The sequence below is a fragment of the Phyllobates terribilis genome, unplaced genomic scaffold (assembly GCF_046119375.1).
Source record: "Phyllobates terribilis strain yellow unplaced genomic scaffold, ASM4611937v1 Scaffold_140__1_contigs__length_4765195, whole genome shotgun sequence".
NCBI lineage: Eukaryota > Metazoa > Chordata > Amphibia > Anura > Dendrobatidae > Phyllobates > Phyllobates terribilis.
Window position 1 is genome coordinate 3,837,274 of NW_027362900.1, and position 72,089 is coordinate 3,909,362.

At 45.2% G+C, this 72,089-nt stretch overlaps 1 protein-coding gene across 1 annotated transcript; it reads right to left on the reverse strand.

Moving 5' to 3' along the window:
* Positions 1-39,543: 39,543 nt before the first annotated feature.
* LOC141205555 (uncharacterized) lies at positions 39,544-58,093 on the reverse strand. The gene is made up of 7 exons (XM_073664123.1): positions 58,033-58,093; positions 46,224-46,373; positions 45,915-46,094; positions 45,709-45,832; positions 45,528-45,625; positions 45,240-45,330; positions 39,544-42,397 (listed from the first exon to the last, which is right to left on the reverse strand). The coding sequence occupies exons 2-7, from the start codon at positions 46,293-46,295 to the stop codon at positions 41,373-41,375; spliced, it is 1,590 nt and encodes a 529-aa protein (XP_073520224.1). The 5' UTR covers positions 46,296-46,373; positions 58,033-58,093; the 3' UTR covers positions 39,544-41,372.
* Positions 58,094-72,089: the final 13,996 nt, after the last annotated feature.

The window sequence follows — 72,089 nt, forward strand, 5'->3', positions numbered from 1 at the left end:
GGGCCGACGTTGCTCTTATTTTGCCTACCCCGCCGGCAGCGCGGTTTCTCAACATGGCAAGGGCCCTCAGGCATGCTCAGTGTCAGTAAACGGGGCACGAGTCTCTGGACTATTGGACTCAGGAAGTTTGGAGACACTGATAAGGGCCACACTCCCTCATGGACTGATTCCTGGGAAGGTGGTGCGTGTCCGGTGTATCCATGGGGACGCTAAGAACTATCCAGTGGCCCCGGTGGATGTAAACACGGACTGTGGCACCACATCTCATGAAGTGGCGGTCGTTAAGGACCTATTGCATCCCATAATAGTTGAACGTGACTTTGCATTATTCTGGGAAATGTGGGGGAAAGCGGGGACACACGTGGCTCCGCTCCGTACACCTCATACACACACGGCTCCGCTCCGCACGCCTCGTACACACGCAGTTTCGCTCCGTACACCTCGTACACACACGGCTCTGCTCCGTACACCTCGTACACGCGCGGCTCCGCTCCGTACACCTCGTACACACACGGCTCTGCTCCGTACACCTCGTACACGCGCGGCTCCGCTCCGTACACCTCGTACACACACGGCTCTGCTACATCCACACTGTAAACCCCTCCTGACCCCACACATAAACTTCAGCTCATCCAGCACCATGACAACCAGCACAGCAGAGTCCTGCATCCACTGAGGCCCCTGATCATGTGACCCCTGACTCCTCCCCTCCTGTGACCTCATCACAGCTCCTGTGCGCACAGAGCAGCCATATATGTGGTGGCGGCTCTGCAGGTGGAGGTATGTGGAGACCCCCATTACTGGGCGCAGGGGGCATTAACCCCTTCAGCACGGAGACTCTTTTGGGGTCTTGTGTTGCCCCTTTATAAGAATCATAAGGTTTTTGTTCTGTTTCCTGTAATACATACATACGACCCAACTATGGAGACAGGAAGGGAGGAAATGTATTGTTCTCATAGTACAGGACCCCTTTACTGCCCCCACAGTGTAATGCCCCCATTATGCCCCTTATGCAGGATGTATGATGCCCCCACACAGTGTAATGCCCCTTATGCAGGATGTATGATGCCCCCACACAGTGTAATGCCCCCATTATGCTCCTTATGCAGGATGTATGATCCCCCCACAGTGTAATGCCCCCATTATGTCCCTTATGCAGGATATATGATACCCCCACACAGTGTAATGCCCCCATTATGCCCCTTATGCAGTATGTATGATGCCCCCACACAGTGTAATACCCCCATTATGCCCCTTATACAGGATGTATGATGCCCCCACACAGTGTAATGCCCCCATTATGCCCCTTATACAGGATGTATGATGCCCCCACACAATGTAATGCTCCCATTATGCCCCTTATGCAGGATGTATGATGCCCCCACACAGTGTAATGCCCCCATTATGCCCCTTATGCAGTATGTATGATGCCCCCACACAGTGTAATACCCCTATTATGCCCCTTATGTAGGATGTATGATGCCCCCACACAGTGTAATGCCCCTATTATGCCCCTTATGCAGGATGTATGATGCCCCCACACAGTGTAATGCCCCCATTATGCCCCTTATGCAGTATGTATGATGCCCCCACACAGTGTAATACCCCTATTATGCTCCTTATGCAGGATGTATGATGCCCCACACAGTGTAATGCCCCTTATGCAGGATGTATGATCCCCCACAGTGTAATGCCCCCATTATGCCCCTTATGCAGGATGTATGATACCCCCAGACAATGTAATGCCCCCATTATGCTCTTATGTAGGATGTATGATGCCCCCACACAGTGTAATGCCCCCATTATGCCCCTTATGCAGGATGTATGATGCCCCCACACAGTGTAATGCTCCCATTATGCCCCTTATGCAGGATGTTTGATGCCCCCACACAGTGTAATGCCCCTTATGCAGGATGTATGATGACCCCACACAGTGTAATGCCCCCATTATGCCCCTTATGCAGCATGTATGATGCCCCCACACAGTGTAATGTTCCCCCAGTACCGCCTGAGGTCTTGCAGTTGGAATAATCCCTCTGTAAAATGGTTTTGCCTTTGCCTGCTCCCCTACATGTATACCCTCGAGCATGTATACATGCATGTAGGGGAGCAGTCCTTACAAGATATCGAGGCTTTGTACAGTAATATTCCGCATGAGGATGGTATCAGAGGAGTAAGACATTTCTTGAAACTGAGGTCAATAGAGTGTAGCAGACATAATGACTTCATGGAGGATCTTCTAAAATTCACTCTTGTCTTACTCATAACTTCTTTCTTTTTGATAGGAAGTATGCTAACCTATTCCTGGGCTGGTGGGAGGAAACCACAATATTCAGGGATGATCATAAGTGGTGGCATCCATTTATTGGGGTATGGTATAGATATATTGACTACATTTTAATCATCTGGTCAGGGACCAGTGAACCATCTTTTGAATGTGTCAGGGAACTCAACTTCAACAGAGTCTGAGATTTACATCTGAGTTTAATGATTACCAGTTGCCTTTCCTGGATGTACTAATCAACAAAGAAAGGGATGGGACCCTAGGGACATTCATCTACCATAAACCTTCAAGCACTAATAAACTATTGAAGTGGGATAGCCACCACCCCATCCCCATAAAAAGAGGAATACCCAAGGGCTAATTTTTATGGTTGAAAAGGTACAGCCATAATGTCACAGATTTTAATATACAGGCAATAGACCTGAACACCAGATTCAGGGAAAAAGGGTACTCCTGGTACATTTTGGATTCCGCATCATTGTTTGCAGAAAAATGGGAGAGACAGACACTCCTCCATACCTAACCAAGAGACCAAGAAAAAGATGAGATAACACAAGTAAGAAAAACTTACGACAGTCAGAGTGACCATATCTTTAATATCCTCAGAAAACACTGGGATATACTTGTGGCTGACCCGGACCTGAGTGTGCTGTGGGATCTACTCCCACAATAACTTTCAGAAAGGATCAGTCAATTAGAGACCATTTAGTGCATAGTTTCTACAAAAAACCTGCACCCAAGGGGACTTGGCTAGATAGAAGAATCTCTGCGGTTTATTTAGATCTGGAGAATGTTGTACATGTAATTGGATGAGACCATGTAAATCTTTCTCGAGTTCCTCCACGAGTAAAAAAATTTTTCAGAGAGATTATTCCAACTGTAAAACCTCAGTACTTGTGTATATGGCCACATGCACCTGCCCCCTAGATTATGTAGGCAAGACCAAAACAGAGTCTAGGAGGAGGGTGGGGGGCAATTGGGTGATATATGCCATGGTCAGTACACCCCATTAGCGAGGCACATTAGCAGTGCACATTGAAGTGAAACCGGAGACATCTCCTTTTGTATCATTGAGGTGGTTAAACCCAATGTAAGAGGAGGTGATCACAATAGATGTATCCTCAAAAAAGAAAGTAAGTGGATTTCCAGACTGGATTCACGAGCCCCTAAGGGACTGAATGAGCAAATTTCCTATGCCTGTTTTGTATGAATACAGACCCATTCCGGATTACATTTTTGGATTTTATACTCTACCCATAGCTACTCAGTTCCCTGTGAATGGGGGATCACATATTGTTGTACTTCATCGAGATATCTGAGCTTCTATATCAGAATTATTTCTTATCCGTTATATCCCATATATACTATTTAGTAACTAACAAGTGTGGTGATCCTTGTGTATCTCTAATTATGCAATAGGGGTCAAATATGACCATTTAGGAATTTACTGTGGGCCAACATCCCATATTTTATGTAGTGATAAAGTAGATCTACATGCCTATTGCATTATGGGATGATGTGCAATACTTGTTTTTAGTCTCCCATGACGCTGATCTCAGAGATAGGATTTTTCTATATTGGTGGGATGCAATCCAATATCATATGTGTGGAACGCATGCTTCCGGACATGCGCATTCGCAGATAGGAGACCGTGATGCACTCCGGCATGGAACGCACATGTCCAGGCACGTTTTTGCTTTCTGCCCCCCCGTTGTTTTGTGCTGAATTGTGGGGAATACTTGAGAATTTATTTTTGTTCTGTCTTTAGTTGATCCCACTGATGCATCAGATAAGTCCTCAGAGAATTATAATTAGAGGAACCCATGGACACATTAGGATTTGTGAAGCTGACCTCCGCTCTCCTCTATTTCCTTTGAATTTATTGTGTGACCTGTATTTCAAAACAGTAGCTCTTGGTTTGTTCCATTTCCATGTGTAAATTGAATTTGACTCGTAGTCTTTGATATCGCTTTCAAACTTAGTTTTTTTGATGTCTGAGATCCATCCTCCAGACTTTGTAAAGTCTTTTGCATATTTTGTTTGAGTTTTGTATCCAAAAAGGCTTCTAGACTAGGCGGAAAACTTTCACCTAGTTTTTTTTCAAGAAACAAATATCAAACGCAATGTGACTTGATTATCCTTTATAAATTTATCTTTATTAAGTTTTGAAAAGGAAATACAAATACAAACACCGGGTACTAGTTGTGCAACAAGTAGTAGGTCAAACATGACCCCATAACCATAACAATAACCAGTATTTCCAAAACATTTGAAAACAAAATGAAATAATTAAACACAATACAAAGTAGAGTCGCTGGTAGAACATTGGTTCAATGTGTTTTAGGATATACCAGCATGGTGACTCAGACTTAAACATTAAGTCATTACATATTCATGTGGATTAACAAATAAGGGCTATAAAAGAAAAAAATGAGTAGTTAAAACCAAAAACACAAGTACATACAAAGACAAAGGGAAGTGGGGGAAGGAATGTATGGGTAAGAGGGTTAGGGTAACCTCAGAGAGGCTCCTGAAGTATAGACTTAGCTTTCCCCTATGAGGTCAAGGTAATCAGCGGAAGATTTAAACTCCAGTAGAGCCAGGTTTTATAAAATTTATCATGGCAGTTATTGATCGTTATTGAGCTCCTCCTTTAACACAATCTCATTTGTTTTGGAGAACCATAGTGAGATTGTCGGGATATTGTTACTTTTCCATAGCAAGGGAATACATGCTCTAGCAGACGTGATCAAGAGTCTCAGTATCGAGTTTTTATGTTTTTAAAGGGATGTTGCTGTGATGGAGAAAGACGAAAGCTGGGTCAAGGTCTGAAATAAGATCACTGAATTTTCTAATCACTAGTAGAACTTTTCCCCAGAAAGGAGAAAGGAGTTTACAGGCCCAGAAAATATGTAGTAGGTCACCCTCCTCCTCCCCACATGTCCAACACATGGGACTAGCATCTGGGAATATAGAGTGTAGGCGAGCTAGGACCGTATACCACCGAGAAAGCAGTTTATAGCTGGCCTCCTGAAATCGCGAGCTGATGATTTGTGTGTCAAGGTGAAGTTTCGCTTCCACTGATCCCTCGTTAAGGTGCAACTCAGATCTCTCTCCCATTGAGATTGGAAGCGTGTTTTAGACTGGTCCAGGGATTCAATCAGTAGGGAATACAAGAGTGACAAAGTGTGTCTTAATGGGCCGGTATTTGGTGACTTGGTTATCCTATAAGGGTTTTTTTTTACATGTGGAAATACACCCTGTAAAGCATGCAACTATGTTAATAAAACCGACACATTTGAAGAAAACCTAACGGGACAGCAATTTGCAATACACAATTTCATCAGTTGTAACACTATAGGGGTCATCTATTTAATAGAGTGTATAGAGAGTTAACTGCAATATGTGGGATGGACGTCAGATCCGCTATAAACATGTATTAGAAGACATTTAGCTGACACAATCAATCCCACAACATTAAACCTGTCTGTGATTTCAAGACGCTTTTCACAAAAACATACAGGGTATATCAGATCCTTCAGATATTAGGAATAGAAAAGTCTTATAAACCATTAAGAGGTGGAGATGTGAAAAGAAAAATCTTAAATAGAAAGTCATATTGGATATTTAAATTACACACTAGAGCCCCACAGGGAATGAACATCAGACAGGATTAATATTACAGTACAATTAATTGTATTTGTCTTTGACTTCCAGTGATTTTATTGAATGTCTCATGCATGAGTTGTATTTGTGTATTATCTTTTTCTATCATACAATACAGGGTTAAATTGTCTGAGAAGAGCTCAGTAATCAATGGACACCCAGGAAAGGGAAGGATATAAAAGTATCACAGAGACTCACATGTTGTAAATCAGGAATAAGCATTGGTTTGGTCGGCACTTGGTGGTATGCCATCACAACAGTTTTTCTGAATCCACAATAAATGTGAGGTTTTAACAATATAGACAATGCTGGAGAATCCATCTCTCCTCCTTTCTCTACTTGAACCTTGTAATGTCCCTGACCAGGGCGGCTCCATGCGGTGATCCTCAGACAAAGTGCATTGAATAAACAGTGAGCTGACCTCCCTCTCCATTTTCCCATTATATGATGTTTTCCCTATAGTGACGAATATTTATTTTTGCTAAAACTGTGATATTTTCACTTTAAAACTTTTTTAAACCTTTTTTATAAACTTTTTTAAACAACTCTTATTAGTGCGATCATACAACACAGAAGCCTCTGATTTCTCAGGTGATGCACTGTACTACTGTAGTGCCGTGTATTATCACTGCCTGTGCAATAGTAACGGCCCCATACACATGAGATAAGTGTTGACTGATCGGTCATTTGGCAGACGGCTATCTCTCCAGACTCCTCCATACACACAAATATTCCAGCTTTCCTGTGGTTTGTATGACTGACTGGTACTGTCAGGAGGCCCCCAAATACATTATATAGTCAACCAAAACCCCCAAAATCAGTGCTTCCATGCAACTTTAGTCTAATGTTTATGGGGCGTTAAAAGGTAACTTATGGAACGCTGCCTCTGGCCCGGCCTAATAGACTTTCATACATTGCAGGCCCAGACACCATTATTAGGCATTTCAGTATTGTAGGAACTAGTCAGCCCCATACTATTGAGTACTTGGGGAGGAAGGGCATTCAGCCGAACTCTGTCACACCTTCTTAGATGCCATGTTTGCTTTTTGCAGGACAACGCTCACAGCACCAGGAACTAGCGGTGGACACCGTGTTCCTCTAAGCCACTACGTGCAGCACCACTTTATAACCAGGAACTCTGGGTCACAGGTATGCTACGTCCAGCTCTATTCTGTCTATCTCTGCCTCCACAGTCCCTCTCAGCTGATAACTCTGAGTCTGCCACTCTCTGCTCTTTTCTGCAGACCCAAGCAGCCAGTGTCACCATATCTCCACACTTTTGAATTCCTACCTTTGAATATCATCCAGCAGTCTAGTAGGTGTCACCTCTCTTCAATTTGTATATATACTTGCTCTATACTATGATGTTGTATCTGCATTAATGGGGTTTGACGAAATATTATGCACTATTTGACAGCATGTTTATTGTTCAGGTTAAACAAGAGATATTATCATGTTATTGCGCAATGATCCATTTGTATATGCTTTTTTATTTTAATATTTATTATTATTCTTTTATTTATTGTTTTGTTCTTTGTGCAATTTCCGATAGTTCTTGATTAAGGTCAGATCGACCGAAACGTTTACTTTTGTTTTTGGACTGCATTAAAAAAAAAAAATTTCTTTAATAACCATTGAGTGCCGAGGTTATTCTCAATGTCAATTCCAGTGTCAGAAAATTAGGTGAGAATTAGCGTTATGGAAGATGAGTCTATGAGAAACGTATTCAGCTGCAGACTCCGAGGAAGAAACTGCTTGTTGTCTGTGGCTTAAAATATATAGGTTTTATTACTAGATGTAAATAAAAAACTAAATACTGTAAAATAATAAATCTCCTCATATGTTTCCCCTTATTATCTCCAGTAATTGTATTATTACACAGGATCTTTATGATGTTACATCGGCTCACCTTCTTCTCATTCAGGTCCCTACAATATCAGATCCTCTCAGTGAAGATCTTCTATATAAGAGAACTTTCCTGATTTATCCATCAAAGATGGATATGGATTGAGACAAGATGGCGGAGAGGATATTACACCTCACCCTAGAGATCCTCTTCCGGCTTACTGGAGAGGTGAGAGATTCTGATAATGTCACATTACATCATTCTTATCTATGGGAATAACAGATGGACAGAACTGGAGAGGTGAGGACTCTGGAAATGTCTGGAGGGAGACTTATTAATGTGTCTCTCCATAACCAGAATTACACAGTAGTGAAGAAGACCTCTAGTGAGCACTGTCAGGACCCTGTGTCTGAGGGATGGGGAAGACCCCTGAGCCCAATCACAGGGCCTCCACCTCACCCCCTGATACATGAGGACATCAATGACCAGATCCTAGAACTCACCTACAAGATGATTGAGCTGCTGACTGGAGACGTGACACTGCTGGGAATGCTGGGACATTATACAGTAATGCTATGAAGTGATTGGGGAGATGACCTTATCATTGTATATGTCAGGTTCCTATAAGGTGTCAGGATGTCACTGTCTATTTCTCCATGGCGGATTGGGAGTATTTAGAAGAACACAAAGATCTGTACAAGGACGTCATGATGGACGTCACCAGGTAATAGACAGGACTAAATACACACGGCCTATAATTATCTGTATGTAAAGAATGAATTCAGTCCCTGTATGTGTTTCCTCCAGATCTATCCAGTAATAGGACAACACCAGAGAGATGTCCCCGTCCTCTTCTTCCACAGGACTGTAAACAAGAAGATCCCAATGTTCCTCAGGATCATCAGGTAGATGGAGAGAAGGTGTCATGAGATCTCCCCTATGATGTGTAGACAGCTGTAAAGATTTTGTATTCAGTCTTGTTTTATCCACCATTATTATGTTTTATATTTGTGTAATGAGAACGGTGGAGATGGCAGGATTAGAGCTGACCATAGATGTGACTTCTCCATCTGCCTGTGACTTTTACAATATTTGTTTCAGGGTGAAGATCTGACCCATATTAATACTACAGAGACATATGTGAGGGGTGATGAGCGGTGTAAAGAGGAGATTCCTACATATGACTACCCAGGTGAGTAGTAACCACTAAATACAGAGAAGTCACAGATTCTTCTCAGTCACCGGCTGTGGCTGCTTTATCGGTTGTGTAGTCCGGCCGTATCACAATCGTGTGATCACCATTTTGCCGCTAGACCACAACATTCTCCTCCGTCCGAAAATGTTCAAATTACTTTGGGAAATTATGAAAGCCCTTTTCTATAGAACTTACAACCTGGAGGATCCACCTACCCCCTGGGATTAGGAGACGCTGACCGTTACCTGCCCAGATATGTAAACTACAAAGCCAAATGACAGCGTACGTAGAATGTGCTGACAAGTGAGAAAATCACTTGAAGAAAAATACTATGATGGGACTGTAAGAGAAAGCGGAGGGTAATGATGCTGTTGGCTTCCTAGAACCCTGATATCTTATTGGATGAATCTACCTTCTCTCCCTTCTGTGCTGCTGAATGTGCTCATATGGTCCCTACAAGACCAGGTCCAGTCTTTCTGGCCAAACTTCACTTTTATGATCAACAGCATTAAATGTGCAGTGAGGCCAAGTGTGAATTTCTGTACAATAACAGCAGAGTTTCCCTTTATCCTGACTTTTCAATTTCTTTTAAAACCAACTAACTTCAAACAGGATTGCAATAAACTATACATAAAAACATTACACCTGTGCCATGATATATCTCTAAGCTGTGCGTGGTTGATGGCTGTAATATACATTTATTCACGCCTGCAGGAGATGTGGTGGCATGGCTCGAGCCCTGGTTTCATGGATTCACTCCACGTCATAAATTCCATTATGTTTTCAATCCTAAGGAATTCAGATTACTGCACAATCTCTCCTGAAATGGGGGCGCTAATACTTTCTCTACTCTTCTGGTCAGGACTCATAGTATCTCCAATGGTCCACCATAAATGAGTGTGACTCCGGTTTAGTGTTGGATTTCTCCCCTCATGCATACGTTGTTGTTGGGGATGTTACATGTTTATATATTCTTTCTTTTTTTTACAAATTCCCTCTCTATGATAGTTTCATTGTGGTGGGATCGGCCTTCCTCACTTATGTGAGTCTGCAACTCCCTGGTAGTCTTTCAAAAAGATCTCCATTATCTCTTCCAAATGCCCGAAATCTAAATTTAAGACATCTCAGCTCTGCAGTATTGTAAAAAGGTTCACTTTAAATGTCTAATATTTCTTCTTGACACTCATCTGATAGAAAATATTGGTTCTTATCATAGTTTAGATTCCCAAGAGCCCCCGAGCCCCATACTCCAATTACCCCAGAGAGGTTTCACCACTAGTTACTCACTACTTACTGATGGAGACTGTTGAGTTTGATCATTTCAGTAGATGTTATTGTCTATACTCACAGTTTTGACTACAGTAGTTAGTGCCCAAAATACTCTGATTTAACCCCTTCCTGCTGCCAGTTTTCTGTTCCTAATCAGGGCCCATTTTTCTAATCTGACGTGTGTCACTTTATGTGGTGATAACTTTGGAATTCTTCACAAAGGATAATAGGAAACAAATGGACCTTACAAATTATTTTCCAACTTCTCTTGAATCTGACAATCCCCTGTATACGGTTGTACACTGCTGTCTGGGCCCATGGCAGGTTAAGAAGGATGGAGCGCCATTTAGCTATTAGGAATGCAGATTTTTCTGGAATAGTTCGCAGACACAATGTGTTGGGGGAGCTGGTCTTGGTCACCTGGAAGCTTAAAAGATGGCTACTACGAACAGGCTTGTCTTATCTACCCCGTTTACAGATTTCACAAATTACTTTGCTCATCACCCTTTAACCCCTCTACATGGATCTGGAGTTACACAGGGACCCCTAGGCTTGGGTCATGGTGTTACCTGCTGTTCTGTTGAGTGAGATGGGGAGAAGAATAGTCAGGTAGCCGGGTCAGAACATGGAGGTCAGAGAAAATACAAATTCACACAAAAGTAGTCAGTAAACGGGCCGAGGTCACAACAGAAACAAATCCACAAGCCGGGAGCTGAGCACAGAGGACTGAACCAGAGGAGAACAAGGCTGTATCTGGCAGCTGCTGGCAATATGCTTCCAGCTTTAGTAGGGTGTGGTGCTTTCCAAATGGCTGAAGCAGGGAGCAGATTACTCCAGCTGGACAGCACACACCATACTGCCAGACTGGATAGTACTACAGGTCCCAGCAACCCTAATCTTAGTGGCTGCGCAGAGCCTGTGTCTCGCAGAGCTTCTGACGTCTCCTCCATCACCAGCGCCGCCTGCAGAATGAATAAGGCGGCGCCTGGTGACGGAAGCAGACGTCACACAAGTCGAAGCAGGAGGAGAAGTAGATGTCCTAGAGGAGATGGGACACATCATTTGCAGAAGCCCTAATATGACAAAATGTCAGAAAACCAGAGCAGTAGAAATCCTCATAAAGTGACTATATTTTGGAAATTATAACCCTCAGTGAATTACTCTATAGGAGTAGTGACTATTTTGACTCCACAGTCACTTTCCAGAAATTACCACGCAATGGACGTTGGAGAGTGAAAATTGCAAATGGGCTAGTTTATTACCCAACACATAGTGCCCAGATTGTGCTCCAGGAGACACACAGCATAAATTAAGTGGGTTCTTCTCACTATAGTAATGTCAAATACATGGATGCTAAATGTGATTTAGGCACACTGCAAGGCTCAGAAGTGAGGGGGAGATCTGACTTTGGGAGAGCGGATATTGCTGAATTGGTTTATGGAAGCCATGTTGCTTTTCAAGAGCCTTTGAGCCACTAATAATGTGGAAACCTCTGTTTTTCCATTGACAGATGAGGGATCTGTGTGGGGACTTGTTTTTTGTGAGATGAGTAGAAGTTTTTATTGGTGTTATTTTCGCCTGCATAACATCATTTGGTGGCTTTTTGTTCCATATTTGGGAGGCAGAATGAAAAAACAGTTGAACACCACGCTCTACTGGTCCATCCTATGAGGTTTTCTATAAGACAGTCATTGTCCTGGTGAATAAGTGAATTTTTTTTTATATAGCTTGCCTTTTTTACGGACCGTTTAAGTAGAAATGTTCAAAAATATAAAATTCAAGGATTTTTTATTAAAAAAATAATAATTGGTTTTCTTCTTGGCAGATGACTGTACCAGGAGATCAGAGGGACAGCTGACACCTTCAATTTTCAAATCAGATAATTTTCAGATCCTACAGGATACAATTGAAATGAATGTCATTACTCCAGATATACCATCATCCCTTCACAGCAAAGATCTGTCATCTGATCCTATGAAACAGGTCCTGTCTTCTGATTCATTACTGACTACTAAGGAAAATCAAAGTCACAAAATAAGCATTAAAAAACAAACTGCTTCTAATGCAAAGAAGCAATTTTCACGTTCAGAATATGGAAATAGTTTTCCTCTCAAAAAGTCTTTTCTTAAACATCAAAAAATTCACACAGCAAAGAATAGATTTTCATGTTCCAAGTGTGGGAAATGTTTTAATCAGAAATCAGATCTTGTTAGGCACCAGAGAACTCACACAGGGGAGAAGCCTTTTCCATGTTCAGAATGTGGGAAATCTTTTACAAAGAAATCAACTCTTATCAACCATCAGAGAACTCACACAGGAGAAAAGCCATTTTCCTGTTCAGAATGTGAGAAATGTTTTACAGAGAAATCATCTCTTATCAAACATCACAAAACTCACACAGGGGAGAAGCATTTTTCATGTTCAGAATGTGGGAAATATTTTGCACAGAAATCAACTCTTATCAGACATCAGAGAACTCACACAGGGGAGAAGCTTTTTTCATGTTCAGAATGTGGGAAATATTTTACAGAGAAATCAACTCTTATCAGACATCAGAGAACTCACACAGGGGAGAAGCCTACTTCATGTTCAGAATGTGGGAAATGTTTTAACCAGAAATCAGATCTTGATAAGCACCAGAGAACTCACAAAGGGGAGAAGCCTTTTTCATGTTCAAAATGTGGGAAATGTTATAACCAGAAAGTGCATCTTGATAACCACCGCAGAATCCACACAGGGGAGAATGTGGCAACTACACCCAACTAGTCTCTGTACAGACTAGAACGGCCCTAGCTGCACAACTAAAAATGCCACCACGCACCTAACTAACTAATAAGCCGTTGAGGAGTTTCTCATACCTCCTGAGGAACCAGAGGGGAGGCGGCAACACACTGTAAACAAGGGGAAAGGAAAGTATGAAGTAAAATATGAAAACCCTGAATGAGAAAAAAAAACACATATAGGGCAAAGAAGGCAAGCTAAGGAGAACCAAAAATAAAAAGAACAAGTATAATCTCCTAGAAACCTAACATTGTTAGAATGAAAAGGTACTGGGAGGGAAAGCAAACTGACCGGGAGGATAGTTTCACCTTTGTGGTGAAACGTATAAAATTCATCCTCACCAACTGTATATGTAAAACCTGTCCATTTATAATGACCACGGACAAGATAAAGATTCCCAACTCACATCAGGACCACAAGATCCCAGGTACTTTCAGCTGCATCACAATGAACTTAATTATATGTACCAAATGTCCAACTGGGGGTCTGTATGTAGGGGAGACAAGGCAAAAACTTAAAACAAGGATGAATTCTCATCGCCACACAATAAAAGAATAGATCTACTTGTGTCCACACATATTTACGGCCACAACTGCTTCTCCCTCTCCCATACTGATAGTTCTGCTTCACGTCACTTGTCTTATCTATTGCATTATTCCTGTGCCCTGTTGACTCTTCAGATTTTGTGTTATACTATGTCTGATGAAGAGACCTGAGTAGTCTCGAAAGCTTACTGACTAATGGCTAACTGAAAACATGGTATCAACCACTAAGGACTCTCAAATTTTAATATTTTTCTCCAAACAGCAATTTTAAGATTTCTCCACAGGTGTTCAATGGGATTTAGATCCGGATTCATTGCTGGTCAGAACTCTCCAGCACTTTGTTTCCATCTATTTTCTGGGTCATTGTCATGCTGGAAGCCCCCCAGCTTTCTGACACTAGGCACAACATTATGCCCCAAAATCCTTTGCTAATCTTCAGATTTCATGATTCCTTGCACACAAAGTACCTGAACAGAGGCAGCAAAACAACCCCATAACATCTTTGAAGCTCCACCATATTTGACTTGATATGTTATAAATTTATTGATTATGCTGCGCACCTTGGACAGAGGAACATCCGGATCTCTAAAGATGGACTTATAATCTTGAAATTATTGATATTCTTCAACAATTTTGGTTCTCAAGTCCTCAGACAGTTCTCTTCTCCTTTTTCTGTTTTCTCCATGCTTAGTGTGCCACACATATGCACACAATGCAAAGATTGAATCCATTTCTCACATTTTTATCTGGTTTTAGTTGTGATTTTCATATTGCCCACACCTGTTACTTGCCACAATTGCGTTTGAACAAGCTTCACATGCTTGAAACAAAGTTGTTTACCCACAATTTTGGCAAGGTGTCAACAATTTTGTCCAAAATTATGTTCAATTTGCCTTTTTTTTCTCTGTTTTCTTGTGTTGTTCCAATACATGCCAAGGAAATAAACATGTATAACAAAACATGTAATTGCAATAATTTTCTGGGAGCATTACTTCATTTTCTGGAACAATTCCAACAGTTTTGACCATGACTTGTTTTTGTTGCCTTTTTAATTTGTTGCAGCATATTATCCTCTTCATGTTCAGCTATATTAGGAGGCTTGTAGCAAAGTCCAATTAGCAGCTTTCCATTATTGCCATTTCCATGTACATTACCCAAACTGATTTTACATCAGGGATGTAAAGCTCAAAACATGCAGAGGGCCAAAATGAAAAATTGTCGTGTACCAACCAGTATACAGTATAATGAGCCCAACATAGTCCTCCATACAGAATAATGGGCCCCACATAGTCCTCCATACAGTATGATTAGCCCCACATAACTTTCCATACAGTACAATGAGCCCCACATAGCTTTCCATACCATATAATGGGCCCCACAAAATCCTTCATGCAGAATAATGGCCCCACATAGGTGTGGTTCTGGTGTCGTGGGTCAAATATAATCACCAAAAGTTGGACATGTGTGCTGTACATTGTTGAAGCTGCCCCCCATGTCGTCATTGAGCTTGAGGTCTTAAATTGGTTTTAATGAAAATACCCACCCCTCTACCTATTTTTCTTTCCTATCCGTTTGAATGCAGTGTAACCCTCTATGTTTGTCACCCAGTCATGGCTTTCATCCAGCCAGGTTTCTGTAATGCCCACCACATCGTAATCTGTGGCTGACCTAAGAGTCTGATTCATTCATTTTGTTTTCAAGATTTCTTGCATTTGCCTGCAGACATTTAATACTATTAGCACATTTATTACTGCTACTCGCCTTCTTACTTTCCTTGAATGTCTCACTCTCTCTGTCTACTCTACCCCCTTATTTGCATAGCTACCCTCCCTTCCCCCAAATACTAATTTGAAAGCTCCTCCATTCATCTGACCATTTTTTCCCCCAGCACATCTGCATGCACCCCATTGAGGTGCAGCCTGTCCCTATCGTAGAGCCTGTAGCCGACAGAGAAGTCAGCCCAGTTCTCCATGAACCCAAACCCTTTCTTCCTGAGAATTATCTTCTTAAGTTCCCGCTGACTTTCTAGTGACGTAGTGGAATCAGCAGTATTTCTGAAAACACCACCTGTACTTCAGCTTCTCTCCTAATTCCCTGTAATCATTTTTAAAGACCTTTCACCTCCCTATAACTTTGTCATTGGTACCAATGTGTACATGACTGCTTTGTTTTCCCCAGCCCCAGCCTATAATCTGTCTATCTGATCGCATGAAGATCCCCCTGTTAGGGGCACACAAAATGTGTGTGTTCTCATCTTAGTTGTCTGATTGATGGGCTGTGGTCGGAGTTTCACAGCACATCACACCCCAGCATCAACCGCGCACTTTCCATCTCTGCTTTAGTTGGGAAAGAGCAATAAAAAATGAAAGAGTGACATCTCATTTGTTCTCAGCTGAAATCGGGCTGAGAACAAATTCGCAGCATTCTGCGATTTGCCATGTATCTCGGACGAGACTCGCCAATGCAAGTCAATCAAGTCAATGAATGTGTGAAAAAAATCGCACAGCACTCGGACCATGCGAGTGCCCTCCGATTTTCACGCACCCGTCTCTTTAAAAGCCGGCAATTCATCAGCCGCATACAGTTACACTACATCGGTACCCGACAATTTAGAATAGAAATAATAGCTATACACATAGAATAGATAGATAGAAAGGTGTCAGTCATGTATATAATTAGTACAGTGACAGTGTTGGTTACTGTACTTGTCATTTATTGTTAAATTAAAGTATTTATTTAAAAAAATTGGTGTGGGGTCCCCCGTAATTTTATAGTCTAGCAGAGGTTAAGCAGACGGCTGGGGCAGATTTTTGAAGCCCGGGAAGGGGGTAATACCCACGGAGCTTCCCAGGCTACTAATATCAGCCCTCCAGCTGAATACTTAGCCTTTACAGGCTATTAAAATGGGGGACCCGCAAAAAAATGACTTGGGGTCCCCCTATTTTAACAGCTAGCAAAGGCTATGCAGACAGTTGGGGACTAATATTAATAGCCTAGGAAGGGGCCATGAATATTGGCCCCCTCCGAGGGTAGAAACAGCAGCCCTCAGCCACCCCAGAAGTGGCGCATCCATAGGATGCACCAATTCTGGCACTTAGCCTCCGCTCTGCCCACTACCCTGTAGCGGTGGCAGTGGGGTAATAGGGTTGGGGTTGATGTCAGCTTATAAGGCCAGCTGACATGAAGCCCAGCTTAGTAATGGAGAGGCGTATATAAGACGCCCCCATTACTAACACCATAGTGAAAGTGATATGTGAAATAACTACAAGAGTACCATGAATAAAATATTTTATTTGAAATAAACACAGAGACCTTTTATTGTTCTAAATTAAACCCTACTTACCATAACGCCCATTCCAGATGAAGCCAATGTCCCCTGCAATGAAAGTTAACTAATAAAGCAACCTCATCCTTACCTAACTAGAAACACTAGCGATTTTAGGCCACGGCCCCACTATCAGTATTTGGTCAGTATTCGGTCAGTATTTTTTTCTCAGGAGTGGGAGCCAAAACCAGGTGAGGAACAATCAGAGAAAGGGTATAATAGAAACAAGTCACCAATTCTGCATTTATCCCCCATTCCTGAGAAAAAATACTGACCGAATACCGATAGTGGGATCAGGGCCTTAGAATAAAAAACTGCATTGTATTGACATCAGGGGTATAGATTTGAGTAACTAACTCAAAACCATCAAGAAATAAAGTGCAGATTTTTGGGGGCACATGATACAATATATACAGTTGAAATCAGAAGTTTACATACACTATATAAAAAGACACATTTGCAGGTTTTTCTTTATATCTGACATGAAATCAAAATAAACCTTTCCCGTTTTAGGTCAATTAGGATTACCATCATTTTTTTTATTTGCCAAATGCCAGAATAATGAGAGAGAATGTTTTTAAGGCATTTTTATTACTTACTGCAAAGTCAAAAGTTTACATACATTTCATTAGTATTTGGTACCATTGCTCTTAAACTGAATGACTTGGGTGAAACGTTTGGGATATCCTTCCACAAGCTTCTCACAATAGTTGGTCGGAATTTGGGCCCATTCCTCCAGACAAAACTGGTGTAACTGATCCCGGTTTGTAGGTCGCCTTGCTCGCACCTGCCTTTTCAGCTTTGCCCATACATTTTCAATAGGATTGAGATCAGGGCTTTGTGATGACCGCTCCAAAACATTGACTTTGTTATCCTTAAGCCACTTTGTTACCATTTTGGCAGTATGCTTCGGGTCATTGTCTATTTGGAAGACCCATTTCCACCCAAGCTTTAACTTCTTGGCTGATGTCTTGAGATGTTGCTTCAGTATTGCCACATAATCTTCTTTGCTAATGAAGCCATCTATTTTGTGAAGTGCACCAGTCCCTCCTGCAGCAAAACAACCCCACAACATGATGCTGCCCCACATATGTTTCACAGTTGGGATGGTGTTCTTAGGCTTCCAAGCTTCTCCCTTTTTCCTCCCAACGTAACAATAGTTATTATGCCCAAAAAGTTGAATTTTAGTTTCATCAGACCACAGGATGTCTCCAAAAATTAAGGTCTTTGTTCCTGTGTGCATTTGCAAACAGTAAACTGGCTTTTTTATGTTTCTTTTGGAGTAATGGCTTCTTCCTGGCAGAGTGGCCTTTCAGCTCATGTTGATATAGTACTCGTTTCACTGTGGATATTGACACAGTCTTACCAGCTTCCGCCATCATCTTCACAAGGTCTTTTGCTTTTGTCCTTGGGTTGATATGCACATGTCGGACCAAAGCACATTCATCTCTGGGACACAGAACCCGTCTCCTTTCTGAGCGGTATGATGGCTGGACATTCCCATTTTGTTTGTACTTGCGTATAATTGTTTGTACAGATGAACGAGGCACCTTCAGGCATCTTGAAATTGTACCCAAGGATGAGCCAGACAAGTACAAGTCCATAATTCTCTTTCTGATATCTTGGCTGATTTCTTTAGACTTTCCCATGATGCTGCACAAAGAAGCAGTGTGTTTCAGGTGTGCATTAAAATACATCCACAGGTGTGTCTCAGAAGCTTCCAAACCCATGACATCATCATATAGGCAGTCCAGAATTGTTTAAAGGCATAGTAATCTTAGTGTATGTAAACTTTTGACTTTGCAGTAAGTAATAAAAATGCCTTAAAACATTCTCTCTCCTTATTCCGGCATTTGGCAAATATTAAAAACTATGGTAATTATGGTAATCCTAATTGACCTAAAACGGGAAAGGTTTATTCTGATTTCATGTCAGATATTGAGAAAAATATGATATGTCTTTTTATATAATGTATGTAAACTTCTGGTTTCAACTGTAAATACACCGACTCTGCTAAAGGACAACATGTCCCAGCAGTCCCAAAAAACGTCCACCAATGAGGACACAGCAAACATGGCCAGCAATGTAACTCAAGTACCACAACGTCACCACAAGTAAGAAATGATTATATCTGCCTAAAAAGCAAACTATACCGGCGGCCTGGATGAACGGACCTGCCGGCACCATACTGGAACTGCTGTGGATCAACTGGTCCCAGGAGTCCTGGCTGAGGAACCATTGCTACCAATGCAGCAGACATGGCAGGTGAGTGGAATGAATGGGAATAATTGTAAAACAAAAGCCAACGATCCAATGGACCGGCCGTCTACACTACTGCGATAGACGCAGATGGCAATATATACAATTGCAAAGAACACAGATAGAAATATATAAAGCTTTCATAAAGGAGTTTTATCATCTCTTACTAAACGCATTGCCAGATAATTATTAGGAGAAAAAACAAGTGTGAATGGTGAATCAGATAGTGATTCACAGGAAGCAGATACATCATTTACAAAAGAAAACTGAACGTGTGCACAGGGTGCGACTGGGAGATACATATAGTGAATCACAAACGATCATTAAACATTATGTAAATTGTATGTCCACATTTCTGAATAAGGAAACACATTGTTTTGATGTAAAATTGAAATTAAATATACATCGCCAAGCCGAAAAACAAGGAAATATTAGTAGATGAAAAACAAATCGTTTTTGAAGTTCACGCCATGGTGGGACTCGGTGTTTAGAGTCAGGATCCAATAGGCTTCCCTCAGGGCCGGCTGCTTCTGCCAGCTGTCATCACGGGCCACAAGATCGACCTTTTCGAGTCTGAAAAATAATTAACATGAAGTATCCTGTTTATGTATTATAGTAAAATGTTTGGCCGCACCAGAATACCCGGAGTTGTTGGTGATGTTGATGTGTTCGGCGATCCTCTTCTTCAGTTTACGTGTGGTATAGCCAATATACTGAAGCTGACGGCTACTGCAGAATATACCGTATACCATGTGACTGGACTCACAATTTATGTCCCCTCGCAAGATTTTGACCTTTTTCAAACAATAAGAGATGTAAATCGCTGTATTCAATTATTAACAGTTACAAAACATTTCTTCAATGAGTCCGAAGAGTCTTCCACTCCTAATAACATGATGGCAAAGATTATGGAACATGATGATGCTACACTTACAGTCGTTCAACAGACTGCCTTACTAACTTTGTCTTCGTTACAGGATCCAGATTTTTCTTAGAATAAACTACAAGACTGAGGAATTAACATCATCCCATCTAACCCTGCATACTATCCTCTGCAATCCAGGGTTCCATCTTTAGTTTTATTTCAAACTCTAGTTGAAAACGACCTTAAAAAAATTACACGGTGGTATCTGTAATTTGAAGTATAATAGTAAGTTTGATATGCTCCAGCGGTTAGAGAACTTCAACAAAATGTTAGTATAACCATCCAGCAATCAGACAAAGGTGGATGTGTTGTGGTATTGGACACTGAATTGTATTGTAACATGGGTCTTTCCATCCTCAGCGACACAAACACCTACACCACCTTAAGGTCTGATCCTACTAATGCATTTACATCTGAGTTACCAGAATGTCTGTGTCAAGGATTCCACAGGATCCCGATTACTCATAGAGACCACCCACTGTGATCTCTGGAGTGAACAGTTCTCTGCTGCCCCCTATTGTCTGGACAATTGCACAATTGGCCGACAATCAATATAGGTGGCTGCAGGCTGTTCTCACTATGTAGGTATCAGCAAGCTAGCAGTGAGCGTACGGCGTACACACCACCTTTCAACACATGAAATATATGTATGCACCCTTGTACGATCGCTGTCACTTCACAATAACCCAAGAAAGATTATTCTTTGCCACCACCAATCTGTTTTTCCGGACGATTGGACGCCTTATAGGTAGCGTGTGGCTTCGGAGGAGGAACGAGTACAGAGCAAAAGAAACAGAACTATTAAATTTTATATAAGGAAAAAAGGGAAAATTTCAGCCTACCATGCATATGCCATAAGGGTCCACTGGCCGCATGCTCAAAAGCCGCATCACAGAGCATGTTACTGGAGGACTCCGAATCCTAATGCAGTGAGTCCTCCATGTCAGGGCTCAGCAAACATTTTGCTGATTTTCACTGTGGTGATTTTTCCACACTTAAGGTTATTGGTATAGACAAGGTGCAAAGACAAATAGGTGGAGGAGATAGAGAAAAGCTTCTTCTAGCTAGAGAAGCCTCATGGATTCTTAAACTTAACTCTCACATTCCCAATGGTCTCAATTTTTGCAATGATCTAATGTACATTTTTTGATACTTTTTTCTAATGGTGTACATAATTTGCCAGCATACCATGCACATAAGTTTAATTTATGCATATTACTGAGCAATTATCCTCAGGAGGATTTTCATTCACTAATGAACTTCCTGTTCTTTGTTGTCTCAACCCTATTTTCTCTTTTGTTTTCAGTCCATATGTATATGTTACTGTAAAAGTCAGAAGGCCGGTAAAACCTAGGATTTACCGGTCAATCTGGACATTTACCGAGGCCGTCGGTAAAAGCTCAAAATGAAAAGTAAAATTGGACTTTTACCTGTGAAGTCTTGGTAAATGTTAATGTGACACCCCAGGGGTCTGGTTGCCACAGTGATAGAGATATTATGTCTGAGAGCAGGTGGGAGGTCCTTTGGTCAGGGATCCTGTGCATGCCACACCTCCTGCCCAGTCTTGGGAGGGGAAGAACTTCCCCTATATAGACCCGGGGCTGAAGCAGGGTTAGTAGTCAAGGAGAGTAGAGACAGAGAAGCAGCATAGGAAGAAACAGCAGAAGCTCATTGGGAGCAATATTACTACGAGTCAGGGGCTGGCAGCTGCAGAGCTCGCCCTGACTGAGAAGCTTTCTTACCGGACCCGGCGTCCGAGGCTGTGGGGACTAACTCTTACCCAGCAGCAGAAGCCGACCGGCAGGGGATTGCAGGTCCTCAGGCCCAGAAACCCGAAGGCACGGTCACACGCGTGGGACCAGCACCGCCATCGTGGAGCGGAAGCCATTAGAAGGCCCCGAGTCACCGGCCATACGGGTGAGCACCACACGGTACACTCAGGGACGTGGGCTACTTATATCCGCTTCTAGCAAGGTAGCCAGAAGAGTACAGTCAGTTTGGGAGGCCTACAACTCCGCCTGGCCAGGGGAGATCCCATCTGCTCAAGGACTGACCAGGCCCCGTTCACTAGCAAGTACTCCGGGAGGGTCTATCGTTGTTACCAGTAAAGACCCTGGATTACACCGCACCGTCTCTGAGTGGTTCCTGCTACCCCCATCATCCACATCTGCTGCCCTGAGGCCATACCCCTCCCGTTGGGGGTTATACCATCTACGCTGCACCATCCATCCACCGGCCTCAGCGGACTGTCCTGCAGCGGCAGCTCCATAGCTGCATTCAACGGGTGGCGTAGTCGTCCTGCATCTACCGCTGTTACATCGCCGCTCAGTTTGACTCCCTGGGCACGGACCGGGTCACCGCCACGAGACTACAACCCTCAAGAGATCCGGCTCCGGGTAAGCTCCCGCGTGCGCAACGCAGCGCGACACACGCCCAGGGGCGCGTCAACTTTTGGCGTAGTCGGCAGGATTTCGTGCCCGCAACCACCGGGTACTGCGTGCCTGAAAAAGAGACTTTTCAAACTTACCTGTGGTGAAGATTCCCGCCATCCGGCGCCATCTTCAGCCTTCTTCCCGCCATCCGTGGAGTTTTCCCGCCATTGGACGCCATCTTGAGGACGCCGCGCGGGAAGAAGAGGGGCGTGGACTCCGAAAGCGCGCGAGAACTGAAGCCCCGCCTCACGTCCGGACGTTGCGTAAGGTCCTGGAAGGAGCCCAGCAGACGCCGACGTCACAGGAGCGCGACGGAAGGTCCTCAACCCTGACGATCCACTGCGGAGCCGCGGCCTACGGAACAGGATCATCGCAAGGTAGGCCACGGTCCACTAGGGGGGAGGAAGATGTCGGATACGGAGGAGAGCTTCACTGCCTCAACCCCCGCCAGCGCTACCGCTGCTGCAGTTATGCCCTTCACCATGCCCTATATCCCGGGAGCAGCTTGGCTACCCCAGTACTCAGGGGAGTCACATACCCTGCATGACTTTAGAGAAAAGCTGGATAGCCTCTTCCAGGTGTACCCCCTCACAGAAGAGCAAAAAGTGAGCATCCTGGTGGCCCAACTAACCGGGGCAGCCAAAAGGGAAGTAAAATCCTGGCCACCTGGGAGGAAGACTGTCGCAGGGATACTAACCCGGCTGAAGGACACCTTTGATACCCGCACCTCAGCCGAGATTAAGCTTAGATTCTACGGGTGCAAGCAGCGAGCGCATGAGAGTATAAGGGACTATGCACTAAACCTACAAGAGGCCCTGAGGGCCATTAAGCAGACCGACCCTGATGGAGTGGGAAACGAGGACAGGCTGTTGACCGAACAGTTTATAGAGGGACTGTATTGTAATACCCACCGAACCCAGTTGCGGGCAATGGTCTTACAGGATCCCCATCTGGGCTTTGCACAGTTCAAGGACAGAGCCATCCGGGTGCTCCGAGAACCGGCACCGGGTGGCGTTGTTGCCCACAAGCGCCCTGCTATCACTTACCACCAGGAGGCGGCGCCCTTGTCGGCAGGGCCTGTGGGAGCTGATGCGCAGGCTTTGGACAATGACCCGGCTCCAGACCTACACCATCAGGTCCAAGAGCTAGCTAAGAGCGTTGCTGCGCTAACCCGAACTGTGCAGTCTTTGCAGGCTTCCACCCCAGGGAAGATCCAGCTGGCATCCGGACCGGAGGACATCCCGTGGCGTCGACCAAGGAGGACCCCACCGGCCAGAGGAAGACCCAGTGACCGATACAGCGAGGACGGACGACCCATCTGCCGCTGCTGCAATCAACCTGGACATATGGCAAGGTACTGTTCTTTAAACGGGCACAACCTGGGGTAGAGGGCCAACCCCCAGGAAAAAGATCACCAGGCCCATCGAACTGGCGCGACAGATATGTGGGAGGACGTCCAGTCTTGCCTGTGGTACTGGATGGCATTCCCATGAGTGCCCTACTGGACACCGGGTCACAGGTCACCACCATCCCGTACGTGCTCTTTAAGCAGTACTGGAATGACTCGGATATTACCCGCTACCCTGACGACGACTTGAGTATCATCGCCAGCAATGGCCAGCCCGTGCCACAGATCGGATTTAAAGAGGTGACCATCAAAATCGGTAGAGTCGAACTGGCAGCACAGGGACTGATCATTGTAGATATTGACAAACATGAGAGTCACCCAAAAATAACTCTAGGAACTAATGTAATTGAAAATTGTCTTGCAGAGGTGATTTTCCTTTTACAGCAGGTTGCCAAGAACGCCAGCTCCGGCGAGCAGCGGGTGCTCCAGAAAGAGATCCGGGCACTGATGCGACGGCAACAGGTGGAACTCTCCGGCGGTGAGATTGGTAGCGTAAGAATGTGTGACCTTTTCCTATTGCCATGCCCCCAAAAAGTGAAATGATGATTTGGTGCTGGGCAGCTATTGGTCTGAGAGGTAGAGATTACCAGGCAATGGTAGAACCAGTTTACTCGGACAGTAGGCCCACCATTTTGACAGCACGGGGGGTGGTTGATGTACGCCATGGGAGGGTGCCCGTTCGCATAATAAATATCGGGGAGAGGGAAGTGTACCTGCCCCGGTATGCCACGCTAGCCAAATTATATACCATTAACCAAAATTCTATACAATCTGTGGAACCCTTGCCTCCATCTCACCCGGAGGAAGGTAACGGCTCTAAGAAAAACATGGAGGACTGGTGTCAGCAACTACATCTGGGTACTGACTCCACTCCCGCACACCAGAAACAAGGAGTCTATCGGGTGGTTCAGGAGTACGAGAGAGTGTTCAGTAAACACCCGTTAGACTTCGGACGAGTCAAGGGGGTAGAACACCACATCCCCACGGGAGACCATCCTCCTATAAAAGAGAGGTATCGACCCGTACCCCCTGCCCACTACCAACACGCCAAGGGGATGCTTAGAGACATGAAGGAGGCTGGGGTGATCAGGGATAGCTGTAGCCCCTGGGCAGCTCCACTAGTCTTAGTCCGAAAGAAAGACAACACCATGAGGATGTGTGTAGATTACCGGAAAATCAATCGTATCACACACAAGGATGCGTACCCCTTACCAAGGATAGAGGAGTCGTTGGCTGCTTTAAGATCTGCTAACTTCTTCTCTACCTTGGATCTCACTAGCGGGTACTGGCAGGTTCCTGTAGCAGAGGCGGACCGGGAGAAGACCGCATTCACCACCCCGATGGGACTTAGCGAGTTTACCTGCATGCCGTTCGGACTCTGCAACGCACCGGGAACCTTCCAACGACTAATGGAGTGTTGTCTGGGCCACAGAAACTTCGAGACGGTCCTGTTGTACCTGGACGATGTCATCGTATATTCCAAGACGTATGAGGACCACCTGAAACACCTGGCGGAAGTGTTCGAAGCTCTGGCAAGTTACGGCCTAAAGGTGAAACCCTCCAAGTGTCACCTCCTGAAACCAAAGGTGCAGTACCTGGAACACGTGGTGAGCGCTGACGGAGTGGCTCCCGACCCTGATAAGATCACCGCAATTAAGGAATGGCCAAGCCCCTCCAGCGTAAAAGAAGTGCGGCAGTTCCTCGGGTTGGTAGGCTACTACCGAAGGTTTATTCCCGGTTTCACCAAAAAGGCAGCACCTATGCAGGACCTCCTGATAGGCCAGTCCCGGAAGGCCAAGAACCAGAAGCCGCCCTTCAAATGGGAGGAGCTGGAAGAAGAGTCCTTCCGCCAGCTGAAGATGGCCCTCACGGGGGACGAAATCCTGGCATACCCGGATTATAGCCAGCCCTTTATCCTCTACACCGACGCCAGTAACATCGGGCTAGGAGCCGTACTGTCCCAGATCCAGCAGGGGAAGGAACGAGTAATCGCCTACGCCAGCCGAAAACTGCGACCCACCGAAAGGAACCCCGAGAATTACAGCTCATTTAAGTTAGAGTTCCTGGCCGTAGTATGGGCAGTCACCGAGCGCTTTAAGCATTACCTCGCTTCTTCCCGGTTCACCGTGTACACGGATAACAACCCGTTGACACACCTGGACACGGCAAGACTCGGTGCCCTGGAGCAGAGGTGGATGGCCCGTCTGTCCAACTACGAGTTCACAATCAAATACCGGGCAGGACGCTCCAATACCAACGCGGACGCCCTGTCCAGGATGCCCAACCTGCCGGACGGAGGAGAAGATCCGGAGGGACTGGAAGAAGTTGAACTCCCTGCGTTCCACCGTCATGGGACTATCCAGTATTCCCACCGGGTAAGGAGTAAGCAGGCTGCTACGTTGAACCCCTTACCCCACTACAACTGGGCAGAAACGCAAGACAGCGACCCTGCCGTCCGACTGGTGAAGGAGATGCTGACTCGGCCGGAGGCTCGCCTTGAACCAGACGCTCCGGAGGAAGCCAAACAACTATGGGCAGAGAAGAGTCGACTGTTCCTTTACAAAGGGAAGTTGTGCCGCAGAATGGTTAACTCCCGGACGCATGAATTACTCTGGCAAGTAGTGGTGCCACGAAGAGACGCAGCCATGGTGATGGAGGCATACCACGACGGAGCTGGACACTTCGGGTGGAAGAAGCTGGAGTTCCTGCTGCGCGAGCGGTTCCACTGGGTAGGCATGAGGGGAACCATCGAGAAGTGGTGCAGAGACTGTGGCCCGTGCACCCTGAGAAGGAAGGACCGTGCCAGCCAGAAGACTCCCCTGCAGTCCATCGTCACCCGGCAACCGTTGGAACTGGTAGCCTTGGATCATGTAAAACTGACCCCAAGCAGAAGTGGCTACGTCTACGCGTTAACCATCGTGGATCATTACTCCCGGTTTCTGGTTGTCGTCCCCGTCAAGGACTTAACGGCTCAAACAGCAGCTAGAGCCTTCCAGCAGCACTTTTGCCGTCCACACGGGTACCCGGACCAAGTGCTGACGGACCAGGGACCTGCCTTTGAAGCGGAGGTCTTCCAGGAATTCTGCAATCTGTATGGCTGCCGGAAGATAAGGACGACACCCTACCATCCGCAAACTAATGGACTTTGTGAGAAAATGAACCAGGTGGTAATGGATCTTCTAAAAACGTTGCCCCTGGAAGAACGCAGTCTGTGGCCTGAGAAGTTGCCCGATCTGGTGGACCTATACAACCACATCCCGGTAGGTTCCACCAACTGTACCCCGGCTTACCTAATGAGGGCGAGACCTGGTAAGTTACCTGTTGACCTGGAAATGGGAGTCCTGACACCTGAGGACACTTCACCAGAAACAGACTGGGACACAGAGAGGCAGCAGCAGTACCGGAGAGTACAGGAGAGCGTGGAGCGAAGTCTCTGTCAGGCTAGGGAAAGACAAGAGAAAACTTACAACCAGTATGCTCCCGCTGTTCCCCTGGTACCCGGAGAGCAGGTCTTGAAGAGGAAGAGACGGCTCCACAAGTTGGATGACCAGTGGGAGAAGGACCCGTACACCGTACTGCCCTCAAGCCACGAGAACCCGAAGGTTTGTACCATCAGTAAAGACGGAGGGGAAACCACAGCCATTGTATCCCGGGACCACCTGAAGAAGTGTCCCGAACAACTGAGGAACCCTGAAGAGGAACAAGAAGACCATCGACCCGTAGAGGAAAGGGAAGATATGGTTAGTACTGTGCTCGGGGACTTCCCTCGGTCTTGGACTCAAGTCAATGGTGCAGTTGTGGTACCCGTACTCACCTTCCTCCAACCAGCATCCCAAGCACCTACGGAGCAACAGGTAGAGCTGGAAGAACAGCCGGTCCAGGAGGCAGAAGACTCCACACAAGCAGAACAGGAGGATCAACCCTCTGTTTATAGTGAGCCTGCCGTACCCCTAGTGAGACAAAGAGCCGGTAGACAGCTGCCCAGTTTACCCTTGACAGCTCCTACACCCTGTAGTTCAGGGCCAGACAGTCAGCTCCGTAGGTCCACTAGGGCCACTAGAGGCCAGTTACCCGCACGCTGGAGGATTTGAAGTGTATAAATTGTTTTATTTATGTTTATCTGTGTATTGTTGCTTGTGTATAATTTTGTGTTTCCAGTTATTTTTAGGAATCCTTGGTGGATTTACCGGGAATCCTTGTACATAGTTGGAGCGTAACCCAGGATGGACTAGAGACTGTTAAGGACTCGGGGTAGGACAGACCCCTACCTGGTTACGTCTCCCTGTTTTGGTGAAATGGACACCTTGCTTTCTTCAAAGACTGCACCCGGTTACGGACATGCCGTGACCACCTTTATGTGTTTCTTTATTGTATTGTTATTGTTATATCTTGTTATGTTTTTCTAAAATATGTTTAATCCCGGAGTACTAAATTTCACTAGGGGGGAATGTGACACCCCAGGGGTCTGGTTGCCACAGTGATAGAGATATTATGTCTGAGAGCAGGTGGGAGGTCCTTTGGTCAGGGATCCTGTGCATGCCACACCTCCTGCCCAGTCTTGGGAGGGGAAGAACTTCCCCTATATAGACCCGGGGCTGAAGCAGGGTTAGTAGTCAAGGAGAGTAGAGACAGAGAAGCAGCATAGGAAGAAACAGCAGAAGCTCATTGGGAGCAATATTACTACGAGTCAGGGGCTGGCAGCTGCAGAGCTCGCCCTGACTGAGAAGCTTTCTTACCGGACCCGGCGTCCGAGGCTGTGGGGACTAACTCTTACCCAGCAGCAGAAGCCGACCGGCAGGGGATTGCAGGTCCTCAGGCCCAGAAACCCGAAGGCACGGTCACACGCGTGGGACCAGCACCGCCATCGTGGAGCGGAAGCCATTAGAAGGCCCCGAGTCACCGGCCATACGGGTGAGCACCACACGGTACACTCAGGGACGTGGGCTACTTATATCCGCTTCTAGCAAGGTAGCCAGAAGAGTACAGTCAGTTTGGGAGGCCTACAACTCCGCCTGGCCAGGGGAGATCCCATCTGCTCAAGGACTGACCAGGCCCCGTTCACTAGCAAGTACTCCGGGAGGGTCTATCGTTGTTACCAGTAAAGACCCTGGATTACACCGCACCGTCTCTGAGTGGTTCCTGCTACCCCCATCATCCACATCTGCTGCCCTGAGGCCATACCCCTCCCGTTGGGGGTTATACCATCTACGCTGCACCATCCATCCACCGGCCTCAGCGGACTGTCCTGCAGCGGCAGCTCCATAGCTGCATTCAACGGGTGGCGTAGTCGTCCTGCATCTACCGCTGTTACATCGCCGCTCAGTTTGACTCCCTGGGCACGGACTGGGTCACCGCCACGAGACTACAACCCTCAAGAGATCCGGCTCCGGGTAAGCTCCCGCGTGCGCAACGCAGCGCGACACACGCCCAGGGGCGCGTCATTAACATTTACCGTCGAGCGTGGTAAAAGTCAGAAATATAAGGTGTGAAGATGGAACATCTGACTTTAACCAAGCGCAGTTGGTAAATGTGCACATTTACCACGGCTTCTTGGTAAATGTAGCTGAGAAAGGTGTAAGCGCAGTTGGTAAATGTGCACATTAAAATGTAGCTGAGAAGGGTGTAAGCGCAGTTGGTAAATGTGCACATTTACCACGGCTTCTTGGTAAATGTAGCTGAGAAGGGTGTAATAAAAAGTGTAAGCCACCGCGGGAAAGGTGTCTGATTAGGCAGATACGGCAAGGAAATGGAGGACACAGTGGGAAAAGTTTTTATAAATGTAATAAGAGTAAATGGGGAAAATATGGCAATAACAATGAACAAAATCTGCTACCCTGTAAGCTATCTGCTACCCTGTAACGTATGTACGTTCTATATATACAGATGTCAATCCTGACTATCCTTAACGTATGTAATGTTCTATATATACAGATGTCAATCCTGACTATCCTATGATTATTGCTCCGATCATACAAAAAGTGCCCACTTCCCGCTAACATACAATCACTAACCCCACACTAAAATATGCAAAAGAGAACGTCCTATGAATCTTAGGGTATCAGTGTTCCGCAGCACCCTCACACAAAAAGTTACAAGAAGTACACACGCTGCCGGTGTAGTAGTGTATAAATTGTCCTGTACTTAGCTTCCTGTAGAGCGCAGAGTCCAAAGTCTTTCCAAGGGCCCCTTGCAAGGTGGACGCTAACACCGCTCACACGATTTACCGTTGCTGCGCCAATGTGGTAGAACCAGAAGATATGCAGATAAGCTCTGAGCCGGAGCTGCTGGGTGCCATGAACGGTCTGTTCCACCCGAGCACCGTAGTCTCTGATCAGGGGAATCGGAAGACATCGCATTCCGAGAAAAGGCTGGAAGGAAACAGCGCAACAGCCCTGTCTGGGCTCAGTCTAGTCAGCACAGCACCAGTCCTCTCACTCTCCCTAAAATTGCTCCTGCCTCAAGTCCTAGTTTCCTGGGGTTCTCTTCTTAGATTGCTGCCCAATCACTGCCTGGAGAAAATCACTAACTCATCAATGGCAGTGTTAGACCAGTAGATGGTGCTGTTGTACAGTCTTTCACACAATGCTAAGTAACCCTATTACAAAAGAACATGGGATTCTTGCCAAGCAGTGTGGGTAAATGGGCGTACTTCCTGTTTTTGTCCTCATGCTGGACGACTGCCTGAGTGTTTTGCAAGTTGCACATACTGCTCAGAGCTGCATAGCCGACTGCCTGTCAAAGCTGCACAGGCACTAGCTGATTGTCAGATCATGAGTGAGGAAATGAAAGATCGTTTTTCGGAGCTCTTGAATGAAGTGGTGGAGAAAAAGCGAGATAAATAATTTTTATCTCACGGACGATAAATACGAGAATATATTGAAAGAAGTGAAGGAGGCTAAGGTGGCGGTACCTAAACAGAGTATTCACTACAGGCGTTTGAAGAGGTACGACATCATGACCGTCGGAAGTGATGAAAAGTTAATTGCACCAATCTCGTGTGAAAAAGACAACGTGTTGCAGTACGTTCGGTGTGCAGAACTCTTTAGTGTCATTCATAATGCGCATATCAGTACCGGCCACAGAGGGCGGACCAGGATCCTAAAGGAGGTGAACCGTAAGTTCAAAAATGTCACAACGGAGTCAATAGTTATTTATCTGCGACTCTGCCAGCCATGCCAGAAAAAAACAGAAGATTACCAAAAAAGGCCTTGTTGTGAAACCCATCCTACACAGTGAAATGAATTCTCGTGCTCAAGTCGATCTCATTGACATGCAATCCAATTGTGATAATGATTTCAAGTTCATATTCGTCTATCAAGACCACGTCACTAAATTTGTTCTTCTACGTGCTTTATGCACTAAAAGAGCAGAAGAGGTTGCGTACCACCTCCTTGACATTTTTTCCACTTTTGGTGCCCCGTGTATTCTGCATTCTGATAATGGGAGGGAATTTCGTAACAAGGTCATAAAGAGTTTGTGCACGATGTGGCCTGATATGAAAATAGTGCATGGTAAACCAAGACACAGCCAGTCCCAAGGCTCCGTGGAAAGAGCAAATCAAGACATTGAAAACATGTTGTCAAGGTGGATGGAAACAAATATGACACCCAAGTGGTCTGAGGGCCTTCGCTTTGTACAAGCAATGAAAAATAGAGCATACCATGAGGGAATAAAATGCTCGCCCTATGAAGCTATGTTCGGAGTACCAATGCAGATGGGTCTAGCTACCTCCAAAATTCCTAGTGATGGGATCAGAAATCTCTCTTCAGAAGAAGATCTTGAAAAAATGTTTGTTGGTTTGCAAGAGGAACCTAGTGATCCGACATCACCAACAGAAGCCGAAGGGTCAGATGAATCTAACTTTCATCACACGTCAGCACCGACAAGAGCAGACGCTTCGGATGAATCCAACTGTCATCAGCTGTTCACAACGGAAGGAGAAGCTTTGGACTTATCCAACTGTCCGCACACCTTAACAGCATATGAAACTCATTTTGCCTCCCAAGAATAATGAAGACCTAAAAGAAAAAAGTGCCGAGTCAAAGCCTTCTGAGAAAGATGGAGAACTTCATGATGATCAGCAACCTGACGTTTTGATTTCGCATATAATCAATAGAAGAATTGGTGCGGTCAGAAGAGTTCGAAAAGCTGCAAGAGAAGGACTTGAAACACAGGCGGTAATTTGTCATTTTTGAGAAGTATTTTCCTTCATAAATGTTTCCTATTTGAATTCAGAATTACATAGTTTTGAAGTTGCGTTATTCTTGTATTTGCGGTAATTTGTCATTTTTGAGACGTATTTTCCTACATAAATGTTTTCTATTTGCATTTTCCTATTTGCATTCAGAATTACATAGTTTTGAAGTTGCGTTATTCTTGTATTTGCGGTAATTTGTCATTTTTGAGAAGTATTTTCCCACATAAATGTTTTCTATTTGCATTTTCCTATTTGTATTTGTTCATTTGCATTTTGAAGAATAAAAATATTTCTAACGATTAAGGCCTTCATCAGAGTCGGAAATTGCGTTTAGTTAACTTTTACCACCATCATCTGCTGGTAAGAGTCAGAATTCTGTGACTCAAAGTTACTTTTACCAACACATGCTGGTAGTTACTTTTACCAACACATGCTGGTAAATGTAAAGATTTACCAATTCGCCCAGGTAAAAGTCCAAAATCGTTCGTTTATATGGAATACATCTGACATTTACCAACGCTGTTGAGAAATGTTAAGATTTACCAAGACTTCACCGGTAAAAGTCCAATTTTACTTTTCATTTTGAGCTTTTACCGACGGCCTCGGTAAATGTCCAGATTTACCGGTAAATCCTAGGTTTTACCGGCCTTCTGACTTTTACAGTAACATATATATAGCAATGTATCCTATGATTAAGAACCCCTGTTTGGTTCGAAACGCGTAAGGTCTGCCTTACATATGGCACTTTTTTAATGGAACTAATAAAATGGACGTTTTAACTTTACATTTCTTGTGATGGATACGGAGAAGGTGCTGGAGTTTTTCTCATCTACTTCCTATTCAATTTTATATTTAAAGAAGTTGTCCACTACTTTCGCATTGATGCCCTATCTATAGGATAGGGCATCAATGTAGGATCGGCCGGGGTCCCGCACCTCCACCGATCAGCTGTTATCGGTCTGCCAGAAGTGCTTGCCTGTGGTGCTTGGCCGTCCATCTGTAGTGCCCGCCGCAGGGTACTGCACATCCGCCTCCCATTGAATTGAATAGGAGGCGGATGTGCAGTAACAAGTGCCGGCCACTACACCTTGACGGTCAAGCACCGCAGGTAAGCACTTCCTGCCGTCGGCCGCCGCCGCCCACAGCAAATTGGCGGGGGTGCCGAGCGCGGGACCCCGGCTTATCATACATTGATGCCCTATTCTAAGGATAGGGCATCAATGTGAAAGTAGTGGACAACCCCTTTAATCCAAAGGGAAGCAATGTTTATGAAAAAAATCTATAAAAGATTTTACAAAGAGGGACAAAACCATACAGCATATACAGTTACACAAAATAAAAGGGATTAATAGAAGAACTTACTATACCAATCACAGAGACGATTCAGTTTAGCCGAAGGAGAGCACTTCGATTGATTTGGCCGTTTCAGTGAACGTGACCCCTGCTTACATGAAAATTTGTATCTCCCAGATCAATATTCGGCTTGATCTTTTATGCTAAAGTGGGCCCTGCCCACACACTCCCCTGTGATGACCTGGTCGCCGCCCTTCATGGTTTTGTTAAATCTCTAATTTCTGTGATATCTCCTCGCTCGATGATTGCAGAAGTTAGCAAATGATGCCATATTTTTTTTGCGATTTTACCTTTCCTTAGAGATCAAACATGATGCTGTTGGTTATCTCTGCATTGTTGCATTACAGCTCACCGGCAGGGCTCACAGATACAGAAAAATATGCATACTCTTCCTTATTTAGCCCCGCCACTAAAAATATATGTCTTATCACAATCGGAAATATAGAAATGACGCTATTCCATATTTCATTTTGGTGCCTCAGAGTCTGGAGATCGAACTCATGTGCAGCTGGGACTGTCCCGGCTATTGTAAGGAGTGTGATAGATTCCCTTTGAAGCCTTAACAAGATGTTTACTATCTCTTTCAGGTGTCATACTTGTTATTTCTGATCAAGTGCACAACTCATTCAGTCTCTGGCCCATATGTTCAAAAGTGTCTATTTGTCACACATGTCTCCTTTACCAGGAGCTCCATTTCGTATGGTAATTAGCCTGGATAATTAAGTTTGTCACTTCTTTTGTACACTACTATTTTGCATAGAAGCAGCTTTTTAGATTGCTAGCTCCTGTTACTCCAAATAGGATAGGGGAGGGGGGACGGCTGAAGACTTTGGAGGGAGAGATTTGAGAGATTTTTAATATTTCCTGACAGTCTGGATATAGCAGACTTGGTATTTTGAACCCTAAATTACGAAAATGGTTGATTCCTGAATACCCCATTATTCCTATTTTCCACGGGCTCCCTAAGGCTTACAAAGGGGTTTTACTCCCTCCGCTCAGACCAATAATTTCTGGTATTGGATCCCTGAACGAGAACCTTAGTGAGTGGGTGGATGGTCATCTCCAACTACTCATTAGATCTCCAGTTTTTTTGAAGGACACTTCTACTATCCTTAAGGTTTTCGATCATTTCAAATGCCATCCTAACTATTCTTTTGCTACATGTGATATGGTCAACTGATACTCATCCATACCTCACAATACAGCTATGGTGGCTATTGCATACCATTTGGAGAAGTATAGTGCGTATTCGCCAGCCCTCAAACATTTTATTTTATTATCATTGGATTATCTGTTAAAACATAATTTTTTCATGTTTGGTACTAAATTTTATTTACAGACATTGGGGGCACCGATGGGTCTCAAGTTCTCCCCATCTTTAGCAATACTTTTTATGGCCTGGTGGGAAGAAATTAAAAATTTTTTTCTATTAATAATACATTCTCTACTCATTTGGTTTGGTTTTCCAGATATGTGGATGATGTACTCCTTGTCTGGCAGGGAGACACATCCACATATTCTGAGTTTGTTTCTTACATCAATTCAAACAATTGTAACATCCTTTTTCCTTCTAGCCAGCTGTCCATCCATGTCTCATTTTTGGATATTGAATTGCATGGTAACACAGTCACCGGTAGGGTTGATACTTCTTTACACCATAAAGACACTGCCGGTAACACCATTCTGTTGGCATCCAGTTCTCAACTCAGGCACACGACCAATGCAATCCCCAGAGGAGAATATACCAGGGCCAGGAGAATCTGCTCCAATGATGACACTTTTACCAGTGAAGGAAAAATCATAACTGACAGGTTATTAGATAGAGGCGATGATAAATCTAACATCCGTCATACATTTGAACAGGTGAGCAACACTCCACGCAGGGATTTATTGTATGGCACCAATAATAATTTGAAACGGTCCTCTCCTCAGAATGTTGTATTTTCCACTCCGTACAGTAGACAGTTTAACACTATAAAGAATATTATTCTGAAATACTTGCAGGTTATTAACCAGGAAAAATGTCCCTGAACTATTTTGGATGGGGGGTGTCAAGTAGTTGATAAGAGAGGAAGAACCCTTGGGAATATGTTGTCCCCCAGTATGCTGCGTAATACCAGAACACCTTCTACATGGCTCTCGGTTTCCGGTTGTGCATAAATTGATGCTGCGTATGTGGCTTTACTGACAATAGAGAACAGGAATTCCCCTCTATGCGCACTTCATCTCATTTATCCTATCCAATCAAATCCTTTATAAATTGTGAGTCCAGCCACATGGTATACGGTATATTCTGCTGTAGCGTCAGCTTCAGTATATTGGCTATACCACACGTAAACTGAAGAAGAGGATCGCCGAACACATCAACAATATCACCAACAACTCGGGGTATTCTGGTGCGGCCAAACACTTTACCATAATACATAAAGGGGGCTCCTCGTGTTCATCATTTTTCAGACTCGAAAAGGTCAATTTTGTGGCCTGTGGTGGCAGCTGGAAAAAGCAGCCGGCCCTGAGGGAAGCGTATTGGATCCTGACTTTAAACACAATGTACCACCATGGCGTGAACTTCAAAAATGATTTGTTTTCATCTATGAACATTTTCCTCGTTTTTCGGCTCGGCGATGTATATTTAATTTCAATTTTACATCAAAATACTGTGTTTCCTTATTCAGGAATGTGGACATTTAATCTATATAATGTCTAATGATCAGTTGTGATTCACTATATATATTCCACAGTCGGACCCTGTGCACATGTTCAGTTTTCTTTTGTAAATGATGTATCGGCTTCCTGTGAATCACTATCTGATTCACCATTCACACTTGTATTTTCTCCTAATAATTATCTGGCAATGCGTTTAGTAAGAGACGATAAAACTCCCTTATGGACTTTGTATATATTTCCATCTGTGTCTATCGCAGTAGTGTAGACGGCCGGTCCATTGGATCGTTGGCTTTTGTTGTTTTACAATTGTTCATATTCATTCCACTCACCTGCGGCCAGGTTGCAGCATTCAGTTGCATTGTCAGCCATGTCTGCTGCATTGGTAGCAATTGTTCGTCAGTCAGGACTCCTGGGACCAGTTGTTCCTCAGAGGTTCCAGTATGGTGCCGGCAGATCCGTTCATCCAGGCCACCGGTATAGATTGCTATAATCATTTCACTCACATGTGGCGACGTTGTGGCATTTGAGTTGCATCGCTGGCCATGCTCGCCGTGTCTGCATCGGTGGACGTTTTTCTGGGACTGCTGGGACATGTTGTCCTTTAGTGCTTCCATCGCAGAGTCGGTGTATTTGGATGTAGCATCATGCGCCCCAATAAACCGCACTTTATTCCTCGTTGGCTTCCAGTTAGTTACCCTAATCTATACCGCTGATGTCAATACAATGCAGTCTTTTCTTCTAACATTGCTGGTTCTTCTAGTTCATTCTTTGCGTGTAACATGGCGTTTGGCACTTGTGTTGCAGTGTTGGCCGTGTCTGCTGTGCTCGTATTTGTAGACGGCTTTCCGGGATTGCTGGGACATGTTGGTCCTTGGTGTCTCCGGCAGGATATCGGTGGTTTTGTGTGTGGTGCTATGTGCCTCTTTGAGCCGCACTGCTTCTCTTCGTAGTTGTGAGTCAGTCAGCTAGGATCCATACTTCTGGTGTTAATACAATCTGCCCTTTTTCTTTCCCAAGATCGCTGGTTTCTTTAGTCCATTGGTGAGTGTGGCAGGGTGTTTGCTTTTCTTTGGTATCCAGTTGTGTGGTTTTTGGGCTGGTGTTAGATGGTGCTGTGTTTCCCTGCGGTAGTCTTTTTGTTTTTATTTAATATATCTGTCATTCATGTCAGCTTATAACGCCATGTACTCACATTATGTGTATGCGAACACCTGATACCTCAGTATTGGTTAATTAATTCATCATCCAGTCAATGGACATTGTTCTTTAAGATATATAGCAGCATTTATTTGTTACCTCTGACATCCTATGACTAAGGGTGCATTCAGCACCTGAAACGCATCAGGATTTCCTGAGGTTTCTGAATTTATTTCCATGATTTAACTTTTTTCTTCAAATAAAATGTTTTCCCTTTTATGTGTCCTGGTTGGATGTGCCATTTTTAGGCTGCGTTCACACATTGCGTATTTCCCTGCGTTTTTTTACACTGTGTATTTTCCTGCTTTTTTTACCTGCGTTTTTTTACGCAGGTAAAAAAAGCATCTCCATTCACACACTGCGTAAAAAAGTGCAGCAAAAAACGCAGTGTGAAATGAAGGGTGACATGTGTACTGTCTGTGTGTACTGTGTGTGTCTATGTGTCGTGTGTGTGTGTGTGTGTGTGTGTGTGTCCCTAGCAGTGTATGTACAGACTATGGATACTCACCTATTCGATGGATGAGAGACGCGTCTGCTCCGTCCCGCGCTTGCAGCATCTGCCGTGAAGCGATCAGCTGACTGTCACGTGACCGGCTTGTAATCAGCTGACCGGAAGCCAGTTACAAGCCAGTTAGCTAACAGCTGATCGGCTCACCGGTAGATGCTGGAAGCGCGGGATTGGAGCGGACCGGAGCGGACGCCTCTCCCCTGACATTGGATAGGTGAGTATCCACCTGCGCCTCCATAAAAAAGCGATGGAATTACGCAGTGTGTGAATACCGCTGCGTAATTCCATCGCTTATAATGGGCACAATAGTGAGAAAGCGCGGGCTGCCCTGCGTAAAGAATTGACATGCCAATTCTTTACGCAGCTGCGCTTTCCCGCTGCGTAAAATTACACAGTGTCTGAACGGCAAAGTGAATTTCCCATTCACTTTGCTGGCAGACACAAAGCACATTGCGTATTTTCAAAAAGCGCGCGCAAAAATACGCAATGTGTGAACGCAGCCTTACTTTTTTTTTCTCCATTCATGGTCTGTAATCACCGATGGGTGCAGCGCCCACAGGATTTCTCCAGCTGAAGTCATTCCTTCTCTCAACATGGTAAGCCTCCACCTCCCCTCCTTCCCTATCCATTGTCTTTTCTCTCAGTCTATCATGCCGAGTCTAATGGTCAAACGGAAAGAATGAACCAGGAAATAGAGCAGTATTAGGGATGTTTTGTCTCCTCTAATCAGGAAGACCGGGTGGAGTACCTGCCTCTAACCGCGTGTGCTCTAAATAAACATTCCTCTAAGGCTATCGCGACTTTGCCTTTTTTTTAGCTGCGGTAGATTTCATCCAGTGTTTGGGAATTTTTCAGGATTACAGTCCTCCATGCCAGAGGAGGAGAGATTTTGTTCCCTATTAATTAAAGGTTGTCCATTACTGTTAACATTGCCACTATGGATTTATATAGTGGCAACAAGTCTTTTTGTAAATAAATTGCTTGTTCTTTATTGCCTGTGGGCGGCGCTATCACCAGGCATCACGTGACCCCGGCTGCAGCCGGCTCCGACATCCGCTGATGCCACATCAAGTTCCGGCTGCAGTCGGGCGTGAGCAAGTGACGCGCTCCCCCTTGATTGATGGGCTGTGGATGGGATTTCACCGCACGTCACAGCCCAGCATCCACTGCGTGCTTTACCAACGAAAGCAGAGAGGGAAAACCCGCGACCCCAGAACCACCACACCTATGTGGGGCAATTATTCTGCATGGAGGACTTTGTGGGGCCCATTAAACTGTATGGAAAGCTATGTGGGGCCTATTATACTGTATGGAGGACTATGTGGGGCCCATTATTCTGTATGGAGGACTATGTGGGGCCCATTATACTGTAAACTGGTGGTCCGACGACTTTGTCCACGTTTTTCATTTTGGCCCTCTGCGTGTTTTGAGTTTTATATCCCTGATGTAGAGAGTCAATCTGAGTAAATGTGCATGGAAATGGCAATAATGGAAAGCTGCCAATTGGAGTTTGCCACAAGCCTCCTAATATAGCTGAACACGTAGAGGATGATATGCTGCAACAAATTAAAAAGGCAACAAAAACAAGTCATGGTCAAAAGTGTTGGATCCCTTGAAATTGTTCCAGAAATGAAGTAATTCTCCCAGAAAATTATTGCAATTACACATTTTGTTATACACGTTTATTTCCTTTGTATGTATTGGAACAACACAATAAAATAGAGAAAAAAGGCAAATTGAACATAATTTCACACAAAACCACATAAAATAGGCCGGACACAATTGTTGGCACCTTGCCAAACTTGTGGGTAAATAACTTAGTTTCAAGCATGTGAAGCTTCTTCAAATGCAATTGTGCCAAGTAACAGGTGTGGGCAATATGAAGATGACACCTAAAACCAGATAAAAAAGGGAGAAGTTGATTCAATCTTTGCATTGGGTGCATATGTGCGCCACACTAAGCATGGAGAAAACAGAAAAAGAAGAGAACTGTCTGAGGAGTTAAGAACCAAAATTGTTGAAAAATATCAACAATTTCAAGGTCCATCTTCAGAGATCCAGATGTTCCTTTGTCCATGGTGCGCAACATAATTAATACATTTACAACCTATACAGTCAAATATGGTGGAGGTTCAAAGATGTTTTGGAATTGGTTTGCTGCCTCTGGCACTAGGTGCCTTGACTATGTGCAGCGCATCATGAAATCTGAAGATTAGCAAAGAATTTTGGGTCACAATGTACTGCCTAGTGTCAGAAAGCAGTGTTTGTGTGCTAGGTCATCAGTCTTACAGCATGACAATGACCCCAAACATACTTCAAGAAGCACCCAGAAATGGATGGAAACAAAGTGCTGGAGAGTTCTGACCCTCAATGAGCCAGGATCTAAATCCCATTGAACACCTGTGGAGAGATCTTAAAATTGCTGTTTGGAGAAAAATATTACAATTTGAGAGTCATCAGTGGTTGATACCATCTTTTCAGTTAGCCATTAAAAGGTAATAAATTTGAAGCTTTCGGACTACTCAAGTTGGTTCATCAAGCATAGTATAACACAAAATCTGAAGAGTCACATATTTATACACAAGAGGGCACAGGAATAATGCAATAGATAAGACAAGTGACATGAAGCAGAACTATCAGTATGGGAGAGGGAGAAGCAGTTGTGGCCGTAAATATTGGAAAAGTTCAAAGATCAGGAGTATGAAAGTTTTATTGTCCTGTGATTGAGGTCTGGTCCATGATTGTGATGCCCTCAAACGGTCTGAGGAGCACATTCCTTAGTTGATGTAAAGACATAAATCCATGAGACACATTCATTCCTGCTCTGAGTGTGTCAAAGGTTGTCATAACTTTGTCTCTCTGAGAATTGAAGTTACCTTTTAATACAAGTAATTTCATGTCCATGAATGTTAGGCCACAAGTGATCTATTCTTTTTTCTTTTATTGTGTGGCGATGAGAATTCATCCTTGTTCTAAGTTTTTGCCTTGTCTCCCCTACATACCATCCCCAGTTGGACATTTGGTACATATAATGAAGTACACTACATTAGATGTGATGCAGCTGAAAGTACCTGGGATCTTGTGGTCCTGATGTGAGTTGGGAATCTTTATCTTGTCCGTGGTCATTATAAATGGACGGATTTTACAGTTACAGTTGGTGAGGATGAATGCTGTAAGTTTCACCACAAAGGTGAAACTATCCTCCCCGTTAGTTTGCTTTCCCTCCCAGTACCTTTTCATTCTAACAATGTTAGGTTTCTGGGAGATTATACTCGTTCCTTTTATTTTTGGTTCTCCTTAGCTTGCCTTCTTTGCCCTATATGAATGTGTTTTTGTTTCTCATTCAGAGTTTTCATATTTTACTTCATACTTTCCTTTCCCCTGGTTGACAGTGTGTTGCGGCCTCCCCTCTGGTTCCTCAGGAGGTACGAGAAACTCAACGGCCTATTAGGGAGTTAGGTCTGTGGTGGCATTTTTAGTTGTACAGCTAGTGCCTTTTTAAGTCGGTACAGAGACTAGTTGGGTGTAGTTGTGGCACTCTCCCCTATGTGGGTTCTCCGGTGGCTATCAAGATACGCTTTCTGGTTAAAACATTTCCCACATTTTGAACATGAAAAAGGCTTCTCCCCTGTGTGAGTTCTCTGATGTTTGATAAGAGTTGATTTCACTGTAAAACATTTCCCACATTCTGAACATGAAAAAGGCTTCTCTCCTGTGTGAGTTCTCTGATGTGCGATAAGAGTTGATTTCTCTGTAAAACATTTCCCACATTCTGAACATGAAAAAGGCTTCTCGCCTGTGTGAGTTCTCTGATGTGCGATAAGAGCTGATTTCTTTGTAAAAGATTTCCTACATTCTGAACAGGAAAATGGCTTCTCCCCTGTGTGAGTTCTCTGATGTATATTAAGTTGTGATTTCTGAACAAAACATTTCCCACAATCTAAACATGAAAATGGCTTCTCCCCTGTGTGGGTTCTCTGATGTGTATTAAGTTGTGATTGCTGTACAAAACATTTCCCACAAACTGAACATGAAAAAGGCTTCTCCCCTGTGTGGGTTCTCTGGTGCTTAACAAAATCTGGTTTCTGGTTAAAACATTTTCCACATTCTGAACATGAAAAAGGCTTCTCCCCTGTGTGAATTCTCTGGTGCCTAACAAGATCTGATTTCTGATTAAAACATCTCCCACACTTGGAACAAGAAAATCTATTCTCTGCTGTGTGAATTTTTTGATGTTTAAGAAAAGACTTTTTGAGGGGAAAACTATTTGTATATTCTGAACGTGAAAATGGCTTCTTTGCTTTAGAAGCAGTTCGTTTTTTAATGCTTATTTTGTGACTATGATTTTCCTTAGTAGTCGGTAATGAATTAGAAGACAGGACCTGTTTCATAGGATCAGATGACAGATCTTTGCTGTGAAGGGATGATGGTTTATCTGGAGTAATGGCAGTCACTTCAATTGTATCCTGTGAGATCTCAAAATTATCTGATTTAAAAATTGAAGGTGTCAGCTGTCCCTCTGATCTCCTGGTACAGTCATCTACCAAGAATAAAACCAATTATTATTTTTTAAGAAAAAATCCTTGAATTTTATATTTTTTAACATTTGTACTTATACTGTCTGTAAAAAAGGCAAGTTATATAAAAAAAAATTGAATTATTCACCAAGACAATGACAGTTCACAGTCTAATAGAAAACCTCATAGGATGAACCAATAAAGCATAGTGTTCAACTGTTTGTTCATTCTGCCTCCCAAATATGGAATAAAAAGCCACCAAACAATATTATGTAGGGGAAAATAATACCAATAAAAACTTCTACTCATCTCACAAAAAACAAGTCCCCACTCAGGTCCACCATCTGTTAATGGAAAACCAGAGGTTTCCACATTATTAGTGGCTCAAAGGCTCTTGAAAAGCAACATGGCTTCCATAAACCAATCCAGCAGGATCCGCTCTCCCAAAGTCAGATCTCCCCCTCACTTCTGAGCCTTGCAGTGCGCCCAAACCACATTTAGCATCCATGTATTTAGCATTACTATAGTGAGAAGAACCCACTTAATTGATGGTGTGTGTCTCCTGGAGCACAATCTGGGCACTATGTGTTAGGTAATAAAATGGTATATTTGCAATTTTCACTCTCCAACATCCACTGCGTGCTAACTTCTGGAAAGTGCCTGTGGAGTCAAAATAGTCACTGCTCCTATAGATTATTTCACTGAGGGTTATAATTTCCAAAATGGAGTCACTTTATTGGGATTTCTACTGCCCTGGTTTTCTGACATTTTGTCATATTAGGGCTTCTGCAAAAGGCGTTTCCCATCTCGTCTGGGATGTCTACTTCTCCTCCTGCTTCGACTTGTGTGACGTCTGCTTTTGTCACCAGGCGCCGCCTTATTCATGCTGAAGGCGGCACTGGTGATGGAGGAGATGTCAGAACCAGAAGCTCTGCGAGACACAGGCTCTGCGCAGCCACTAAGATTAGGGTTGCTGGGACCAATAGTACCATCCAGTCTGGCAGTATGGGTGTGTGTGCTGTCCAGCTGGAGTAATCTGCTCCCTATTTCAGCTAATTGGAGAGCACCGCACCCTACTAAAGCTGGAAGTATATTGCCGGAAGCTGCCAGATACAGCCTTGTCCTCCTCTGGTTCAGTCCTCTGTGCTCAGCTCCCGACTCGTGTATTGGTTTCCTGTTGTGACCTCGGCCCGTTTACTGACCTCGGCCCGTTTACTGACTACTCGTGTCTTCTGATTTTGTATTTTCTCTATCCTCTTGTTTCTGACCCGGTTACCTGACTATTCTTCTTCCCATCTCACTCCACAGAACAGCAGATAACACCATGGCCCAAGCCTAGAGGTCTCTGTGTAAGTCCAGATCCATGTAGAGGGGTTAAACCAGTGTTTCCCAAACCCCATCCTCACGTCCCCCCACAGGTCATGTTTTCAGGATCTCCTTAGTATTGCACAGGTGAGAGAATTCCTGATGCCTTGATGATACTTCAATCACCTGTGTAATACTAAGGAGATCCTGAAAACATGACCTGTGGGGGGCCGTGAGGATGGGGTTTGGGAAACAGTGGGTTAAACGGTGATGAGCAAAGTAATTTGTGAAATCTGTAAATGGGGTAGATAGTGCCAAGCCTATTCGTGGTGGCCATTTTTTGATCTTCCAGGTAACCATGACCAGTGTCCCCAATACATTGTATCTGCACACTATTCCAGCAAAATCTGCATTCCTAATAGCTAAATGGCGCTCCTTCCCTTCTTAACCTGCCATGTGCCCAGATAATAGTGTACAACCGTATATAGGGGATTGTCAGATTCAAGAGAAGTTGGAAAATAATTTGTAAGGTCCATTTATTTCCTATTATCCTTTGTGAAGAATTCCAAAGTTATCACCACAAAAAGTGACACATGTCAGATTTAAAAAATGGGGCCTGATAAGAACACAAAACTGGCTGCGGGAAGGGGTTAAATCAGAGGATTACTGAAGTCAAAAACTGTGACTATAGACAATAACACATCTACTGAAATTATCAAACTCAACAGTCTTCATCAGTAAAAATGAGTAACTAGTGGTGAAACCTCTCTGGGGTAATTAGAGTATGGGGCTCGGTGGCTCTTGGCAATCTAAACCAGGGCTGGAGCCATGCCAACACACCTCCTGCAGGCGTGAATAAATGTATATTACAGCCATCAGCCACGCACAGCTTAGAGATATATCATGGCACAGGTGTAATGTTTTCTGTTCAGTTTATCACAATCCTGTTTGAAGTTAGTCGGTTTTAAAAGAAATTGAAAAGTCAGAATAAAGGGAAACTCTGTTGTTATTGTACAGAAATTCACACTTGGCCCTCACCGCACATTTAATGTTGTCGATCATAAAGGTGAAGTTTGGCCAGAAAGACTGGACCGGGTCTTGTAGGGACCATATGAGCACATTCAGCAGCACAGAAGGGAGAGAAGGTAGATTCATCCAATAAGATATCAGGGTTCTAGGAACCCAACACCATCATTACCCTCTGCTTTCTCTTACAGGCCCATCATAGTATTTTTCTTCAAGTGATTTTCTCACTTGTCAGCACATTCTACGTACGCTGTTATTTGGCTTTGTAGTTTACAGATCTGCGCAGGTAACGGTCAGCGTCTCCTAATCCCAGGGGGCAGGTGGATCCTCCAGGTTGTAAATTCTATAGAAAAGGGCTTTCACAATTTCCCAAAGTAAATTGAACATTTTCGGATGGAGGAGAATGTTATGCTCCAGCGGCAAAATGGTGATCACACGATTGTGATACGGCCGGACTATACCACTGATAAAGCAGCCACAGCCGGTGACTGAGAAGAATCTGTGACTTCTCTGCATTTAGTGGTCACTACTCACCTGGGTAGTCATATGTAGGAATCTCCTCTTTACACCGCTCATCACCCCTCACATATGTCTCTGTAGTATTAATATGGGTCAGATCTTCACCCTGAAACAAATATTGTAAAAGTCACAAACAGATGAGAAGTCACATCTATGATCAGCTCTAATCCTGCCATCTCCACCGTTCTCATTACACAAGTATAAAACATATAATACTGGTGGATAAAACAAGACTGAATACAAGACCTTCACAGCCGTCTACACATCATAGGGGAGATCTCATGACACCTTCTCTCCATCTACCTGATGATCCTGAGGAACATTGGGGTCTTCTTGTTTACAGTCCTGTAGAAGAAGACGACGGGGACATCTCTCTGGTGTTGTCCTCTTACTGGATAGATCTGGAGGAAACACATACAGGGACTGAATTCATTCTTTACATACAGATAATTATAGGCCGTGTGTATTTAGTCCTGTCTATTACCTGGAGATGTGAGGGGCTGGGGAACCTCCATCATGACATCCTTGTACAGATCTTTGTGTCCTTCTAAATACTCCCACTCTTCCATGGAGAAATAGACAGTGACATCCTGACACCTTATAGGAACCTGACACATACAATGATACAGTCATCCCTCGATCCCTTCATAGCATTACTGTATAAAGTCCCAGCATTCCCAGCAGTGTCACCTCTCCAGTCAGCAGCTCAATCATCTTGTAGGTGAGTTCTAGGATCTTCTGGTCATTGATGTTCTCGTGTATCAGGGGATGAGGTGGAGGCCCTGTGATTGGGCTCAGGGTTCTTCCCCATCCCTCAGACACATGGACCTGACAGCGCTCACTAGAGGTCTTCTTCACTACTGTGTAATCCTGGTTATGGAGAGACACATTAATAAATCTCACTCCAGACATTTCCAGAGTCCTCACCTCTCCAGTTCTGTCCATTTGGTATTCCCATAGATAAGAATGATGTAATGTGACATCATCAGAATCTCTCACCTCTCCAGTAAGCCGGAAGAGGATCTCTAGGGTGAGGTGTAATAACCTCTCCGCCATCTTGTCTCTGTCCATAACTATCTTTGATGGGTAAATCAGGAAAATTCTCTTATATAGAAGATCTTCACTGCGAGGATCCAATATTGTAGAGAGCTGAATGAGAAGAAGATGAGCCGATGTAACATTATAAAAATCCTGTGTAATAATACAATTACTGGAGATAATAAGGGGAAACATATGAGGAGATTTATTATTTTACAGTGTTTAGTTTTTGTCTTTACATCTACTAATAAAACCTATATATTTTAGGCCACAGACAACAAGCAATTTCTTCCTCGGAGTCTGCAGCTGAATACGTTTCTCATAGACTCACTGTCAGGGAAATATTGAGAAAATATTAACAATTTCTCCCAAACCCCTCTTCCCTCTCACCCCTCCCTTATCCACCATTTGGACCAACTGTTTCCATGCAATTTAACACACACACAGCAGAAGTCACTTGTAGACAAATGAAGCACAAAAGGTGCTACTGACCCACTTAACATACGAATGCATCTCCTCTTAGCACAGACCTGGGATAGATTGACACCTTCCAGCAGGGGCAGAGATTGAAGGAAAACTCATTTAGGCTTCAAAGGGGTTTAACACAAACTCCAGGATGTCCGGAGCTGATACGAAATAAGAAATATTGGAAGTTCCATAACTCCGCTAATAATGGGACCCATATTTTTAGTGGCAAGGTCAGCCAAGGAACAATATGCTTATTTTTTCGTAGTTGTGAGCCCCTCCGGGGTGCAAAAGTAACAAAATAACAGACTGCAACTATGTCATATGTGGTCTCTAAAGGAAGGTAAATTCATAACTGAAAAAATGGTATTACTTCCGGGCTTCTGCGATCAACCAACAATAAGTTATCGCAAAAGCCAGATATCCTAATAAAAATATGGAGGCTGGAGACCAGCCAACGTAATGTCATCCTAGAAGCTGTGTGGGCATGTCTCCCCTTAAGCATAAAATAATCCACGGAGGATGGATGAGTATTCATTGCCAGGGGGGTATGGAGACGATAATAAACAGATCTTGTTCGATAACAGTCAAATCAATAAGTGGGGCGCCCCCCTCCGGCTAAACGGAATTGTCTCTGCGATATGTTTATTAAGCAAGTCTTCTTTAATCCTGTTTATATTGTGTACCTGTATATTCTGTACTGTATTGTCCCCTTTGTAAAATCCTAGTATATTTTTCATAACACTGCCTTCATTTTGGATTAAATATAAAATGTAATAGTCCTGTTTCTCTTGCTCTGTAATCGTTCCCTCCCCCGAAGCCATAAACGCTACCAGAACGCAGGTGTCAAACCAGGCCTGTATTATATTTCAAATCTGGACGGTGGTGGCAGCGAATAATAATAATTGGGTTATGGTGAAGCTGACAGTGACCGTACGGGGGTGTATACACATATCCCGACAGAGTGACGGCAATGGTGAGAGATTGTGTGATCTTCCCGGTGTCGTCTCTTTGTGAGTTCCTGACACTCACCTTCCATAAAGCTAATTCTCGTCTCATTTTCCGACACTGGAATTGGCATTCGCAATAGTGCAGGAGATATTCATTACAAGTGACATGAGAAACAACTACTTCATGATGAGGCAACATCTTCTACTACGGCTCTAAAACCATATTTGGCCAGAGTCCGTCACTGACTACATCTCCACCGGCCGTCTATATGAATGTTTCCTGTCTTCCCCAGACTGTAATCTTTTAGCAAGTCAGATCTCATGTCTGATTCACACACAGAAGTTTGAGGCTTTTATAAAAGCTGTTTTGTTTGCACAAACACCGCGGACAGAAATGATTTGATACTAAAGTCTACATGTGCAGTGTATTATGGGGTTTACTTCTGGCCTTAGGCTTTCCTATATTACAAGAAAAAACCCAGAAAAAAAACAGATATTAAAATGTTTCAAAAGAAAATTGCCACCAACAATGCTTGTAAAAAAAAAAACATGCAAAAAGCAGAAGACACATTGCCACTTTTAAACATTCGTTTTTGTTCTCATACAAATTCTTTTGGGCACCAGAACATAAATGTACACTGCAAGGCTGGCACAGTTGCAGCTGCAATAAAATCCCTGGCAGTTTAACCACTTGCTCCTGCAAAAAGCAAACATGGCATCTAAGAAGGTTTAACAGAGTTCGACTGATTGCCCCTCCTCCCCCAAGTGCTCAATAGGATGGGGCTGCCTAGTTCCTACAATACTAATGTCTAATAATGGTGTATGGTCCTGCAATGTACGAAAGTCTATTAGGACGGGCCAAAGGCAGCATTCAATAAATTACCTTTTAATGCCCCGAGACACATTAGACTAAAGCTGCATGATAGCACTGATTTCGAGGGGTTTGGTCAACTATATAATGTATTTGGGGGCCTTCCGACAGATGATGTCAGGGCAGAGAAGGATGTATGATCCTGAATTTCAGAGGCTAATCCGTTTGTTCTTCCTGTAGATAATCCTCTGCTAGTGGAGTCTGGAGGTGACTCTTTCATACAGACCACAGGAAAGCTGGAATATTTGTGTGTATGGGGGAGTCTGGAGAGATAGCCGTCTGCCAAATGACTGTTCAGTCAACACTTATCTCATGTGTATGGGGACGTTAGTATTACAGTGACAGGCAGTGATAATACACGGCACTACAATAGTATAGTGCATCACCGGAGCAATCAGAGGCTTCTGTGTTGTATGATCGCACTAAGGAGAGTTGTTTAAAAACGTTTATAAAAAAAAGGTTTAAAAAGTTTTAAAGTGAAAATATCACAGTTTTAGCAAAAATAAATATTCATCACTATAGAGAAAACATGCATATAATGGTAAAATGGAGAGGGAGGTCAGCTCACTGTTTATTCAATGTACCTTGTCTGAAGATCACCGCATGGAGCCGCCCTGGTCAGGGACATTTCAAGGTTCAAGTAGAGAAAGGAGGAGAGATGGATTCTCCAGCATTGTCTATATTGTTAAAACCTCACATTTATTGTGAATTCATAAAAACTGTTGTGATGGCATACCACCAAGTGCCGACCAAACCAATGCTTATTCCTGATTTGTAACATGTGAGTCTCTGTGATACTTTTATATCCTTCCCTTTCCTGGGTGTCCATTGATTACTGAGCACTTCCCAGACAATTTAACCCTGTATTGTATGGAAGAAAAAGATAATACACAAATACAACTCAAGCATGAGACATTCAATAAAATCACTGGAAGTCAAAGACAAATACAATTAATTGTACTGTAATATTAATCCGGTCTGATGTCCATTCCCTGTGGGGCTCTAGTGTGTAATTTAAATATCCAATATGACTTTCTATTTAAGATTTTTCTTTTCACATCTCCACCTCTTAATGGTTTATAAGACTTTTCTATTCCTAATATCTGAAGGATCTGATATCCCCTTTATGTTTTTGTGAAAAGCGTCTTGAAACCACAGATTGGTTTAATGCTGTGGGATTGATTGCGTCAGATAAATGTCTTCTAATACATGTTTATAGCAGATCTGACGTGCATCCCACATATTGCTGTTAACTCTCTATACACTCTATTAAATAGATGACCCCTATAGTGGTACAATTGATGAAATTGTGTATTGCAAATTGCTGTCCCGTTAGGTTTTCTTCAAATGTGTCGGTTTTATTAACATAGTCGCATGCTTTACAGGATGTATGTCCACATTTATATATATATATATATATATATATATATATACTAGCCATTGAGCCCGTTCTACGCCCGGGTGGCGAGCATTTTTATTGGTATATGGTCTCCCATGCTGGTATGGTGCTGCCCCCCATCCTGGTATTTCTGCTGCCCCCATCCTGGTATTTGTGCTACCCTCATCCCTATCCTGGTATGCATGGCACCCCTCACCCCCAATCCTGGTGCATGGCACCCCTCACCCCCAATCCTGGTGCATGGCACCCCTCACCCCCAATCTGGCTATGCATGGCACCCCTCACTCCCAATCCGGGTATGCATGGGACTCCTCACCCCCAATCCTGGTGCATGGCACCCCTCACCCCCAATCTGGCTATGCATGGCACCCCTCACTCCCAATCCTGGTATGCATGGCACCCCCTCACCAGCAATCCTGGTATGCATGGCACCCCCTCACCCCCAATCCTGGTATGCATGGCACCCCTCATCCCAATCCTGGTATGCATAGCACCCCTCATTCCAAATCTGGTATACATGGCACCCCTCATCCCAATCCTGGTATGTATGGCACTCCTCATCCCAATCCTGGTATGTATGGCACCCAATCTCTCATCCTGGTATGCATGGCTTCCTCATCCCCAAACCTGGTATGCATGGCACCCCTCATCCCCAATCCTGGTATGCATGGCACCCCTCATCCCCAATCCTGGTATGCATGGCACCCCTCATCCCCAATCCTGGTATGCATGGCACCCCTCATCCCCAATCCTGGTATGCATGGCACCCCTCATCCCCAATCCTGGTATGCGTGGTCCCCTCACCTTCCAATCCTGGTATGCGTGGCCCCCTCACCTCCCAAACCTGGTATGCGTGGTCCCCTCACCCGCCAATCCTGGTATGCGTGGCCCCCTCACCCCCCAATCCTGGTATGCGTGGCCTCCTCACCCCCCAATCCTGGTATGTGTGGCTCCCTCATCCCTTTCACGCTGCACACATACAAAAAAAAAAAACACAAACTCACCTTTCTTCCCTATGCTCCAGAGCTGTGGTGCTCTGTTCTGCCGGAGGCCGGGTGAGGAGTGTGGCGCCGGAGTAAAAAACGTGCCCATACCGCGCTGTCCGGCGCCATTTTGCTGAAGACACACTGCGAATGTGTCTTCAGTAAAATGGCACCTGATAGCGCTATGCACATGCGCCGATTCCGACGCCTTCACTCCTGCCCCGGCTCCTCCCGGTCAGGTAAGTATGCAAGTATGACGCCGGAGATTGCGGTATGCGTTCAGTGCCTACACACTCCTCTTACCTGTAATGGCTCCATGCGTTCTTCTGTCTGGAGCCAGACTGTGCAGGCGTGTCGCGCTTGCGCAGTCTATAGAGGATTCAGACAGAGGGACGCTTGTACGATTATATTATAGATATATTCTTTATTTTTATATAGTGCCAACATTTTCCGCAGCGCTTTACATACATTATCATCGCTGTCCTCATTGGGGCTCACAATCTAAATAAAAAAAAAACCCTAACCAAGGATAACCAAGTCACATTGCGTTTGGTATTTGTTTCTTAAAAAAACTCGGTGAAAGTTTTCCGCCTAGTTTAGAAGCCTTTTTGAATACAAAACTCAAACAAAATATGTAAAAGAATTTACAAAGTCTGGAGGATGGATCTCAGACATCGAAAAAACTAAGTTTGAAAGAGATATCAAAGACAACGAGTCAAATTCAATTTACACATGGAAATGAAACAAACCAAGAGCTACTGTTCAGAAATACAAGTCACACAATAAATTCAAAGGAAATAGAGGAGAGCGGAGGCCAGCTTCACAAATCCCAATGTGTCCATGGGTTAATCTAATTATAATTCTCTGAGGACTTATCTGATGGATCAGTGGGATCAACTAAAGACAGAACAAAAATAAATTCTCAAGTATTAACCACAATTCAGCACAAAACAACGGGCGGGCTGAAAGCAAAAACGTGCCCGGACATGTGCGTTCCATGCCGGAGTGCATCACGGTCTCCTATCTGCGAATGCGCATGTCCGGAAGCATGCGTTCCACGCCGGAGCGCATAATGGTTTTGGATTGCATTCCACCAACATAGGATTTTTCTGTCTCTGAGATCAGTGTCATGGGAGACTAAAAACAAGTATTGTGCATCCCATCATGCAATAAGCATGTAGATATACTTTATCACTACATAAGATATGGGATGGTGGCCCACAGTATATTCCTAAATGGTCAAATTTGACCTCTATTGCACAATTAGAGATACACAAGAATCACCACACTTGTTAATTACAAAATAGTATAAGTGGAATAATTGATAAGAAATAATTCTGATATAGAAGCTCAGATATCTCGATGAAGTACAACAATATGTGAACCTCATTCACAGGGCACTGAGTAGCAATGGGTAGAGTATACAATCCAAAAATGTAATCCAGAATGGGGCTGTATTCACTCAAAATAGGCAGAGGAAATTTGCTCATTGTGTCCCTTAGGGGCCAGTGAATCCAGTTTGGAAATCCACTGACTTTCTTTTTTGAGGGTACATCTGTTGTGATCACCTCCTCTCACATTGGGTTTAACCATCTCAATGATACAAAAGGAGATGTCTCCGGTTTGATCTCAATTTATACTGTACATGTGTCTCGCTAATGGGGTGTCCCAACCAAGGCGTATACTGCCCAAATGCCGTTGACCCAACTTGCCCTCCACTCTGACCGAATGGAGATCCAGCTTTCCGATCACCCTGACCGGTTCGGGGTACATTTTCCCCACTCCTCTAACAGGCTATGGGTACCTTCCTCCCATACTCCTGACAGACAGGGGGACACACCTTTCTTTTACCTTGCCCAGTTGTGGGGCCTACCCTTCCTGCCATCATTTTTACCTTGGGAGCCATGCTCACTAGGGGGCAGCTACGACCGGCCATGTCACAGTCCATCGTGACACTGGTCACCGACACGGAACCACTTTCCCTATGATCCTCATGTTTCTCCCCATCCCTGCTCATCACCTCGGGAGCTGTGCTAGTCATGGGACAGCTACCATTGACCATGTCACTATCTGGAGGGACACTGGTCACCCGCACGGGACAACCTGCTTACTGGTGTGTCCGTGCCTGCTCCCCTTGCCCATAGCACTTATGCTGGCTCGCTTTAGGGGATCCTCAGCAGCATCACCAAGCAGGGTGAGGTGGCTGAATTCCCATTAACACAACATACATTTTTATTATGCATGAAATTGACATTATTGTCATTACCGTCAATTGACATTATTGACAGTGGCATTACATGACATATCAGATCTGGGAGGGTGGTCAGGGATGTATCAGGCAATCAACCGTCCCAGATCAGTTCCCAATAGCACATTAGTGGGGAGAATCTCCAACACCCCCACTTCCCTTAACCCCCTCCCCGCACCCAAGTCCAGAAAAACTCGGGCTATCGGCAAACACCCCCAAACCCGGTGACAGTCAGGGTCTTCCCAGCAATGAGTTCCTCTGGTAACACGAACTAAGGGTGGATGATGGTACATTCTGCGCCAGTGTTTTTAAGGTCAACAGTAACGGTGTTGTCCACAGTAACGGTGTTGTAAGTTTTCCCGGGCCCTGCCAACCGCCCCACCCACAAAAAGAATGGCTGCAGTAGGTCCTGGGGCCTCAGGTGTGGTGCTCATCTTCTGCCTCTCCAGGCAGACAAGGCTTGTGTGACCCGTTTGGTCACAAACATAACACTTATGGGAGTCAAATGCAGGCCAGGTGCTGGAAGATGGGGCAGAACCCGCTGAGGGCTTACCCCCTTTCCAGCTGGCGGCGGCTGACTTCCGCACCTCTGGTGTGCGGTTGGCCTTATAGGCATCTGCAATCTGGGCGGCTTTGGCAGCCTCCTTTGGCTCCCGGTCAAGCACAAACTGTTGAATTTGCACTGGGCAAAGACGAACAAACTGGTCGTTCGTCATCAGATCCTTCAGGTCCTCGAAGGTGGTAACTGACAGTCCTTGGACCCACTGCTCAAAGTTGGTCCTGAGCCCATCCACCACGTCACTGTAGCTGTCATGTGGTCCACGCTGGAGGGCTCTGAACTTTTTCCAGTAAACCTCCGGAGTCAGCTGGTACTTTTTTATCCCAGCCTGCTTGACGGCCTCATAGTCTCCATCTTGTTTTCGAATTAGAGAAGCAAACACCTCCAGAGCTTTTCCTTGGCGTCCTGGAGTTAAATACCTGGCCCACTGGGCTTCAGGCAGCTGGTACTGTCTGCAGGCTTTTTCAAATCCTCAGAGAAATGTGTTCAAGTCCCCGTCCTTTTCCATTACAGGAAAATGCTCCGGACGGGGTTTAAAGCAGTTGGTGTTGCCGGTCTCATTGCCCGATGCGGTGGATTTCGGCAGCTGGATTCGGGCTAACTCCAGCTGGTAGCGCTGCTCATCTTGCCCCTTTCGCTCAACAGCTTGGGCCTGTCGCTCAGTAGCCTCTCGGTCAGCTTGGGCCTGTTGCTCAGCAGCCTCTCGGTCAGCTTGGGCCTGTTGCTCAGCTCTCTCAGCCTCAGCCTGTTGCTCAGCAGCGTCTCGATCAGCTTGGGCCTGTCGCTCACCTTTCTCAGCCTCAGCCTGTAGCTCAGCAGCCTCTCGGTCAGCTTCGGCTCGTTGCTCTGCTCGCTCCTGGAATTTCAGGACCAGCTGCAGTTGTCCATCACGATTGTCTGCGGTGAGCAGCTCCAAGGCCATCTGCAGGTGGGGGTCCACACTACCCTGACTGCGGGTCTGGCTGGCAATCACAGGTGGGAACCCTGCAGCAGCACTATCCGGGTCTTGGCTGGCCACCCCATCATCCGAGCTCTGCAGCACCTTGCAACAGTTCAGCAATCATTTGGTGCCTGGTTTTGCCTGTCGGGTCAATCTGTCTCAGCTCACAGAGAGCAGTGAGAGTCTCCTTTGACTGCTGGTGATACCAGGGCTCTTCACGTGTAGCCATCATTGCCAAATAAAAGATAGGACAGAAAAACAAGAGAAGGGGAGGGGATGCAACTGCTATACGTACAGTAATGTCCCAAATAAAAAAATATTAAAACACTGACTCTTATTTCTTAAAAATCTGCACAGTATTCTCGCAAGAACCGTGTAAGTTTTCAGTGACAGGAATGATTGCTCAATCCAACCACTGATGTTCTGTAATATCCCACCGCTTGCCACCAATTTGTCAGGGTTCAGCAGCGACGACACCGGGGAGATCACACAATATCTCACCGTTGCCGTCACTCTGTCCGGATTTCGTCAGGGAGTGGGGACTACATAGGTATCGGCAAGCGACCAGTGAGCGTATGGCATCACATCTCCGGATTCCAACGCATGGAATATGTGTATATGCCCCTGTACGGTCACTGTCAGCTTCACAATAGCCCAATTAATATTATTCGCTGCCACCACCCTCCAGATTTGAAATATAATACAGGCCTGGGGGGAAGCCTGCGTTCTGGTAGCGTATGGCTTCATGGAAGGGAACAATTACAGCACAAAAGAAACAGCACTATTATATTTTATATTTAAACCAAAAGGGAGGCAGTGTTATGAAAAATATACAAGATTTTACAAAAGGGGACAATACAATACATAAGCAGTTACACAAAATAAACAGGATTAAAGAAGACTTACTATATCTATCACTGAGATGATTCAATATAGGTGGAGGGGAGACACTCAGCAGAATCTGTTGCTATAATAAATATATACTCCCGCAATGAATACTACTCTAACCTCAGCAGATTATTTTATGCTGCTGAAGGGAAAGACCTGCCCACACACCCCTTGGATGACATCACGGGGGCTGGTCTCCAGCCTTCATATCTTTATTAGATATCTGATTTTTGTGATAACTTATCGTCGGTTGACCATAGAGACCTGAAAGTGATACAATTTTTTCCGTTATGATTTTACCTTTCTCCAGAGACCTCACACGGTATAGCTGCGATCTGTTATTTTGGGACTTTTGCGCCACAACCCCCCAAGGGGCTTACAGAGACAGGAAAATATCCATATCGTTCCCTAGCTGACTCTGTCACTAAAAATATGGGTCCCATCATTATCAGAATTATGAAACTTTAGTTATTCCATATTTCGCTTTGACTCTGAAGATCCTGCAGTCTTTGTTAAACCCCTTTTGAGCCTAAACGAGCCATTTCCTCTTTCCTTCCATCTCTGCTCCTATGCTGGAAGGTGTCAATCTATCCCAGGTCTGTGCCAAGAGGAGATGCATTCGTATGTTAAGTAGAATAGTCTACTGAGCTTCTTGTACTTGTATTTGCATACCAACAGCTGCGTGGAGTGTCAGCTCTCCTCTGGTGACAAATGGTGGATAAGGGAGGGATGAAGAGGGGTTTCAGGGATAGAGAGAAATTGTTAATACTTTCTCAATATTTTCCTGACAGAAACTATACACTAAATGGTCCCTAACTTTCAGAAAGGGTCGGTCAGTTATCATGGGAGTAGATCCTACAGCACCCCTCAGGTCCGGTTCAGCCACAAGTATATCCCAGTGTTTTCTGAGGATATGAAAGATACAGTCACTCTGATGGTTGTAACTTTTTCTTACTCGTGTTGTCCAATCTTTTTCTTGGTCTCTTGGTTAGGTAAGGAGAAGTGTCTGTCTCTCCCATTTTTCTGCAAACGATGATGCAGAATCCAAAATGTAACAGGTGTACCCTTTTTCCCTGAATCTGATGTTCAGGTCTATTGCCTGTATATTAAAATCTGTGACATTAGAGCAGTACCCAACCGTAAAAACTGGCCCTTGGGTATTCCTCTTTTTATGGGGATGGGGTGGTGGCTATCCCACTTCAATAGTTTATTAGTGCTTGAAGGTTGATGGTAGATGAGTGTCCCTAGGGTCCCATTGTAATCCTTCTTGATTAGTACATCCAGGAAAGGCAACTGGTAATAATTAAACTCTGATATAAATCTCAACCCCACTCTATTGATGTTGAGTTCCCTGACAAATTCAAAAGATTGTTCACTCGTCCCTGACCAGATGATAAAAATGTAGTCAATATATTTGTACCATACCCCAATATATGGATGTCATCACTTATCATCATCCCCGAATATTGTGGATTCCTCCCACCAGTCCAGGGATAAGTTAGCATATGAGGGGGCACAGCGGCTCCCCATCGCAGTACCCCTGAGCTGGTGGAAGTACTTCCTGTCAAAAAGAGTAATAGCGAATTTTAGAAGATCCTTCATGAAGTCATTATGTCTGCTACACTCTACTGATCTCGATTTCAAGAAATGTCTTACTCCTCTGATATCATCGTCATGCGGTATATTACTGTACAAAGCCTCGATATCTAGTAAGGCCGGCTGCTCCCCTACATGCATGTATACATGCTCGAGGGTCTACATGTAGGGGAGCAGGCAAAGGGAAAACCAACTCCAGAGGGATTATTCCAACTGCAGGACCTCAGACGCTACTATGGGAACATTATACTGTGTGGGGGCATCATACATACTGCATAAGGGGCATAATGGGGGCATTATACTGTGTGGGGGCATCATACATACTGCATAAGGGGCATAATGGGGGCATTATACTGTGTGGGGGGCATCATACATCCTGTATAAGGGGCATAATGGGGGCATTACACTGTGTGGGGGCATCATACATCCTGCATAAGGGGCATAATGGGGGCATTACACTGTGTGGGGGGCATCATACATACTGCCTAAGGGGCATAATGGGGGCATAACACTGTGTGGGGGCATCATACATACAGCATAAGGGGCATAATGGGGGCATTACACTGTGGGGGCATCATACATACTGCATAAGGGGCATAATGGGGGCATTACACTGTGTGGGGGCATCATACATCCTGCATAAGGGGCATAATGGGGGCATTACACTGTGGGGCCAGTAAAGGGGTCCTGTACTATGAGAACAATACGTTTCCTCCCTTCCTGTCTCTATAGTTGGGTCGTATGTATCTATTACAGGAAACAGAACAAAAACCTTATGATTCTTATAAAGGGGCAACACAAGACCCCAAAAGAGTCTCCGTGCTGAAGGGGTTAATGCCCCCTGCGCCCAGCAATGGGGGTCTCCACATACCTCCACCTGCAGAGCCGCCACCACATATATGGCTGCTCTGTGCGCACAGGAGCTGTGATGAGGTCACAGGAGGGGAGGAGTCAGGTGTCACATGATCAGGGCCTCAGTGGATGCAGGACTCTGCTGTGCTGGTTGTCATGGTGCTGGATGAGCTGAAGTTTATGTGTGGGGTCAGGAGGGGTTTACAGTGTGGATGTAGCAGAGCCGTGTGTGTACGAGGTGTACGGAGCAGAGCCGTGTGTGTACGAGGTGTACGGAGCGGTGCCGCGTGTGTACGAGGTGTACGGAGCAGAGCCGCGTGTGTACGAGGTGTACGGAGCAGAGCCGCGCGTGTACGAGGCGTACAGAGCAGAGCCGTGTGTGTACGAGGCGTACGGAGCAGAGCCGCGCGTGTACGAGGTGTACAGAGCAGAGCCGTGTGTGTACGAGGCGTACGGAGCAGAGCCGCGCGTGTACGAGGCGTACGGAGCAGAGCCGTGTGTGTACGAGGCGTACGGAGCAGAGCCGCGCGTGTACGAGGCGTACAGAGCAGAGCCGTGTGTGTACGAGGCGTACGGAGCAGAGCCGTGTGTGTACGAGGTGTACAGAGCAGAGCCGTGTGTGTACGAGGCGTACGGAGCAGAGCCGCGCGTGTATGAGGCGTACGGAGCAGAGCCGCGTGTGTACGAGGTGTACGGAGCGGAGCCGCGTGTGTACGAGGCGTACGGAGCAGAGCCGCGCGTGTACGAGGCGTACGGAGCGGAGCCGCGTGTGTACGAGGCGTACGGAGCGGAGCCGCGTGTGTACGAGGTGTACGGAGCGGAGCCGCGTGTGTACGAGGCGTACGGAGCAGAGCCGCGCGTGTACGAGGCGTACGGAGCGGAGCCGCGTGTGTACGAGGTGTACGGAGCGGAGCCGCGTGTGTACGAGGCATACGGAGCAGAGCCGTGTGTACGAGGCGTACGGAGCGGAGCCGGGTGTGTACGAGGTGTACGGAGCAGAGCTGCGTGTGTACGAGGTGTACGGAGCAGAGCCGCGTGTGTACGAGGTGTACGGAGCAGAGCCGCGTATGTACGAGGTGTACGGAGCAGAGCCGTGTGTACGAGGTGTACGGAGCGGAGCCGGGTGTGTACGAGGTGTACGGAGCGGAGCCGCGCGTGTACGAGGTGTACGGAGCAGAGCCGCGCGTGTACGAGGTGTACGGAGCAGAGCCGCGCGTGTACGAGGTGTACGGAGCAGAGCCGCGCGTGTACGAGGTGTACGGAGCCGAGCCGCGTGTGTACGAGGTGTACGGAGCGGAGCCGCGTGTGTACGAGGTGTACGGAGCCGAGCCGCGTGTGTACGAGGTGTACGGAGCGGAGCCGCGTGTGTACGAGGTGTACGGAGCGGAGCCGCGTGTGTACGAGGTGTACGGAGCAGAGCCGCGTGTGTACGAGGTGTACGGAGCCGAGCCGCGTGTGTACGAGGTGTACGGAGCCGAGCCGCGTGTGTACGAGGTGTACAGAGCCGGGCCGCGTGTGTACGAGGTGTACGGAGCGGAGCCGCGTGTGTACGAGGTGTACGGAGCGGAGCCGCGTGTGTACGAGGTGTACGGAGCGGAGCCGCGTGTGTACGAGGTGTACGGAGCAGAGCCGCGTGTGTACGAGGTGTACGGAGCAGAGCCGCGTGTGTACGAGGTGTACGGAGCAGAGCCGCGTGTGTACGAGGTGTACGGAGCGGAGCCGTGTGTGTACGAGGTGTATGGAGCAGAGCCGCGTGTGTATGGAGCAGAGCCGCGTGTGTACGAGGCGTGCGGAGCGGAGCCGGGCATGTACGAGGTGTACGGAGCGGAGCTGGGCGTGTACGGGCCGTGCGGAGCGGAGCCGGGCATGTACGAGGTGTACGGAGCGAAGCCGGGTGTGTACGAGGCGTGCGGAGCGGAGCCGGGCGTGTACGAGGCGTGCGGAGCGGAGCTGGGCGTGTACGAGGTGTATGGAGCGGAGCCGGGTGTGTACGAGGCGTGCGGAGCCGGGCATGTACGAGGCATACGGAGCAGATGCTTCCCCTCTCCAGGAGCGATCACAGCAGCTCGGCATGAGACGTTCTTGTACTACACAGACTCTCCTGACAGAACACAGCTCGTCAGGACATAGCCCCGACCTCCAGCGACAGCCGGACAGTCCCATTGGATCGGGGACGGTTGGGGGGTTTCTGTATATAAGTTGTGTGTGATAATTGTAGAATTATTAATGTCTCAGCATAAAAGGATGTACCTGCGTGTTTGTGCCGCGGTCCACATGCATGGAGGGGGTTGAGGCGGTGCTGGCTGTATTATGCAGACGGCATCTGCCTGTAACAGTAGTAACCAGAAACTACTAGAAACTCTGCACCAAAATGAAGCAAATCCTTATTCTGGGACCTTCGCCTTGTACGTAACACCCCCGGATCCGGTACAAGCTGGGCAGATGTTCTCATTCCTGTCACTTTCTGCTTAAGGTTCTGCGGTTTTCTGGCCAACTATAAAAAAGAAAAAGCGTAAAACAATATTTGTTTCTGCTGCATTGACATAAGTCCAATCTTTCATAACATATAAATCTATTACACGTCGGGTCAATGCTGTAAAGGACAGTAAAGTGCCAGGGTTGTGGTTGTGGTTGTGGTTTTTGGGGTCACTCTACTTCCCTCCCAAAAATACAATCAGAAACTTGTAACTACTGATCTCTCCACAAGAAAAAGCCGACAACTCCATCAATGGGATCATTTTATAAAATTAGGTCTTCGCAAGATGAAAATGGTCTCACAAACCACATTTTTTTTTAAATGTTCATAAAAAAACCCAAACAAACAAAAATAATAACCTTACTTTGATTTTTTTCCCCATTTTTCAATACTTTATGTGGTAAATTGAATGTTGTCATTCCTAACAACAACTAGTCCCACAAAACACAAGCCCTCCGTCTATGTTAATGAAAAAACAAAGTTATATTTTTTGGGAAAAAGGGGAGGAAAAAAAACAAAAAATTGCTCTTGTCAGAATAATGTAATTGCTATATATATATATATTTTTTTAAATTGAATAATTTTACCCAAAAATTGTGATCTGTTATAATATTATCATTCTTCATGCGAGATTAATCATTAGTCTGTAGATAAATCCAAACATCTGGAAGATGTAGAACAATATATCTGTGATTCTCTTCTGCCAGGATAAGCGCCTCCTTTCTGTCCTTTCTGTGATGGAGAAAACGCTTGAAAGATTCAGAAAGTCCGATGAGTTTTTGGAGCTTATTGTAAAGGGCCTTAATGACGACCTGGGAAAGAAACCACCAGAAACAAAGGATCCAACCAGGTAAGTTCTAATGATCCCATCTGATAAAATGATCAGCTTTATTTCCATGGGATTGTTCTGTAGAAGAGATGGGACCTGCAGCATTTTGATCCTGAACTTCACTATGTATAGATGTAGCAAAGCTTAATGTCACAATTCACACAGCGCAGTGATACATTGTCTCAGAAGGTTAGCTCTCATAACAGAATTAACATCACTTATAGTGGAACTAAGCTTACAATTTGTTTTCAGAATTGTGAAAATTATGGCACTTTGCAAAGCACTTCATTAGTTTCTTTGGCGTCATATCCATAAAATGATGATATTAAAGTGGCCTCCAGACCCTGCTTTTCCCCAGTGCAGGAGCGTTGCTAGGGTCCTAAGAGATCAGGGACCCCAGCCCCAAAGTACATGTTTCCCCTATAACCTCCCTGCCACTTAAAAGAGGATTTATACATCTATAATTACAGTATACCACTGTTACTAATCTAAAATACACTATACAAAGACCAATATTCCCAAAATTACTACTATACAAGGCCAAAATGATCCTGCTACACAATGTCCTCTACCATCACCACCACACAGTGAGTCCATATATGAGAGAAAACCCCACAGGGTAAAAGACCATCAAAGGAGTCCAGGGAGTATAAAATCTATCATATTTATTCAGCAATAGAAAAATAGGATGATGGGGGAAGGGACACAACACATATGTGATTGTTAGACATGTAAGCGAAAAAAAGCAAGGCACGCAAGGAAGGGGCCATTCCAGGTATAATGGCTGTCTATAGTATCATCATGGGTATACTAAAATATCCCAAAATAGACACCGCATATATTCCACTGGGGGCAACAGTCATCATATGCAGGTGCATCTCACTAAATTACAATATCATCAAAAAGTTAATTTATTTGAGTTCTTCAATACAAAAAGTGAAACTCCTATATTATATAGAGTCATTACAGACAGAGAGATCTATTTCTAGTGTTTATTTCTGTTAATGTTGACGATTATGGCTTACAGCCAATGAAAACACTAAAGTCAATATCTCAGTAAATTAGAATAATTAACAAAAAGCACCTGCAACGGCTTCCTAAGTGTTTAAAAATGTCCCATAGTCTGTTTCAGTAGGCTCCACAATCATGGGGAAGACTGCTGACTTGACAAATGCCAAGAACGCAGTCATTGACACACTCCACAAGGTCCCAGAGTTCCAATTTTCCTTTGGAAATCAAGGTCCCAGAGTCTGGAGGAAGAGTGGAGAGGCCACAATCCAAGCTGCTTGAGGTCTAGTGTGAAGTTTCCACAATCAGTGATGGTTTGGGGAGCCATGTCATCTGCTAGTGTAGGTCCACTGTGTTTTATCAACACCAAAGTCAGCGCAGCCGTCTACCAGGAAATTTTACAGCACTTCATGCTTCCCTCTGCCGACAAGCTTTTTGGAGATGGAAATTTCATTCTCCAGCAGGACTTGGCACCTGTCCACACTGCCAAAAGTACCAATACCTGGTTTAAAAACAACAGTATCACTCTGCTTAATTGGTCAGCAAACTCACATGACCTTAACCCCATAGAGAATCTATTATAGAGAATCTATGGGGTATTGTCAAGAGGAAGATGAGAGACCCCAGACCCAACAAAGCAGACGAGCTGAAGGCTGCTATCAAAGCCACCTGGGCTTCCATAACACCTCAGCAGTTCCACAGGCTGATCGCCTCCATGCCACATTGCCGCATTGATGCAGTATTGATACAAAAGGAGCCCTGACCAAGTATTGAGTGCATTTACTGAACATACATTTCAGTAGGACAACATTTTGGATTTTAAAAACATTTTTCAAGCTAATGTTATAAAGTATTTTAATTTACTGAGATAATGACTTTTGTGATTTCATTGGCTGTAAGCCATAATGAGTGGCGTACCGCCAATGGTGGCAGGCCACACCACTGCTATGGGGCCCGTGAGCCTCGGGGGAGCGAGGAGGATAGGTGAGTATTGGGGGGGTGGGAGGTTGCGGCGGCGGAGGAGCGGGCACACGCAGTAGCGGCTGCTGTAGCTACCACGTGTGCCCGCTGCTAAAGGGACATGAATATTCCCTCTTCTCCACTTCCATGGGCGTGGAGAAGAGGGAATATTCATTCTCTTTAGTAGCGGGCACGGAGGAGCGCTGAGCCGTGGCTCCTGCTTACAGTGCCCGCTACTAAAGAGAATGCATATTCACGCTTGTCAACGCTCATAGTCCCGGCGTGGAGAGAAGTGAATATGCCGGCAGCAGCAGCAGCTCACCTCGACAACTGAGAGCGCGCGCTGCTCAGATACCAACATGAGCTGCTGGCAGACAGAACACAGCAGCTGTGGAGCAGAGGTGAGGAAGGAAGGTGAGTATAAGTGTTTATTTTTTGTGTGTGCAGTGATGGGGCCACACATACCAGTATTGGGGGGTGAGGAGGCCATACATACCAGGATTGGGGAATGAGGGGGCCATGCATACCAGGATTGGGGGATGAGGGGGCCACACATACCAGGATTGGGGGATGAGAAGGCCACACATACCACTCCTGACCCCATTTCTGGCGATTGGATATTTCCCTGGATCTTGTGTATCCTGCTGCATATTGCTGTATATAACATAGGCTTACGTCATGTGAACAAAGGTCAAATAGCTGTTGGCTGAGAACTCGTCCTGTATGAAAAAATCTGCGATGGAGGTTCCTAATACGGCTTCAAACGAAGATGTGAAATCATCTAAATGTGTATAAGAACTAGCGAGTGATAAAGGAGACAATGGCTGGTAGGTAATAAGTCATTACCTGTCTGCCAATATCTTCTTCTGGAAGACTTCAAGATATCATGTATTACATATTACATATTAGTTTGAAAGAGCACCATGTAATACCACATGTGTCCTGGAGAGGCCACTACGTCCAGCAAAACACAGCTGATTGCTGAGGGTGTTCACTGCTGGACCCCCGACTATCAACTGATCGCCTGCAAGTCCTCATTTGGGGACAGGAGTTGTTCACACTTGGCATATTTTGTGATTCATGAGGGGAGGACAGTAGCCGGATATAGACTTTTTCTATAAAGTCAGATTAAAGGGGTTTTCAGGAATGTTTTTATGTAATATATAGGAGGTTCCCAGTGGTAGAGAAAACACACAGAGCTTTACTTTCTCCTGCTGCTCCAGCTCTGGATCTTCAGCGCTTCCTGTGCTCTATTGTGACAGGCTGCAGGGGTGATGGCTCAACTTCAGCACACATCATTGCTGCAGCCAATCACTGAGCTTAGAAGCTCTGTCAGCATGGCCCACTGAGCCAAGTGATTGGCTACAGAGGTGCAGTCATGATGTCACCCTTGAAGCCAGTGACTAAAGATCAGCGGCAGCGGTGAAGTGCTGGAGCTGGAGCAGGAGGTAGTAAAGCTTCATCTCTTTTACTTAAGTGACGATTTATAGGATTTATATTTAAGTGATGAAAAAAAATTCAGAAATTTGTAAAAATAATAAAAATAATTTGCTTGTGTCTCCACTTTCCGAGATCCGAAAGCCGCGGCGTTTTCATGTTTCGGGAATGGGGCTGCGTGAGGGCTAGTTTTTTGCACCACAAACTGATGGTTATATTGATATCATTTTGGGGTATATACAATGTTTTGTCTGTTATTATATATTTTTTTCTTGTTGCAACGACTGTAAATCTGTAATTCTGGCATTTTATTTAATGTTCTAGTTACGCCGTTTACTAACTGGATTAATTTATTTTATATTTTGATGGATCTGACTTTTACTAACGCAGCGATACCAAATATGTGTATTTTTTAAAATGTTTTATAATTCTTAATTTTTAATGGGGGGAAAACTGGGATGATTTGAACTTTTATACTTTTTTCAATTTTTTTTTACTTTTCACTGTATTTGTTCGTCTCTTTAGGGAACTTGAATCTGCAGTCATCTGATTGCTTGTGCTATATACAGCATTGCTATATATAGCAGATATCACGGTCTCCTATGAACACTAGCAACAGGCTGGCTGTCACAGGAATACTGTGATGACAGACAGTGTGCAGTGATGGGGCCACACATACCAGGATTGGGGGATAAGGAGGCCACACATACCAGGATTGGGGGATGAGGGGGCCACGCATACCAGGATTGGGGGATGAGGGGTGCCATATGTACCAGGATTGGGGGATGAGGGGTGCCATACATACCAGGATTGGTGATGAGGGGTGCCATACATACCAGGATGGTGAAATTTTCCAGTAGCTGCTGCATTTCCCACCCTAGGCTTATACTCAACTCAATACGTTTTCCCAGTTTTTTTGTGGTAAAATTAGGGGCCTCGGCTTATACTCGGGTCGTCTTATTTAAAACATACGGTATTTTAAAATCAGTGAGTACGTGGTGCCCATAATACTGCAGGACTGTGTGGTGCATTATACTATATGGGGGCTGCATTTTGCCCTTTTGGGTGTGAAATATACTGTATGGAGGACTATGGTGAGTGCATTATATTCTATCGAGGACCATGGGAAGTTCATTATACTATATGGCGGATTATGGGGGATGCATTATACTATATGGAGGATTATGGGGTGTGCATTATACTATATGGAGGATTTTGGAGGGTGCATTATACTATATGGAGGATTATGGGTGGCATATTATACTATATGGAAGTCTATGTGGGGCCATTATGATATTTTGAGGGCTATGCGGGGGGCCGTTATACTGTATGAAAGCAATTATACGGTGTGAAGGTTTGTGTGGGTCCATCATACTGTTTGGAGGGCTGTGTGGGGCCATTATACTGTTTGGAGGGCTAGTGTGGGCCATTATACTGTATGTAGGCCCATTATACTGTATGGAGGGCTGTGGGGGCCATTATACTGTTTGGAGGGCTAGTGTGGGCCATTATACTGTATGTAGGCCCATTATACTGTATGGAGGGCTGTGTGGGAGTCACAGTTGGGGGATCATACTGTGTTAGGGTCACCATACTTTGCCTTGGGAGTTGAAGTGGGGTACAATAAGGTCATTATACTGTTCATGTAGAGGCTAATGTGGAGGAATGCACCATGGGGGTATCATACTGTGTTTGGGGGCACTTTTATTGGCATCATACTTCATGGGGACAATGAAAGAGGGATCTAGGACTTCAGTAGGAGGAAAATTAGAAAAACGAAGTAAAGGCTGGAAAGTTGTGAGAACGGCTCTTCTGTGACACAGACAAATATTTCTTTATTTTTTTGGTGGGGGGGGGTCCAATTAGAGCTTCTGCTATGGGGCCTCATGATTTCTATGTGCTCCCCTGGCCATAATCATCAACATTAACAGAAATAAACACGTGAAATAGATCACTTTGATTGTAATGACTTTATATAATATATGAGTTTCATTTTCAGCATTGAAGAACTAAAATAAATAAACTTTTTGATGATATTCTAATTTAGTGAGATGCACCTGTGTATATAAGGGGTGTGGGTGCCATCATACTTTAAGGGGCTATGGGAGTCATCATGCTATATATAAGGGGCAGTGGGGCCATCATATTATATAAAATGGGGAGTGGGTGCCAGAATACAGTTTATAAGGGGCTGTGGGGCCATCATACAGTATAAATGGAGCTGTAGGGGCCATAATACAGTGTACAAGTGGGTATGGGGGCCATCATACAATATATATTGGGCTGCGGGGGCCATCATACAGTACTGTATATATGGAGCTGTGAGGGCCATTATACGGGATATAGGGAGTTGTAGGGACCATCATGCCAGTTATAAGGAGTTGTAGAGACCATCATACAGTGCATAAGGAGCTGTAGGGACCATCAGACAATGCATAGCGAGCTGTGGAGACCATCATACAGTTCATAGGGAGCTGTGGGGACCATTATGCAGTGCATAGGGAGCTGTGGGGACCATTATGCCGTGCATAGGTAGTTGTGGGGACCATCATACAGTGCATAGGGATATGTGGGGACCATCAGACAATGCATAGGGAGCTGTGGGGACCATTATGCAGTGCGTAGGGAGCTGTGGGGACCATTATGCAGTGCGTAGGGAGCTGTGGGGACCATTATGCAGTGCATAGGGAGTTGTGGGGACCATCATACAGTGCATAGGGAGTTGTGGGGACTATCATACAGTACATAAGGAGCTGTGGGGACCATCATACCGTGTATAAGGAGCTGTGGGGACCATCATACAGTGTATAAGGAGCCGTGGGGACTATCACACAGAGCGTAGAGAGCTGTGGGGACCATCATACAGTGCATAGGGAGATGTGGGGACCATCATACAGGGCATAGGGAGCTGTGGGGACCATTATGCAGTGTATAGGGAGCTGTGGAGACCATCATACCGAGCGTAGGGAGCTGCGGGGACCATCATACAGTACATAAGGAGCCGTGGGGACCGTCATACAGTGTATAAGGAGCCGTGGGGACCATCATTCAGTGCATAAGGAGCTGCAGGGACCTTCATACAGTGCGTAGAGAGCTATGAGGACCATCATACAATGCATAGGGAGCTGTGGAGACCATCATACAATGCATAGGGAGCTGTGAAGACCATCATACAGAGCGTAGGGAGCTGTGGGGACCATCATACAGAGCATAGAGAGCTGTGGGGACCATCATACAGAGCATAGGGAGCTGTGGGGACCATCATACAGTGTCTAGGGAGCTGTGGGGACCCTCATACAGTATCTAAGGAGCTGTGGGGACCATCATACAGTGTGTAGGGAGCTGTGGGGACCATCATACAGTGCATAGTGAGCTGTGGGTTCCATCATACGGAGCGTAGAGACCTGTGGGTTCCATCATACAGAGCGTAGATAGCTGTGGGGACCATCATACAGTGAATAGGGAGCTGTGGGTTCCATCATACATGGCATAGGGAGCTATGGGGACCATCATACAGAGCATAGAGAGCTGTGGGGACCATTATGCAATGCATAGTGAGCTGTGGGGACCATCATACAGTGCATGGGGGAGCTGTGGGGATCATCATACAGTGTCTAGGGAGCTGTGGGGACCCTCATCCAGTATCTAAGGAGCTGTGGGGACAATCATACAGTGTGTATGAAGCTGTGGGGACCATCATATAGTGTCTAGGGAGCTGTGGGGACCATCGTACAGTATCTAAGGAGCTGTGGGGACCATCATACAGTGTGTAGGGAGCTGTGGGGACCATCATACAGTGTATAGGGAGCTGTGGGGACCATCATACAGAGCGTAGGGAGCTGTGGGGACCATGTTACCAGTGCATATGGAGCTGTGGGTACCATCATACAGTGCATAGGGAGCTGTGGGGACCATCATACAGTGCATAGGGAGCTGTGGGGACCATCACACAGAGCGTAGGGAGATGTGGGGACCATGATACAGTGCATAGGGAGCTGTGGAGACCATCATACAGTGCATAGGGAGCTGTGGGGACCATCATACAGGGTATAGGGAGCTATGGGGATCATCATACAGTGCGTAGGGAGCTGTGGGGACCATCATACAGGGCATAGGGAGCTGTGGGGACCATTATGCAGTGCATACGGAGCTGTGGGGACCATTATGCAGTGTATAGGGAGCTGTGGAGACCATCATACCGAGCGTAGGGAGCTGCGGGGACCATCATACAGTACATAAGGAGCCGTGGGGACCGTCATACAGTGTATAAGGAGCCGTGGGGACCATCATTCAGTGCATAAGGAGCTGCAGGGACCTTCATACAGTGCGTAGAGAGCTATGAGGACCATCATACAATGCATAGGGGGCTGTGGAGACCATCATACAATGCATAGGGAGCTGTGAAGACCATCATACAGAGCGTAGGGAGCTGTGGGGACCATCATACAGAGCATAGGGAGCTGTGGGGACCATCATACAGAGCATAGGGAGCTGTGGGGACCATCATACAGTGTCTACGGAGCTGTGGGGACCCTCATACAGTATCTAAGGAGCTGTGGGGACCATCATACAGTGTGTAGGGAGCTGTGGGGACCATCATACAGTGCATAGTGAGCTGTGGGTTCCATCATACGGAGCGTAGAGACCTGTGGGTTCCATCATACAGAGCGTAGATAGCTGTGGGGACCATCATACAGTGCATAGGGAGCTGTGGGTTCCATCATACATGGCATAGGGAGCTATGGGGACCATCATACAGAGCATAGAGAGCTGTGGGGACCATTATGCAATGCATAGTGAGCTGTGGGGACCATCATACAGTGCATGGGGGAGCTGTGGGGATCATCATACAGTGTCTAGGGAGCTGTGGGGACCCTCATCCAGTATCTAAGGAGCTGTGGGGACAATCATACAGTGTGTATGAAGCTGTGGGGACCATCATATAGTGTCTAGGGAGCTGTGGGGACCATCGTACAGTATCTAAGGAGCTGTGGGGACCATCATACAGTGTGTAGGGAGCTGTGGGGACCATCATACAGTGTATAGGGAGCTGTGGGGACCATCATACAGAGCGTAGGGAGCTGTGGGGACCATGTTACCAGTGCATATGGAGCTGTGGGTACCATCATACAGTGCATAGGGAGCTGTGGGGACCATCATACAGTGCATAGGGAGCTGTGGGGACCATCACACAGAGCGTAGGGAGATGTGGGGACCATGATACAGTGCATAGGGAGCTGTGGAGACCATCATACAGTGCATAGGGAGCTGTGGGGACCATCATACAGGGTATAGGGAGCTGTGGGGACCATCATACAGTGCGTAGGGAGCTGTGGGGACCATCATACAGGGCATAGGGAGCTGTGGGGACCATTATGCAGTGCATACGGAGCTGTGGGGACCATCATACAGGGTATAGGGAGCTATGGGGATCATCATACAGTGCGTAGGGAGCTGTGGGGACCATCATACAGTGTCTAGGGAGCTGTGGGGACCATCATGCAGTGTATAGGGAGCTGTGGGGACCATCATACAGTGTGTAGTGAGCTGTGGGACTATCATACCATATACAGGGTGCTATGGGGGCACTCAGGACATTATTTCTTTTAAATGGGTGCATCATCAGAAATTTCTTCTTTCACTACCCCGAAATCATCTTCCATAGACTTGAAGAAGAACTTTGTTGTTGGGTGTAGTTTGATTGTGGCTTTAAGGGGGCATTATTACTTAAAGGGGATTCTCAACGGTATTTGTTGCTTGGAGGGAACACTTCAGATATTGAAACTTTCATAAGAGCATATCTGGCATTATTACTTGCTAGGTAGCACAGTGGGGTCTTTACTACTTTCTATGGGACGCTATTATTTTGATAGGTCCCCTCTATCTGGCACACAGTCTTTGTAGCATTAATTGGTGGAGGGTAATCATAGTAATGACATAATTTTTGAAGTATTGAGGTTCCTATTCCACGTGGGAAGAGCAGGCAGAATGGGGAGGTTGTGCAGGGTGGGAATAGATGGGGACGGTGCTGGAAATGTGAGAAGTCAGATGGTCTTTGTAGAGGGTGTTTTTTTATGTAGAGGCAATGGTCATATCATAATACTATGTACTCACTGTGTAGTGTTGATGGTAGAGGGCATTGTGTAGCGGGATTATTATTGCCTTGTATAGAAGTAATTTTGGGAACATTGGTCTTTCAGTTGTGTATTTTAGGTTAGCAACAAAGGTGTACTGTAATTATATATGTATAGGTCCTCTTTTAAGTGGCGGGGAGGTTGTATGGGGAAACACCTACTTTGGGGCTTTGGCCCCTGATCTTTGAGGACCCTAGCAACGTCCCGGCATACAAGGGATATCGGGGGGCACAAAGTGTTCTGGCCGTTTCCTTTACAGTATGAAGCATTTTCCACACAGTATCCTTCCTCTGTAATATACTCCAGGACTGGTGAGGCGCACTGTCGCTCCCTATTTCACCATAACTCGGCCTCGGCACTGCAGTGCTGATCAGCAGGTCTGCTTACTTGTTCTTCGGTTTCGCGCACTATGTCTTCCACTACTGGCGCCCTTGAACCCTTGCACTCGTGACTCCCACTAGTACATCATATTCAGTGCTGCTTTGGGGTCATTAACTCGGCGTCCAATCCAAGGACCCTTCTCTGTAAGGACACTCTGTCTCATCGGTCCAAAAAAGTCGGGCTCACTTCATGGCCGCCTCATATAGAATGAATGGAGCAGCATTTTAGCATGCGGACCACCGTTCCAATCTAAAGGGGATGAAGGTTCCTGTAGATTGGAGCTTGTTTTCATTGGACAGCCCCTTTAATTTTTCAAAAACTGTTTCTGCATTTAAGTCTATTTTTTGGTAAATATTCGATGACCTGGTGTAATTTGTGATGTGTTGTTCTTCACCTGAGGTTGTATTGACCTCATTTTATAACATATAAGGACCAGACTTTTTTTTAATATATCCTGAATAGAACACAATAGAATTGTATGGAAAACATTATTGTGTTCTTCACAATTCAAGGCAACGTGTCCTTATGAGATCTTTTTCTTGAAGGTATATGGCCCTCAGGTTCTTTATCACCATGCAATCTGAAGAGCCAACTTAGACTAAGAGTGGCCACCACTGGGCATACACCATGGTGCAGCAAGGGCTAGCAATCTGTCCCTCCAATTGTGTGGGTACTTATTGCTTAGGGAATGTCAGTCCAATTCTTCTTTTTAAGAGGGTTCCCTGTCTGTGCATCTCTGTGCCCGAAGAATATTAACCTGGTGTTACTGTATTACTGCTGTTCCAAGTGGCAAGCACATGGTTCTCTTAGAGACAGGACCCTTGTTTAAACCCAAGTAGACTTGAATTGGA

Excerpts from the sequence above, each read along its gene's own strand:
- LOC141205555 (XM_073664123.1), bottom strand. The coding sequence starts at position 46,295 with ATGGACAGAGACAAGATGGCGGAGAGGTTATTACACCTCACCCTAGAG. Across the intron at positions 45,331-45,527 it reads ATGTTCCTCAGGATCATCAG|GGTGAAGATCTGACCCATAT; the intron begins GTAGATGGAGAG and ends TATTTGTTTCAG. Across the intron at positions 42,398-45,239 it reads TCCTACATATGACTACCCAG|ATGACTGTACCAGGAGATCA; the intron begins GTGAGTAGTGAC and ends TATTCTTGGTAG.